This window comes from Coccinella septempunctata, chromosome X (assembly GCF_907165205.1).
Source record: "Coccinella septempunctata chromosome X, icCocSept1.1, whole genome shotgun sequence".
Lineage (NCBI taxonomy): Eukaryota > Metazoa > Arthropoda > Insecta > Coleoptera > Coccinellidae > Coccinella > Coccinella septempunctata.
Genome location: NC_058198.1, coordinates 15,120,864 through 15,184,961, shown reverse-complemented (window position 1 = coordinate 15,184,961; position 64,098 = coordinate 15,120,864). Strand labels below are relative to the sequence as shown.

Below are 64,098 nucleotides of genomic sequence, written 5' to 3'. Positions count from 1 at the left end.
TTGTAACAACAGATGGAGTCAAACCAAATCCAGACAAAATTCAAGCTATCAAAAATTACCCAATACCTAAAACAACAAAAGAAATTAAAGGATTTTTAGGGTTATTAGGATATTATAGAAAATTTATCCGTGACTTCGCGAGAATTACCAAACCTTTAACAGCCTGTTTAAAAAAAGGTGCAAAAATCGAGCACACCACATCGTTTATCAACTGTTTTGAATACTGTAAAAATTTATTAATGAACGAACCTATTCTTCAATATCCGGACTTTTCAAAAGAATTTATTATAACTACAGACGCTAGTAATTTTGCCATTGGTGCAGTCCTATCACAAGGAAAGATTGGCAACGATAAGCCTGTCGCATATGCATCAAGAACTCTCAATGATAATGAGCAAAATTACAGTACAATTGAAAAGGAATTACTCTCTATCGTTTGGGCAACTAAATACTTTAGACCTTACATTTTTGGCAGAAAATTTAAAATCGTAACAGATCATAAACCATTACAATGGCTTATGTCACTTAAGGAGCCTAATAGTAAGCTTTTAAGATGGAGATTAAAACTCGAGGAATTTGATTTCGAAATTGTTTACAAAAAAGGTAGTTCTAACACAAATGCAGATGCTCTATCGAGAGTCGAGATTCACAACAAAGATTTTTTCGATTAAAGAATTTTCCGAGAAAAATACGAATAACGATAACGAGTCAATGATTGTTAATTTGGAAGAAGCAGACGTTGAGGAAATATCATTCGAGAAATTTGAGAAGCTTTTTAATGAAAATGAAATATATTATTGTTCAACTGTGACCGAGAAAATTGGCAATTTATTTGATGCTCCGGAATCCGACTCCCTTGCTCATTGTGTATCTGAAGATTTTTATATGAATAAAGGTATTGCACTTGATTTCAAAGAAAAATTCGGTAAAGTTCAAGAACTCAAATCTCAGAATAAAAGAACTGGAGAAGTGGCTAAAATTTCGCACAACAAAAGAAAAATTTATTACTTAATAACTAAGGAATTTTATTACCATAAACCACGATATGAAGCAGTATTCGAATCACTTTCCAATCTCAAAGAATTGTGTCAAAAAGACAATGTTAAATCCTTAGCATTACCAAAAATTTCGTGTGGTTTGGATGGACTAGAATGGAGAAAAATATTCAGCATGATCAACTATATTTTTGCAAATTCCACCATAAATATTAACATTTATTACTTATCTCAAGACGATTTAATCAATTCCAAGAATATTGAAAATCAGTATGAATCGGATGGTAATACTATACATTCCAATCACGAAAATCCAATTCAAGAAGTCCCCATTTCTGAGAAAATTTTAAATATTTTTGACAATCAAATAGTTTTTGAATTTGTTTTTCATTCCCCGGCGGAGGTTAGAATAAAAAGAATTTTTCCGAGCAAACAAAGAATTTTTGTTCAAATATCTACTAACGATTTAAAAAGGGAAATTATTGACTTTTTCAAAACATACTTAAGACCTAATATTCTTTACGCTTTGTATTTCACAAAAGATAACTATTATGAAGAAATATGCGAAATTCTCAGGAAAACATTTAAACAATCCGCTTTCAAATTATTGAAGTGCAATGAAATCTTAGAAGATGTGGAAGAAAAAGACGAGCAGGTTAGAATTGTTAAAAATATGCATGAGGGAAAAACAAACCACAGAGGAATTTCTGAAACTGTTTCTAGAGTAAAGAGAACATATTATTGGCCTGGTATCCAAAATGATGTAACGGAATATATTAATAATTGCGAATTATGTCAAATTAATAAATATGATAGAGACCCTCCAAATCAAAAATTAATGCTTACACCCACGCCATGTAAACCCTTCGAAATTGTGCACATTGACACTTTTCAAGCACAAAACAAGAAATTTCTTACAATTGTCGATGCCTTTTCGAAATACGCCCAAGCATATCCATTAATTTCTCTTACAGCTATAGAAATAGTAAGATCTCTGGTAATTTTCATGACGCATCACGGTTCACCGTCAACAGTAGTGATGGATAATGGAACAGAGTTCAAAAATAGTATTGTATCTGAATTTCTTGAACTACACCAAATTTCTCCTCATTATATCACAGTAAATAATTCACAATCCAATGGTATCATCGAAAGATTTCATTCTACTATATTAGAACATTTGAGAATTTTAAAAAGTAAAAACAACGATTCATCAAATATTGAAGACTTAATGCCCTACGCAATATTTGGATATAATAATTCTATTCATTCCTTGACGAAGCAGAAACCTATCGACATAATTAACGGCCATTTGAATAGTAAGGATCCCCTCAATATAGATGTAAACAAAGCCATTATTAATAACTATGTAGAGAACCATAAACAAAAAACTAGAGAAATTTACAAAAGACTGAATGAACTGATGGGGGAGAGGAAGCAGAACATCATAGAAAAGCAAAATCAAAATAGACATGATCCTTTAACGTATAAACCTGGTACTATCGCGTACAGAAAAATTAAATCCAACATGAGAAATAAGCTTTCTCCAAAATTTTCAAAAGAGAAAGTACTACGTAATCAGAAAATTAAGATATATAGTGATAAGAAAATTTTGCACAAACAAAACCTCAAAAAACCTAAAACTAAATCTAAGAAACTTTTTCAGGCTAATCCTAATGATTCTGGTGACAGCACAGGACATTCAAATAATAAACCTGAAGGACAATCCGGGAGTCCTTCCAATTCTCCTAGGGAAAGCGAAAATTAGAAGCAAATTTCACAGTTTCATACATTACTATGACCTTCAACCCATCTCCACACAGTTAAGATATTTAGAATTTCATTATAAGACAGTATCTAGTACTATTTTGAATACTTCAAGCTCCGTGTTTCGTACAGAATTGGAAAATCATAAAAAGTTTTATGAATATCAATTAAGCTCAGCAAAACAAAAATTGAAAAGTTTGATACCAATGGGAAGATCAAAAAGAGGAATTATTGATGGATTGGGAACCATAATAAAAAGTATTACTGGTAATTTAGATGCAAATGACGCATTACATTATGAATCGGCATTAAAAGAACTTCAAAATAACCAAAAGGATATTATGTTCAATTTAAATGCAGGTATTTCATTAACCGGTGAAGTAATCGAAAATTTCAATAAAACTATTTCTGTCCTCAGAAATAATCAAAAAACAATTGCTTCCCAACTTGAAGGAATTTCAGGAAAATTTGATCAATTAAGTGATAACTTTTATATGTATATTCAGATTAAAAATCTCATGGACCAAATCGGAATATCTATCAATATTATTATAGAATTAATCGATGAAATTGAAAACGCCATTAGTTTTTCCAGACTCGGAATATTGCATCATAGCATTGTTCACGCCAGGTGAACGTCAGTTCGTCAAATTGTTTTATTTTTCTGTTTCCATTTTCTTGAATGGAAAATTCGTAAATTTCCATTTCTTGATTTCACCCGGTGAGACTCATAATTTAAATACAATATGTTACCAGCTGTAAGATTCCTTGCGACGACGCATATGCATTTTATCATTCATTCATCCTTTGTCAATCGAAGAGATTAAGTCGAGATACGAAACATCTGCAGCCATTTTTAATTGTTTATAATTTCGCTTCCGATAATTTCAAAATAAAATTCAGCTTCCATAAAATTCGATCACAAAATATTTTGTTCAAAATTATTCATTCGAACAAATATTAGAATAGTGAATTTTCACTTCGTAAGTGAGAACAGTGGCGTGACCAGTGAAAGGTCACAAGGATAAGTGTTCAAGTCTTTTCTTCAGCCCTGCAGCTTCAGGAATTCAGGATCAGCCATCCCGTTCGGTTGTTGAGCTCAATCAATCTGTTCGAGGAGTGGTAATTCCGTTGAGATCCTAGACAACTAGTTCATTCTTGAGAAGGTAAGATCACTTTTCGAAATTGACTGTGCACTTGTCCTTTCGTGTTGTGTTGGGAGATAATTAGTTTAAATTTGATTATACAGTCCACTTTTGAATCCATCTATTTTCAAGTTTTCAATAAATTTCAGAATTAATTTAAATCGTCGGTTTGTTTGAATTTTCTTCATTTTTCATTGGTTTTGAAAACCATTAATTTTGCGCCCTTCACATATTTGGATTTTTCAAACGGCCCCAACACAAATTTGGTCCTTCGGGCCGGATATTGCACCCCTTGATTAAAATAAAATATTCAAAATTTCAGTATTTTTTGAATTTGGCACCAATTTTGAAAGATTTTGAATTCTATCAGATATTTATCAATGTCTGGCAACATCGCTTACAGCTGGTAAGACCGCGTAGTACTTCAACATCTGTATCAGTTCAGTTCATAAATTTAATTGATAATCTTTTTCTGCGTTCGCTTCCAGTTTTTTTGTTTTGTTTTCATTCTTTACTAAGATGCCACCGAAAACTGATACTGGCAATGTCGCCTTGAATAAATTAGTTGACAAACGAGCTAATATTTTCTCATATGTGACCGATATTTGGAATCGAGTGAAAAATTTCGATGTTTCAAAATTATATGAACTGGAAGCGTATCAGGAGAAGATTCTAGCCTATGAATCGAGATTTCAGATTCTACAAGAGGAGATAATGGAATTGAATTTTTCGCTTTCACCGGAAGATCAAGTCAATACAAGTAATGCAGAATTAGCATTCAATGATATAATTACCCAAATCAGAGCTTTATTTTTGTCTTTAAAACGCCAAGAATTACCGGCAACCCCAGTTGCTAATTCGCAAAATTCCCAGTCAAATCCGGATTCACCCCTATTGCTTCCAAAGATTAATATTCGTACATTCTCTGGAGACAGTTCGGAATGGCCAGAGTTCTTTCAATTGTTTAACTCGTTGATCCATGAGAATCATAGTTTAGCACCTATTCAGAAATTTCAGCTCTTGAAATCGTATTTGAGAAATGATGCTCTCGCCGTAATATCAGGTTTACAATTATCAAATGACAATTATAAGTTAGCCTATGACGCTTTGAAAAATCGATTTCAAAATCCTAGACTCCTAGCAACCATGTACCTGAATGAAATTTTGAATTTTAAATCCTTCCATAACAGCTCGGTTGCAAATCTTAAAGAGTTTTTGAATTGCCATCAAACTGCTGTCAATGCCATCAAAGCATTACGGATAAAGGACTTATCAGATTTTCTGTTATTTTCTTTGGCGTTGCGGAACATTGATCCTCATACCAGAAGAGCATTTGAAAATCAACTTGGTACTTCTGAAATTCCCGAGTACAAAAGTTTAATGGATTTCGTTACACAGCAACTCCAAGCACATGAATTCTGTGAGCAAAATTCCTCTAAAACCATGCCCAAACCATCTACTTCTCGTCATGTCAATCCAGTCATAACAAAACCACGTAATATGTTCATTACTAATTCTGCTTCCACTTCTCAACGTCAAATTCCCGATCAATCTTCTAGAATTCCAAACACTCGAAAATTTCATTGTCCTAAATGCAGTGATTCGCATCCACTTTTCGCCTGCCCACAGTACATAGCTATGTCACGAGAATCCAAACTTAACTTCCTGAAGAGTTCAAAACGCTGTTTCAATTGTTTAGGCCTCCATAATATTAAAGATTGCTCTTCAAAGAACTCTTGTAAATTCTGCAGTTCGAATCGCCACCACACCAGCTTACACCCTAATTGTAGTTCGTTCGATTCTTCAGTCACTCGGGAAGGTTTTAATCGCGATGCCCAAAACGTAGGTGAAAATTTAGTCAACTCTTGTCATTTGAATAAAGAAGTAGCCTCCCTTAATCAGGTATTGCTTGGTACTGTTCAAGCTAGAATTCAGGCTGCGGATGGCTCTATAAGTTCCATCAGAGCTGTTCTTGATCCCGGTTCCCAAGTTTCAGCGGTCACTGAACGTTTGGTCCATAGGTTAGGTTTAAAAATTAATCCCACAGACGTTCACGTTTCAGGTATTGGCAAATCAAAAGCTAGGTCTTTAGGCACGGTAACATGCAAATTGTACCCAACATCAAGTGCGAATATTTTAGAGTTGCAAGCCGTCGTATTACCTCAAATAACCAATAGTTTACCTTCTGTGTCTTTGTCTCCAGAAATCATTGAACATTTCGAACATTTGGATTTGGCTGATAAGAATTTCTATTTGTCGCGCCCTGTAGATATGTTGTTGGGAGCTGACACATATTCAATGGTGTTCGATAGGGATGGTCGTTTATCATCTGTTGGTTTCCCGACCGCAGTCAATACATTTTTTGGTTGGACTATAATCGGTCCCGTGCAAGAAAGTAAACTAGATTCCGCACCAACTTCAATCTTGCTCGCTGACTCCGTTCTCGGTGATACACTTCGGGCATTTTGGTCATTGGAAGAAGTTTCCGAGGCCAAAGTGTTGAATCCCATCGACGAATATGTAGAAAAACATTTTCAAGAAACTCATTCTCGCGAAAAAAGCGGTCGGTATATCGTCTCCCTCCCTTTCAAACATGACGCAGAATTTTCGGAATTGAATTATAATTCAAATAGGTCATTTAGATCATTCTTGTCGCTTGAGAAGAGACTTTTGAAAAGTCCAGATTCGTTTGAAGCTTACCAAAGTTTTATGTCGGAATATTTATCCTTAAACCATATGTCCGTTTCTAATGTTTCGAATAAATACGTCATACCTCATCATGTAGTTCGAAAGGAATCGAGTTCAACAACAAAACTCAGAGTTGTTTTCAACGCCTCTGATTCTGATTTGTCAGGCAGGTCCTTGAATGATCGTCTTCTCAGCGGTCCTAAACTACAAAAGGACATAAAAAACATCCTAATCAGTTTTAGGTTTTATCCGATTGCCATTTGTGCTGATATCGAAAAGATGTACAGACAAATAGTTTTAAATCCCTCAGATAGAAAATATCAACATATCTATTGGCGTACATCTCCTGATTTACCAGTAGCCGAATTCGAACTCAATACCGTGACATATGGCTTAAAACCTTCTGCATATTTGGCCATTCGAGTCTTAAATCAGTTGGTTCATGATGAGGGTCAAAATTTCCCAAATGCATCCAAAGTTATTCTCGACGAAATTTATGTAGACGATATCATAACCGGAGCTTTTGACATTCAGCAAGCAGTCGAATTGCGTCAAGAACTTCAGAAATTGTTGCACAAGGGCGGTTTCTCATTGAAAAAATGGTCAAGTAATTGTTCTGAAGTTTTGAAGGGAATACCTTCAAATCATATTGAATCCAAATTGAATTTTGATGATGATCAAATGGGCCTTAAAATTTTGGGTTTGAATTGGATTCCTAACGTCGACACGTTCAGTTTTAGTGTCATTCCATTTAACGGAGAGCCAACAAAAAGATCAATATTGTCTTATATCGCACGTATTTTCGATCCCATTGGATTTTTAGCGCCAATAGTAATTTGCATGAAAATTCTTATACAAAAATTGTGGCTTGAGAAATTGAGTTGGGATGAGCATATTCCCACTTTTCTTCGAAACGAATGGTGTAAAATCGTTGATAGCATTGCACTTATTTCCAAGATAACCATTCCACGTAATGTAGTTTCGTCTCGAGATTGTCAAATAAGATTTGTAGGTTTCTGCGATGCGTCTGAAAAGGCATATGCTGCCACCGTTTACATTTAAGTCATTCAAGGTAGTTTCATCTCATCCCATATATTGGCTGCTAAAACTAAGGTGGCTCTCAAAACCTTGTCTATTCCCCGATTAGAGTTATCTGCTGCATTGTTGCTAGCCAAGTTAGTAGCGAATATTCTGAAAATTAACACCCCTACGTCAATTTCTGGAGTCCATTTGTTTTCGGATTCCGAAATAGTCCTTTCCTGGATCAATTCAGCACCTCATCTTCTCAAAACTTTTATTGCTAATCGCATTGTAGCTATAGGAGAGTATGTTCCCAATGCTTCCTGGCATCACATAAAATCAGATCGGAATCCTGCCGATCTACCTTCTCGGGGTTTAACGCCCCAACAGTTCGTGGAAACCGAAAGTTTTCAATTTTGGTTACAAGGTCCAGAATTTTTGAGAAAACCAATTTCTGACTGGCCAGAGCCCTTTCATTACTCCCCCAGGTGTATTGTATCAGAGTTGAAAACCAATATAAATGTAGCTGCCGCCGTGCAGACTCCTGCGAACGAATTATTGAACGTTATAGAAAGTTTTACAAATTTAAATAAAGTTAAGAAAATTTTTGCGTACATTCGGAGATTTATTCATAATTGCCGTGCGAGATTGAATTCACACCTAAGACTATCTGGTCCCATTGACCCAGAAGAGTTAAAAGACTCCCTTCATTCGATGGTATTTTTAACTCAGCAACATCATTTCGCAGATCTGTTTCATGGGCTGAAAGAGAAACGGTCTATCAGTAGATCTTTGAGAACATTGACTCCTTATATTGATACAGTTGGATTAATTAGGGTGGGCGGAAGATTGCATTTTTCTTCATTGCCACAAGAAGCAAAGCATCCAATTCTTTTGCCCAAAAGATCCGCGCTGTCTCGTTTAATTTGCGTTCATTTTCACCTAGTCTCTTTGCACTCTGGTCCTAATACCACCATGAGTCTAATTCGCCAATATTATTGGATATTGTCCTTAAGAGGTCTCGTGAGGGAGTGTATCAGAAGTTGCCTTACTTGCACAAGGTTTAGAGGTACCACTTACCAACCTCAAATGGCCCCTCTGCCTTCAGTGAGAGTTAAAGCTTCACGTCCCTTCAGTAAAGTGGGTGTTGATTTTGCTGGTCCCTTTTTATACCGGTCAAATAACTCTAGAAAACCAACCATGTTGAAGGCCTATTTAGCATTGTTTGTGTGCCTGGCAACCAAGGCTGTTCATTTGGAGTTGGTGTCTTCTCTTTCTGTTGAGGCTTTCCTCGCAACTTTGAATCGATTCATTGCCCGAAGAGGGCGTCCTCAAGAGATTTGGTCGGACAATGGTCGCAATTTCGTTGGAGCTTCGCGATATCATACTGAGGTTTCACAATTTTTAAAGCAGAGAAATACGGACATATGTGACAATCTCTCCAATAAATCCATTAGATGGAAATTCATTCCCCCTTACTCGCCTCATTTTGGTGGCGTATGGGAAGCCGGGGTAAAATCCGCGAAACGCCTACTTATTAAACAACTCGGTTCTGTCGCTTTTACTTTTGAAGAGCTAGCTACTCTATTTGCTCGTATTGAGGCTGTATTGAACAGTCGCCCAATATGTCCTCTGTCGGCTGATCCTTCGGAATCAGGCGACTTTTTAACTCCAGGTCATTTTTTGATTGGTGCCCCTTTATTGTCTCCCCCTGAATATTCGCATGAAGATAATCAAACACCCTTAAATAGATGGGAGCATCAACAGAAACTTTGTCGTCTGTTTTGGAAAAAATGGTCCCAAGAATACTTGCATACTATAATGCAACGCAACAAATGGCAGGTGGAAAAGGACTGTCCAGTTGTTGGCGATGTAGTTATAATCAAAGGAGTCGATTCAAATCCTGCATCATGGCCCCTTGGCCGAATAATTGAATTATTTCCTGGACCCGACGGTATTTCTCGAGTTGCGTCCGTTAAAACAGCGACCGGCACTTTTACCAGAGCTGTGTCGAAATTAGTTCCGCTAAATATCTAAGTTTTAAATTTCAATATTTCCATTGTCTCTTCTGTATAAGCTAAGTAAAATTATATTAATTTTAGGTGGGCGGATTTTGTTCACGCCAGGTGAACGTCAGTTCGTCAAATTGTTTTATTTTTCTGTTTCCATTTTCTTGAATGGAAAATTCGTAAATTTCCATTTCTTGATTTCACCCGGTGAGACTCATAATTTAAATACAATATGTTACCAGCTGTAAGATTCCTTGCGACGACGCATATGCATTTTATCATTCATTCATCCTTTGTCAATCGAAGAGATTAAGTCGAGATACGAAACATCTGCAGCCATTTTTAATTGTTTATAATTTCGCTTCCGATAATTTCAAAATAAAATTCAGCTTCCATAAAATTCGATCACAAAATATTTTGTTCAAAATTATTCATTCGAACAAATATTAGAATAGTGAATTTTCACTTCGTAAGTGAGAACAGTGGCGTGACCAGTGAAAGGTCACAAGGATAAGTGTTCAAGTCTTTTCTTCAGCCCTGCAGCTTCAGGAATTCAGGATCAGCCATCCCGTTCGGTTGTTGAGCTCAATCAATCTGTTCGAGGAGTGGTAATTCCGTTGAGATCCTAGACAACTAGTTCATTCTTGAGAAGGTAAGATCACTTTTCGAAATTGACTGTGCACTTGTCCTTTCGTGTTGTGTTGGGAGATAATTAGTTTAAATTTGATTATACAGTCCACTTTTGAATCCATCTATTTTCAAGTTTTCAATAAATTTCAGAATTAATTTAAATCGTCGGTTTGTTTGAATTTTCTTCATTTTTCATTGGTTTTGAAAACCATTAATTTTGCGCCCTTCACATATTTGGATTTTTCAAACGGCCCCAACAGCATTATTAAATTTTCCGAATTATATTCAATTATCAATAAAACAAAAAATTTATATGGTTCAAGTAATCTGATATTCGTCGACGAGAGAGAATATCACAGATTTTATGAATTGATAAAAGTAGATGCATATTTTGTTGAATTCAGAATTGTTTTCGTTCTTCATTTTCCTATTGTACACCCCGAACCTTTTTCTCATTACCATTTATTTTCAATCCCAACTATAAACAACACTATTATTATTCCCAAAAATACCTATCTGACGAGCAATGAAAAATGGTATCAATACGCCTCTTCGCCTTGTATTGATTTACACCCACTATATTACTGCGAAGACGACAAACTCAATAATGGGTCAGAAGTAGAAGATTGCCTGTTCCAGCTACTGCAACTCCAAAAATCCACTGGTTCCTGCCAAAATCACCCTGTGGAAACTAGCAAGAACGTTGTCCAGAAGATTGGTAATGGAAGATTCATCATGTTAGCTCCAACTGGGATGAAAATTCGCACAGTATGCAGAAGAACCGACGTCAGCACATTGAAGGGAAACTTCCTGCTAAATGTACCAAAAGGATGTCATTTCGAAAACTCTCAAGAAAAATTCTACAACGACAAGGAAATCTTGGAGGGAGAACCAATGTACCTTCCTCAAATTGCTGCCGAGTTGAATGCAACAACCCTAACTGCATTCAAAATAAAACTTGAAGATTTTTCATTGGACCAAATACACAAACTGAAGAGGAAACAAGAGGAAATTCAACCCTTAATGGAAAAGCAAAAAAGTACCAAATCATTGCATGAAGTCCTGATAATTATCATTTATTTGCTATTTTTCATAATTATCTCCTATTTTGGATCGAGGAAAATTAAGTTGTGGCTAAGATCCAGGGTTCCAAGAAATCAAACAGAAACAGAAGAATTCCAACCACGAGCAGTTCCACGAAATCAACCAGAGAGAGAAGAATCCCAAGCTAAAGCAGTTCCATTCTTCACTACGTAGGCACCTTTCTGAGGATGGAGGAGTTATATATCCGAGAACGATGAACTTCGTTGGAAGATCGCAGGAAGTGCAATCTCAGCATCGTCTCATTTTCCAAGAACTAAGAAAGTGTACCGAGGTTATAAATTATAATTTTATCATCATTGAATCAGTTCTGACATAACTTTCACTGTATAAACGTATTGTACGAAATATAGCTTTTTAAAAACGCTTTTCCTGCCTTAATAAATATAACTCGTGCTATAACCCTTGGGGCAGAGAATAAGAGATACCGCACGTAGTCAGTGAAATCCCGTAGTTGCGTTAAAAATAGACATTTTCTTCGCTGTCAGTCATGGCGTGCTACAACCCTTGGGGCAGCGAATAAAAGTCTCGAACAGACCCGCCCTTGTTGTGTTTTATTCCCGGAGAAATACAACTACACACCGATACCGTATAGCAAGTCCTTAGCATTCGTCAGTTCTGGTTGGCGCATTTTTATTGAACCGTTAACTTTTCACTACACCCGGTATAAATTTCATAAAGTGCTCGTGACCGGATAAGATTTCCCGAATGTATTTTCACTTATAGAATCGCTCATATCTCACATATCTCCCTTGTACATATAACTAGTTTCCGAAGGTGTGAATAAACTTTTACATAATTCGATTTTGACTTCTTCGTTGTCGCTACTACCCTAGACAACACCGAGCTCTGTCTCTGGCTAGCAGCTACCCTGGTAGGTTTGCTATTCTTCCTATTGAAAAGATTAGCTGGCGCTCGATATTAAAGGCTTCTCCGAGAAACGCACGTTACAAAATGGCGCCCGAGCAGGGACAGTGCAAAATCTAGTAGGAAACAACAGAGGTGAGAAACATTAACCGGACAGTGAGTGAATTCCCGAAACAGTGAGTAAAACCTAAGAACAGTGAGTAACTATTTCTTGAACCGAGAACTGTGAAAAATAAACTTGAACTGTGTTTTATTACCTGCCACCCTGTATTGAACTGTTATACTGTGAATTGGACTATATTCTGAAAATTTTCCTATTGTTGAAACCTATTGGAAATAATTTAATTAATTTGTGATTATTCCTTTTGCCGATTACTTTATTGAGTTATTGAAAACTGAACTGTTGTTGCGCCTTAATATCAGTGAAAATTATTTCCGATTTCTTATTATTTCTGATTTATTGAATTGAACTGTTTTAAATTTCGTATTGAAGGTGAGTGAATTTCCGAACATTGAAAATTTATTGTCACAATTGGTAAAATTTAATAGGTTTGATTTACCTATCGGTATTAGTGAATCACCTATTACCCTATTGATAACTTGTCTACCTGCTGTCATTTGCTTTTGACCTGTACTGGTGAAACTTACCAATTATTTCTGATTTTTCTGAAAACTGAAATTCGATTATTGCGATTTATTTTCTGGATACTGAACGTGAAAAACTATTTGGAATTTAACCTGTGCATTCTGGTGCTATTCGAATTTCGGGAAATTTTCTGGACTATACGAAACGACTTGCGAGTGTGTGCGGTATTTCGCGAATATTTTCGGACTTTAGTGGGACAGATTGAAATTTTTTTCGAGTAACGTCGGACTTGTAAAATTTTTGGTGTGATACATCGGGACTTAGATTATTTTAGTGCGCCGGGACTTGAACTTAGATTTTTTCTGATACACCGGGACTTAGACTTTATTTTTTTTTTTTTGGGGTTACACCGATACCCACTTCGAACTTAAGTGAGTAGGTTAGCTAACGATTAACTCACGGGGTTGGACTTAGAACTTAAACAGATTGTGAAAGACATACCGAGTGTGAAAGATTGGTGCGTTCTGAATCGGACTTAGTTGAAAATAATATGTCGAACATGAATGTAAACCGGTTTCTCAGTGATGAACTTACATACGAATTACAACTGAGAGGACAATCGATACCGGGTACTGTGATGACTAAACGGAGTCTACTACGACAAGTACTTCAGTCTAATGAACCTCTATTACCCCCAACATCATTGAACCCCGCCTCGGAGATTGAGATTTGCCAAAATAAACTCACCGATTTAGTGGAATCCCTTCAGAACTTCAATCATGAGAATGCGGCTAACGAATTTTCGCGAATTTACACCCGATTAATACAACAAGGAAGGCTGGACTTTATTGTTACTGCAGACACAACACAGTTACAACTAGTTGGACAAATGAAGGCAACTACAGCTAAGGCGTTGGAAACACTAGAGGAGCTACGTCAGAAGAGTAATCGTGAACAGCCGCAGCCATCTAACCGACATCAGAGGTCTCTCTTAGATGTGGAGGTGCCCAGTTCACCTGGTGTGTCACCGATCCAACCGGAACGGATTTCAGGGCTCCGAGAGCCATCACTTATCGACTTGGGAGATGGTGTCGACCCTCCTGTAGCAGTGGAGGTCTCACGTACTGGTACACCTGTAAGGAATCCAACATTAGAACAGGTCATGAATGAGACAAGACAGACATGTACAGCGTTACTGCGACAGTTACCAGCGATACCTCTCACGCAGTCACAGGACTGTAGAACAACAACACCTGAGGGTCTGACACAGGGTAGATGGATTAATTCTACCCGAAGGGTGTCTTTTCCACACTTACCTGCACCGTGGATAAGTCCTGACCGACCAATTGTCACTACACCTGCCAGATCAGAACCGGAGTCCCGATCAACAATACCAACTATCCCGGTACACAAATGGAACATTTCCTTTGATGGCACTGGAAGTGTGACCGGATTCCTTGAAGAAGTGGAGAGGCTGGCTGAATCCCGTAAAGTGTCCCTGGAACAAGTTTATGAATCAGTTTATGAATTACTACGAAAGGATGCGAGGGATTGGTTTATTCCCAGGAGAGGTACTTTCGAGGACTGGGAGGATTTCAGCAACCAACTGAAAGAAGCGTTTCTGCCTGTAAACTATGAGGAGAATCTGTTGGAGGAAATAAAAAGACGAACACAAGGTCCTGAAGAAAAGCTGCTTCTGTATGTTACCCGGATGCAGAACTTATTCCAGAAGCTTACCTATACAAAACCATCCGAGGTGGAGCAGATCCGACTTATCCGACAAAGGTTGATTCCGCCCTTACAACAGGCCTTGGCCTTTCAGGAGACCAAGACGTATGATGAACTTCTCCGTAAGGGAAAAGTTTTTGAACTGGTCCAGTGGCAGATGAGCCAGTACACCCGGCCACCCTCAAAACCAGGTTTCGTGGAGGAACCTCACCTGACGTACACTCCCCGTCAACTGAACCGATATCAGGCGAGTTTTTCTGTGGATACCGGAGAACAGGTTCATCAAACAACTGATCACAGGGAATCAGCCCCGCCGACGCAAGCCAACCAGACACGACTTTCTCCGCAGGGGGAAAGCCGTCCAAAGTCACACCGATCCAGAGAGTCAATAGTCCGGCAACAGGAATCACACCGTCCAACTTCTGGAGACAGCTCCGAAGGTAGATCCGGAAATTCAACACCGCCACCCCGTCGTCGAGCCGAAAATAGCCACGCTGACCGGACCCAATCATCATCAGGGAGGAGAGTGTCCTTCCAGACACAGTGTTTCCGATGTGGTGGATATGGCCACATGCGTCGAGAATGTCGCAGGCCACCGAAGATATTCTGTTCTCAATGTCAGAGGGAGAACATTCTCTCACGAGACTGCCCGTGTTCGGAAAACTGAAGGGGAGATTGGAGACGGAGTCGACCACATCTCCCGGAATCTTGACTCCACTGACACCGACCACCTGTAATGATAACCGACCGTTAATAGAGGTCAAAATAGCCGGCGAACACTTCCGAGCACTGATAGATACAGGAGCGACCAGGAGTTTTTGCAGTCAGGCCGTATCCGATCAGTGTGAAAGTAAGGGAATCACAGGACAAACAATTCACAACAGTTTTGCAGTAATAGCGAACGGAAAAACCACCGTCACGCCGAAACTGTACACCACCACCGTGCAAATTTCCGATTACACACTGCCTGATTTGAAATTCTTACTGGTACCAAGCTTACCGGTAGACATTATTCTGGGGATGGATGTTCTGTCGACTTTCAAGTTTTCCGTGAATCTTAGTACCGCCGAGTGCTTTCTGGAAGGCCGACTGATCTCGAAGCCGATGGCTCCCGTCGAAACCGCCGCAGAGGTTCACACCGCCGAAGAACACCTATTGGAACTGACAGAATCTCAGAAACAAGAACTGGAGGCATTTCTGACCGAGGAATTGAAGAAGTTCGAAGACCTGTATGGTACAACCGACCTGATTGAACACAAGATCAAACTGAAACCGGGCACCGAACCGATCAAACAACGGTACCGACCCCTAAATCCGAAAATGCAGGAGATCTTCAATCAGGAAGTGGACCGTATGTTGGCTGAGGGAGTGATTGAACCCTCCAAGTCACCGTGGAGTTCACCTGTTGTATTGGTCAAGAAGAAAGACGGAAAGTACCGTTTCTGCATCGACTTCCGTGCTGTTAACCAAGTGTCTGTGAAAGATGCATACCCGTTGCCGTACATTTCTGGGATTCTGGACAAACTCCGAAAAGCGAAGTACATCTCCACACTGGACCTGAAACAAGGATACTGGCAGATACCATTAGCAAAGGAGAGCCGTCCGATTACTGCATTTACCGTCCCCGGAAGAGGTCTGTTCCAATTCACCGTGATGCCGTTCGGTTTACATGCAAGCCCAGCCACCTTCCAGAGATTCCTAGACACCGTCATTGGCCCAGAAATGGAACCGGAAGCGTTCGCTTATCTGGACGATATAGTTGTCCTGGGGGAAACTTTCGAGGAGCACCTGGAGAACTTGAGAGAAGTATTCCGACGGTTGAGAGAAACTAATCTTCGTCTCAACCCCGACAAGTGTGACTTTGTGCGAAAATCCCTAAAATACCTTGGACATGTCGTCACCTCCGATGGCATCTGTACCGATCCCGACAAAGTGTCTTCGATACTGTCTTTACCAATACCGAAAACCGTCCGAGAACTTCGTCTATTCCTTGGAGTTGCCAGCTGGTACCGTCGTTTCATAGAGAACTTCTCCGATTTAGTTTCCCCGTTGACTCGATTACTGCAGAAGAAACACCGTTGGAAATGGGGAGAAGACCAGCAGAAGGCCTTCGAGCTTCTGAAACAAAAACTCACAGAATCTCCGATACTGGCTTGTCCAGACTTCACCCAACCGTTCGTTCTGCAAACTGACGCCAGTGACATGGGCCTTGGAGGTGCCCTAACACAAGTGATCGATGGAGAGGAGAGAGTAATCGCCTATGTGAGCCGAACACTAAACCCCGCAGAGAAAAATTACTCCGTGTCAGAAAAGGAATGTCTCGCCATAGTATTTTCCATAGAGAAACTGCGACCGTACCTAGAAGGATTCCATTTCACAGTAATTTCCGATCACATGAGTCTGAAATGGCTTAACTCCATCAAGTACCGTACGGAAGAATTGCTCGATGGGCCGTTTTCCTTCAGCAATTCGACTTCGAAGTTCAGTACCGTAAAGGGTCGATGAACAAAGTAGCCGACAGCCTGTCCCGAAACCCGTTGCCGTCCCTGGATTCCGTATGTTTGTCCGAGATAGAAACAACCCAGTGCAAATGGTACAACAAAAAGTTACAGGAGGTGGAAAAAGACCCAGCAAATTTTCCTGACTACGCCGTTGAAAATGGAAAACTGTTGCGACATTTCTGGGACTCATCCGACTTCACAGAATATGGAACCGGCCAACCCTGGAAACTCTGTGTACCATCCGAACAGCGAACAGAAGTACTGCAGGAAAACCACGACTCAGAACTAGCAGGTCACATGGGAATTGCCAAAACGGTTGCACGGATAGCCAGAAATTATTACTGGCCAGGGATGTTTAGAGACATTGCGAAATACGTGAGGAACTGCACATCGTGCCAAAAGTACAAAGTTTCGCAACAGAAAACCCCTGGTAAGATGCAACCACACCGAATGGCGGATGCGCCGTTCAAAGAAGTATCCACGGACATAGTTGGACCATTGCCACGGTCAAAAAAGGGAAACTCCTACATCGTGGTAATGCAAGACCGGTTCACAAAGTGGGTAGAGTGTCGTCCGTTGCGGAAAGCCACCGCCAAAACTGTTTATTCGGCCCTCTACGAACAAGTCATACTGAAATACGGTTGCCCAAAACTAGTAATATCCGACAATGGAGTACAATTTGACAGCAGACTATTCAAGAACAGTCTCCGAGAGCTGAACATCGCTCACCGTTTCACACCACCGTATACTCCTCAGTGCAATCCTGTAGAAAGAGCTAACCGTACCCTAAAGACCATGATAGCACAGTTTTGTGAAGCCGATCAACGAACTTGGGATGAAAAGATAGGAGAGTTAACGTTTGCCATCAACACCGCTAAACAGGAGTCTACTGGATTCACACCGGCATTTTTGAATTATGGAAGGGAACTAGAAGTTCCGAGGGCGATTTATTCGACAAACCCCCACAATAATGAAATGAACGGAGAATCCAACCGTACAGAAGAAGAAAACAGAGACATGACTTACCGTACTCATTAGATCAAACATCTCCAGGAGGCTTATGAGTTCGTCCGTACTAAACTGTACCGTGCCTTCCAGCAACAGGCTCACCACTACAATCTTCGACGAAGAGAAATCCGATACCATGTGGGAGATAAAGTTCTACGCCGGGACCGTCCTTTATCCTCGGCCGTTGACAGTTTCGCCGCCAAGTTGGCTCCGAAGTTTTCCGGTCCGTTCACCGTTGTTAAAGTTGTTTCACCTGTCGTCTATGACCTGAAAGATACAGAGGGTAGAAAAATCACTAACATACACATTAAAGATTTAAAACCATTTCATGCATAGTATATATTATTGTCATGATCCGTTAACCGTTCTTTAGAAATGACCTCTGAAAGGAGGGAACCCGTTATAGTTTTTTTTGGTTACCGAATATACCTTTTTTTTTCCGTCACCGAATATATATATGTATATATTTCTTCCGTTACCGATTATATTATTATTTTCCGTTTACCTGTTTATCTGAATAACTGTAGTTGCTCGGCCAACCAGAACCAGTGTTCCGTAAGACAAAAGGTGTCTAGTTAACATGTTTCAGATGGAACATTTACACCTGGGGGAGATCTTGGGAGAAGGCAGCTTTGGGCGTGTCTATAGAGGCCAACGACACGGCCAAGCAGTGGCGGTGAAAAGGACTATGCTCACTCACCACGCCATCCAGGAAGTCGACATACTCAGGTCCCTAGAACATACAAATATAATACCCCTGCAAGAGGCCATCATAGAGGGAGACTACCTTTTTATGGTGATGCCTCTGTGCGACGAGGACCTAAATACCTTCCTGCGTCGAGAAGGGCCGAGGAACCAGCCGTCTCGGTTCTTCCGCGTGATGCGGCAGTTAGCAGCAGCCGTGACGGAGTGTCATCGTCGACAAATAGTACACCGAGACATCAAGCCAGCCAATATCTTACGCCGCCGGTGCCGATTCCTGCTAGCAGATTTTGGGTTGGCCGAAACACTTACCACCGCCCAACCCCTGCTCACCGAGCTAGCAGGAACCATGGTGTACTGGGCAACGGAACAGCGCAGGCAAGAGCCGTATGACACGTCTGTCGACCTGTGGGCGTTGGGGTTAGTGGCCGTAGAGGTGGCGACCGGCCTACCGTGCCGTCAGGGTGAGGAGGAACAGCATTGGGCCTCATCCCTGGACGACAAATACCGTGCGGAGATGGAGCGGTTGAGATTCCCCGTCCGATGGTACATCGAGGGTTTGCTCCAGGATAACCCGTCCCACCGGAGACCTGCTGCACAGTGGGAGTGGCCTGGAACCGATACCGTCCTGTTAGTTGAAACCGTAGCTCAGCCACCCTCACTGATACCGGTGTCCACACTGAGACCAGCACCGCTTCCACCAGCTGCTCCGTTAACTCCACCACCCCAACTGTCTCCCGTCCCACAGGAACCGCCAGCACCAGGGAAGACACTGATTTTGCCATCAAGGCTAGCATCCAAGATCCAGGCTCAACCGAACCCCCGTCTGTGGTCACCCAGTCTTCGGACTGAGGTCATCGCCCTGATACCAACCACCGTCGAGGGCAGACGCCGGTTCCGGCTGAAGCTCAGGTTTCCCTCCGGCACTGCCCACCGTCTCTGGGTGCCAGTGGATTGAATCCGTAAGAATTATCTTCCTGAAAAAAAAAAAAAAAAGAAATTTGCGCCAGTCAAACCGTGTGTTCACCGTATAGAAATGAAAATACCAGGTATTAATGATCTTACCTGTTCAAAAATCCGGGTGTTGAGATTTTTGGCAATTACTTAAAAGTGGACTGTTACCAAATGATTGAGTTGGAGATGGTAAAATAAAATCTTTATTGTATATCAAACACGTCACATAATAAATAGACACTCGCATGAAGTAAAATTATATACAACATCTAAACAGAGTGAACCTATTTACAATTATTGAGAAGTTATTGAGAGAATTTGAGAGTAATGTTTCAATGAGAAAATCAACGTTGTATTTGCTTGAGAGAAAGAGCAGGTTGAGTGAATTTCATGTATCGAGTAACAAGATCAATTATTATGCGTTTGATAAGAATTGAGAGAATTGAGATAGATCTACTTAAAAACGTGTCTATGTATTTTGAGTTGCATAATAATTGAGCTTGATAGTTATGGATTGATGTGAGTGTTATCATGCAAGCACAACGTTTACAGTGATAGAGTTTACGATTTCATAAACTGTCTCGCTATCAGAAAAACAGAAGGTTGCAGTGACAACTTGAGAAGTTAGAGATATGTAATGTAGTGAGACAGGTGTAATGAGACAGAATGAGAGAGAGATGATTACCAACGCTTACAGGAATAGCAAATCTATTAGAAAAGCAGAAGGTGTTTTATGAGAGTACATAAATTGAGGTGAGTTGTGTTACAAATGTAATGTAGAGAGATGATTACCAACGCTTACAGGAATAGCAAATCTATTAGAAAAGCAGAAGGTGTTGTATGAGAGTACATAAATTGAGGTGAGTTGTGTTACAAATGCAATGTAGAGAAATGAAATATTGTAAACGTAGAAAGAATTAATGAATAGTATTCATAATTGAGATGAAACAAGACGAGCAGTCACAACGTTAGAGAAAATAAATAAGGTATCATAAGTTTCAGGTAATAGAGACATGCAAAAGTGTATAATAAATTATACTTATTGAGTTGAAATCAGATTGGACCTCCTCGAGCATTATCACAAACCAGTCTGTCCAATAGAGTTGATAGAGTGTATTCCATTATTCAGAGTTCTGAGTGTAGTGAGATGGATCTCGATCTGGTCTATGAGAAGCCTACGAAGTGTCCAACTTGAGCGTAGAGGTACCTGAAACTTAAGAGGCCTGAGAAGTCTGATCGTAAGAGGTGTTAAGTTAATCTGAGGTGACATGTATATAAAATGAGAGTGAATACAAGTATGTAAGCTTCTAATAGAGTGGTGTGAAATGTGAACTTGGTGCTAAAATTAGAGAAATTAAAATGTGAGTGATTGTCGAGGTGATGTGATTCACAGTGAATGAAATATCGATGCATTTTGAGGAGGTTGAAGCAGTTAGATACATTGAGCACGTGGTTGATTGAGAGATTTGGAGAAAATTGAGAAAATATACATGCAAATATGATAGAGAGATGTAGAGCAGAATATTTCAAATGTAATTGTGAGAAAATGCATAGCGATGGAGTGAATGTTGAGAGGAAAATTATTTAGAATGATATTCTAACGTGACACATGCAAAAAATGATTACATTTTTTGTTGAGTGAGAAAGTACTGTACCTTTTTGAGATGTTGATCGATAGATAATTATAATATAAAATAATATTATTAGATTTGAGCTGACTGAAAAAGTTGAGAGTGCACTAAAAATCACGTTAAGAATTTAGACCAAGTTCCAATTCACTTGAGCGAACGAAGAATCTAAGGAGAATTGAATCGAATTGAGCAGATTCAACAGGTTCCACCGGTTTTTTTGAGCAGCTGATTGACAGCGATTTTAAGGTTACGTTCACAGAAGCATGTAACGATAAACGTAGTCACTGAGTTGATAGAGATGGGCATCGAGCTGATAGAGTTGGGTTAAAAATTACTCCAATTTTTAACATTACCTCTTTTCAGAATACCGTCAGACGGCTGCAACATGAGCGACTCAGACTTCCTGGAACGATTGGACGAGGAGCTGGGTCTTGTCGATCCATTAAAAGACCAGGAACCGGAATCTCCTCCCCGTCCTGTGCCGTTGCCGTTGGGGGCACTCAAAGCATTTGGTCGCCCCAAACCAAACACCTCTTCCGCTGTCACTGACCGCTCCACATCATCACCCAGGAAGCAGGAACTACAACAGGCGGCTGTTCCGACTCAGAGGCAGAGTGCAATGGAGATAGACATTCCAGCTGAAAAGAGAAATAAGCAAGATAAACGTTATTTCATAAACAAGGGGAAGATTTCCAAACAAGCGAATAGCCATCAACCGGATAATCGTCAACATGACATCCATCGACATAATATCCGTCCAGCTCAGATAACAACCAAGATTCCAGCCAGAGTACGTACAGTTGGCACAATGGGGCCCAATGTCTACTTGGAGCTTCGACCTAATATGTGTTGGAGATGTGGCCAAAGGGAGCACAGTCGAGCACACTGCACCGGTACCCCGATTCTTTTCTGCAGCAGTTGCGGCCTGCTAGGTACATTAACCAGAAATTGTTCTTGTCAGTCTCATCACCGTCAAAGAGAGGCTGCCGTCCAGTGTGATATCCCTAGTGCCTCCACCCAATCTGAACCACCCCGAAGGAGGTTGGACAGGTTACGCATGTCAGCCAGTAGGGATCACCTGCAAGGAGAAATCTCGTACAACTGAAGCCCGTTACTAAACATAGTTATAACCGATTACACCGTAACAATTCCGTTCAAATTCTGTACATGTACCACCGTTGACCGAAATATTGTATCTACAGATTTTCATCTGTTCAGCATGCAATTAAATATATATCAAACCGATCAAAACCGTCTGAAAAACCTGCTACTTATGTAAGGAATACCAATAAAGGATACTGTTTCACATTACAACTGAGTATATCCGTCTATTAATCCAATAGATCTAACCAATTTCTGTCCTGAACCGAACCGAAATTATTGTACCGTCAATTTAACACTGTCTACCTGAAGAAAACACCGTCTACCTGAAAACAGATAGCAGAGGAAAACCGCTCCAGGAAGAAAAGTGGACCACGAGGAACGATGAAGATCGGAGAATTTATTGTTAGAAATTACCCACCTGCAAGTCTAATACCGGCTCCGAGAGTCCCAACGTCCGTGTAACCAGGTCGAAAGGGGCAGACCAGTCCATTGCGCCCCACGTACCGGAGGTTTTCCACCTGTTGCAGCTCCCACGAATCCGGGGTAACCTACAAAACCACGATGGAATTCAAACACCCGCCAATCACAGTTAAATTAGGTACTCACTGGGAGGATGAAGCATGGCACGTTTCCGACCAGCGATAAAGATGGATTTCCACATGGAGAAAGAAGATTTTCCACCATAATAATTGAACATCCACGCACGGAACGCTGAACAAAATTCTTTGACAAGATGGCGGAGACCTGCGCCGAACTGACGGACGCTGACGTTTCTGCGTGCCCATTGGAACTACCACTGCCAACCATAGAGAGGAATAGGTACTTCACTTCACTTGTAATAAGTTCTACTCTGTAATCTGTACTTGTAATCTGGTCACGTGCATTTATAGGTGGCGCGCGCTAAAGTAAGGTCATTATTTCTAGGGGTAGATAGAGTCGTGAAATTGAACTAACTATTTCATCGTAAGTTAATTTCTTCCGAGCTGAAGAGGGTGTAATGAAGTCCAGTTTTCTGAGGAAAATTGGAGTTCATTTTGGTGCATTTCTTTCGTTTTAAGTTTCCGTCTTTGAAAATATTTTAATTTTCGAATATTCCGTACGTTCATTCCGACAGGCAGAGTAAATGTAAAAAACCGCTTATCTGTATTTCACGTTGTTTTTCTTACATGCCGCTGAAGATTTCGACGTTTTTCATCTGTTGATATGCGGTAAACCGGAGCTGACGACGTTTTTCATTCTTGTCGCGTTCTGGAGTTTTCGGATTTTTGCCGTGACTTTTGCTTCAGTTCTTTCACTTCGCCTCAGTATTTTCGATTTTTCGCTTTCTAACGTGGTGACTTCTGTTATAGATTCAGTTAATTTTCGGTATTTCTTTCGCCGTTGCAGAATAATCATTTTGTGTTTGCATCAGTGCTTAGAGTTAATTTTTTTTAGTTTTTCTTTTAAATCCTTTGAGTTTCGAGTGCTTGAAACAAAGGAGGTAGGTCCCCGTCTGTACCGTTCAGTTTCTTTGTTAGACCTACGCCGTTACTTCCTTAACTTTGACACTGCTGTACTGTATCGTTTTCTGTTGTATTTTATCGTTCTTTACCCTGTTTCGCGAGTCTGACTTTTCCCTTCGCTATCAGTCATGGCATGTTAACCCTTGGGGTACTGAAGGGAAAGTTCCGTCAACCCCCCTGTCCGCGTCATAAGTGTTAAATCCGAAATCTCTTCTTTTCTGTCAGTCATGGCGTGTTATAACCCTTGGGGCAGAGAATAAGAGATACCGCACGTAGTCAGTGAAATCCCGTAGTTGCGCTAAAAATAGACATTTTCTTCGCTGTCAGTCATGGCGTGTTAACCCTCGGGGCAGCGAATAAAAGTCTCGAACAGAGCCGCTCTAGCCCTTGGGGTACTGAAAGGAAAGTTCCGTCAACCCCCCTGTCCGCGTTCCGCGTCATAAGTGTTAAATCCGAAATCTCTTCTTTTCTATCAGTCATGGCGTGCTATAACCCTTGGGGCAGAGAATAAGAGTTTCGAGTGCTTGAAACAAAGGAGGTCGGTCCCCGTCTGTACCGTTCAGTTTCTTTGTTAGACCTACGCCGTTACTTCCTTAACTTTGACACTGCTGTACTGTATCGTTTTCTGTTGTATTTCATCGTTCTTTACCCTGTTTCGCGAGTCTGACTTTTCCCTTCGCTATCAGTCATGGCGTGTTAACCCTTGGGGTACTGAAGGGAAAGTTCCGTCAACCCCCCTGTCCGCGTCATAAGTGTTAAATCCGAAATCTCTTCTTTTCTGTCAGTCATGGCGTGTTATAACCCTTGGGGCAGAGAATAAGAGATACCGCACGTAGTCAGTGAAATCCCGTAGTTGCGCTAAAAATAGACATTTTCTTCGCTGTCAGTCATGGCGTGTTAACCCTTGGGGCAGCGAATAAAAGTCTCGAACAGAGCCGCTCTAGCCCTTGGGGTACTGAAAGGAAAGTTCCGTCAACCCCCCTGTCCGCGTTCCGCGTCATAAGTGTTAAATCCGAAATCTCTTCTTTTCTGTCAGTCATGGCGTGTTATAACCCTTGGGGCAGAGAATAAGAGATACCGCACGTAGTCAGTGAAATCCCGTAGTTGCGCTAAAAATAGACATTTTCTTCGCTGTCAGTCATGGCGTGTTATAACCCTTGGGGCAGCGAATAAAAGTCTCGAACAGATCCGCCCTTATTGTGTTTCATTTCCGGAGAAATACAACTACATACCGATACCGCATAGCAAGTCCTTAACATTCGTCAGTTCTGGTTGGCGCATTTTTATTGAACCGTTAATTTTTCACTACACCCGTTATAAATTTCATAAGTGCTCGTGACCGGATAGGATTTCCCGAATGTATGTTCGCTTATAGAATCACTCATATCTCACATATCTCCCTTGTACACATAACTAGTTTCCGAAGGTGTGAATAAACTTTTACATAATTCGATTTTGACTTCTTCGTTGTCGCTACTACCCTAGACAACACCGAGCTCTGTCTCCGGCTACTCTGGTAGGTTTGCTATTCTTCCTATTGAAAAGAATAGCTGGCGCTCGAGATTAAGTTTCTCCGAGAAAACCACGTTACAGTGTTTTGACCTACTGTCATATGTCATATGCTTAATCTAACAGTTCGGCCATTCTGACCATATGATCGCCTCGATCATACAGGCTTTCACAACGGAATCCTTATCATAACACTTCGCATCATCACTCTTTGTCACACTATACTTCACCTGACATAATAGGTAGGTATTACATAAGGGTCATAACATAATCTAATATATAAAATTCTCGTGTCACAGTTTTCGTTGCCATACTCCTCCGAAACGGCTTGACCGATTTTGATGAAATTTTTTGTGCTTATCCGGTATCTATGAGAATCGGCCAACATCTATTTTTCATCCCCCTAAATGTTAGGGGTAGTCCACCCCTAAATTTTTTTTTTATTTTTTAGACAAAATTTTTAATTTCTATTTTTTTATGATACAACATACAAAAATACATACAATCCTCAATTTTCACCCTTCTACGATCAACCCTTATTTTTTAATAGCCATTTTAGTAATTTAATTATTTTTCCTCTCCGGTCGAAAACTGATCAATCATCATTTAATTAGTTATCCCCGCCAGATGTCTACAGGTGTCACTTCTGACCCAGTAAACAGCACGAACGAACGAACGAACGCTAGATGGACTAACAAAAAATATTGTTCACGCTATAGCATTAAGAGATTGATATTGTTTAATAGTGTTACTGTCGTAATTGTTTAATCAATGATATATAATTTTAAGGAATAAATTATAATAACTTAAAAATAATGTTTGCCTTTTGTTATTTTTATATTCCCTCATCGTTCACAGCGCTCCATGCTTATTTCACGCATATACCACATTCATACATACATACAATATACACATTCTAACATACATACATACTTACAATAAGTAAGCTATTTTTTGTCTACACTAGAAATTACTAGGAAATTATTTATATGGCAAAACAACGTTTGCCGGGTCAGCTAGTATTAACATAATATTTTCACAATTGTTACATAATACATAATATTCATAAATGTTGTAATACATAAGCAATATTTAAGTGTCATAACGTTATCTCATAAGCATAACACCACTTCATAATTGTACATAGCTATAATCCCAATTTGAATAGTTCATAATATCATTAATGTATATACTAATATTAAGTCAATAAATATTTTATCAATTTTAATTAGTTTTATTCCGAAAAATTTTGCTCTTCTGAGTCTTGGTCCCGTACCCACGGTTTCATGTGAGAAACGTCAATGGTACCGTGATAAGGAATTTGTGTCACCTGGAAACCGTCAACATCCCTTAAGATATACCTGTCATTAGGCAATACCTTTTCTACCTCATATGGACCCTTGAAGCGAGGTAATAGCTTCTTACATACACCGGCAGTTGAGACGTGATTCGTAATAAAAAGTTGTTATAGATTGGGAAGGACAACGAAAGATAAACCGAGACCGGTTGTTGTCCAAATTCACGGATGTAAACAAACGTAAAAATTTCATGATACATAAGATATCAATCTTGCATGGGAATGAACGGATTTGTTTCGAAAATAAATAATATCACAAGAAAAACAGAGAACACAGAATCGATTATAGATCATATTTATGTTAAGCTTGACCGGAAGACAATGAGAAAGTTATATGCCAACTCTGGTATCATCAGGACGTCAATAACTGACCATTACGGAATATTTTTAGCTATTAAATCATCTAACACACTACGTAAAGATTTGGAGGATAATGTGAACATGAAAAAATATCTAAATGTCGATAAGCTGTGTTGCATTTTTTCGGCGGAAAATTGGCAGAGCGTCTTGTCGGAGAGGGTAATCCAATTGGCCTACACAAATTTCGTAAGAATTTTGCAGTCGGGTATTGAAAAATCCACTCATACAGAAATTATTAAACACGATAAGAAATATAAAAAAATCAATCCTTGGATCTCGGTAGGTTTAATAACATCAATAAAGAAGAGAGACAAATTAAAAATGAAATTTATCAAAAGTCCCACGACAGAAAATAAGAAACTTTTCACAACTGACAGAAATAAATTGAACAAGTTGATAAAAGAAACTAAGAATTCATACTATGCTAACAAAATAAAACTTGCTGCAAATGACACAAAAAAAATTTGAAATGAAATCAATCAAATAAATAAAATTACGAAGAAAAAAAAAAGTATTATAGGTGAAATAATTGATAATAATGTTGTATTAAAAACAGATTGCGATAAGGCAGAAGGATTCAATTCATTTTTCACAACTGTTGCCAAACAGATAATTAAAAAAATCGGACCGCACAATAAAGATCTGGTACCAAAATTCCATGCGACTGAGGCCTCCATCTACCTTAGTCCAGTAACAGAAAATGAGATTGTTAATGTGATTGCCTCCCTGAGGAACAATTCTGCACCGGGTCCAGACGGTATTACTGCGTCTACAATAAAAAAAATTCACAGATTTATTTTGAGGCCGTTAATGTATATTATTAATCTGATTTTCGAAACTGGTTTGATACCGACTGAGTTCAAGGAATCTCATGTTACATGGGTCTACAAGTCCGGGGGTAGAAGCAATATGACAAACTACCGCCCTATTTCAGTTATTAATAATTTAGCGAAAGTATTCGAGAAATGCTTAAAATCCAGGTTAACCAAGTTCTTGACCAAGTTCAAGTTGCTAAGTACAAAGCAGTTTGGCTTTAGGGAGGGAATTTCTGCGGTAGATGCTATAGAGGAATTTGTAGGAAAAGTAATTGCTCAAATGAATAATAAAAAGAAAGTTTTGTCCGTATTCCTTGACCTGAGAAAAGCGTTCGATACAGTTGATCACGAGCTCTTGCTCCAAAGACTGGAATATTGTGGAATTAGAGGAGTTGGCCTAGATCTGTTTCGAAATTATTAACAGCATAGAACACAATATGTCAAGGTTGGAAAAATACTGAGTCGACCACTTGAAGTTCAAACGGGCATACCACAGGGTACGGTTCCTGGACCCATATTGTTTTTAATTTTTGTTAATCAGCTTTTGTCAATTGAAGGCTTAAATATAGTTTCCTATGCTGATGATACAGTTGTGACGTTTGTGGGAGATACTTGGGAGGAGGCGCGCAGTGGGGCAGTGGTTGGAAGATCCTGGTTGGCGGAAAGTTGTCTCAGTCTAAATCTTGAGAAAACTGAATTCATCACATTTTCAATCACAGCGGCTGGACAGCCGGATTTCGATTGAATCTCATTTCATTCCGATCATTGCTCAAGTGGCACGGTATGCCACTGCCCGTCTATTATTAAGGATGAATCCGTTAAATACTTGGGAATACATATTGATCAGCACTTGAGATGGGATAGGCATGTTTCTGAATTGATCGAGAGGACAAGGAATTCATGTTATATTTTTTACAACCTGCGGAAAGTTCTCTCTAGAGAGATGATATTCAGGGTTTATGATTCTATAGTGTGCTCAATTTGGCGTTACGGTATTGTTGTGTGGATGGTGTTTACGATATCTACCTGAAAAATTTACAAACTGTACATAACACCATTCTGAAAATAATCGTTAGAGTTGATAGGATGTATAATACGCTTGAATTATATAAAGAGACTAAACAACTGAATGTCAGACAAATATACATATATGAGGTCCTTCTCAATGAAATGAAGAAAAAGAAACAGTTTATTTCACATGCTTACCCAACTAGATATACCAACAGAAAAACGGTCATAGTTCCTAGATTTTATAGTTCACATCTGCAGCACACTTTTCTTTACTACGGTCCAAAGTTTTATTGTTTTCTTCTTGCTCAGCTGAAAATGAATTTCAATATTAAAAAAAAACAACATAGGGATAAATTAAAAAACTTTGTTTTAGAAAATTCAAAATATTTTTCTGCTTTACTTACCGGGACGACATAGCACAACTTTAAATTGACAGTAAATGATATTTATGTACCTACTGTTTGTGCATCTAATATCTTGCATATTCCTGTGGCCCAGTGTGGGCCTCACCATGTTTAGGCTCTGCGAAATTGATGGTTTTGGCTTGCTCTCCTCATTGGGCACTTCATATAGTTTGTGGATTTTTGGTATATTTGGTTTTCTTTCTTTTTTTTGTGTTTTTTTTGTATTCATCAAAAATTGGAAGGGTCATACAGTATACAAACTTAAGTTTAGATTGTATGACTCTGTAATTCTGTTTATAACTTGTTCATATTTGTTATGATGAATAAAGAATAGATGAATAAAGAATAGAATTACTACTTTGTCCCCTACTTTGTACTTTTTTGGTTTCTTATGCATTTTATCAAAGCGTTGTTTACTGTACTCTTGAACTTTGTTAATGTTTTCATGAGCAATTTGTCTAATTGATTCGAGTTTTACAGGGTAAAAGGAGTTTGGATTAATTAGTTCAAGCATTGAGCTAATAGAATCCTCCAGAAATCCTCTCTGTGGGACTCCGAACAACAACTTGGCAGGATATTCGCCGGTACTCTTGCATACGGTATTATTAATAGCAAATTCGACATCCCTTGATATCTTATTCCACGCGTCGGCATTTTCGGATAGTTTAGCAATCATGGGACCCATGGTCCTATTTAGTCTTTCTACTTGACCGTTTGCCCATGGTGTCCCGGTGGCAATGAGAATATGTTTTATGTTATTTTCTTGCAAAAATTCTTCAAAGATACCAGAACTAAAGCTGGTACCTCTGTCTGATATCAGCTGCTTAGGTCTGCTCTAATTCGTAAAATAGGATTTCAAATGTTTAATCGAATTCTTCGAATTGACAGTTCGACAGGGATAAAGTTTGCAAAATTTAGTAAAGGCTAGAATATACTTATCACCACTTCTACACTTTTCAAGGGGTCCATAATGATCAATGTGGACGGTTTCAAATGGTACCTTACCCTTGGGAATGTTGTGCAGTTCCCCTTCAACTTTCCCATAATTTGGAGAGTAATGTATACACTTCAGGCAGTTAGCAATATATGTTTTTACCGTATCTCTTAACTTTGGAAACCAGTATGTTCTTAGAATTAAGGTACATGTTTTATCAACTCCTACATGAGCCATATTGTCATGATACATTCGGATTATATTATCTTGTAAAGATTTGGGAACATATAATAGAATAACAATCCACCGTTCTTTCTGTTTTTTCTGTACACAAGACCATTTCGGGATGAGTCAATTCGAATATTCGTTTCATGCTTTTTTCGAATATTCGAATTTATTGGAATTTCCGAATTATTCAAATCTTCTTAATCTTATCTTATCTTAATATATATAATTTTTCTGTTCGTGGCTTTGTCACACAACTCCTAAACGGCTCGGCCGATTTTGATGAAATTTTTTGTGTATATTCCAATGAATTCGAGGATGGTTTAGAATCACAATTTAGTCCACTGGAAAATATTTTTCTTGTTTTATACTTTAAAGGGGAAAGATTAATTTTTTGTTAGTTAATTCAAAAACTACTGGACCGATTTCAGAAATTTTTTCACTCTCAGAATGCTTTATCATTCTCGGGTGGCATATGCTATATTTTTCACTGAAAAAAATTCAGACATCTACAAAAATTCCAAAAATGTAAGAAAATTTGCAATTTTCAAGCTTTTGTTGCGTACGCTGCGAAAACCATATGACTTACATTGATACAATGTATGACAAAAATGTGGCTCTTCAATAGTTCTACAAAAAAGTCCGCGAGAGCATATGTCTATCTCTCAAGGTTAACTGATAAAAAACCCTCTGAATGTAATAAAAATTTTACCAAAATATTGCCTTATTTCAGAGGAGGTTTTTATGAATACGGTATCGATCCTGATTCAAATAAATAAGCTATTCATCACAATTATTTAATAAAGACGTCAGTGAGAAACCAGCTACAGACTAGGGCTCTAAATTTTCGGGATGAGTCAATTCGAATATTCGTTTCATGCTTTTTTCGAATATTCGAATTTTCGAATTATTGAAATTATTCTAATATTATTCGAATTTAGTAGAGCCCTCTACACAAATACCCGCTTCCCGTACGGAAAGATATCAGTTTTTTTTTTTGTCTAATATCGCATCGCATTGATTTCCTATTTTATTGGGAAAAAGTGGAGAGATAGAGGACCTAATTTAATATTTGGGGTGTTTTATCCTTTTTTCATGAAACTGTTTAGCTGTGAGGTGTACGTGATAATAGTTCTCTTTAGGGCAGTCCAACGATCTGTCACGGTTTGCTGATTGCCTGCTGAGCCTTGTGGACCGACGTAAACGATTGGCCTCTGGACGGAAACTACCTGAATACGCCAGGCCTTACTGCGCGACTTTGTTGTGATGTCTCTTATATTTGAACAGTATTTTGATAGTAGGCCGTGTGAGAGGGTGAGCTGCGAACGGATTCAGAAAAATTTAGTGTTTTCATTGTGTTTGGATAAGTGACATTCTAATTGTGAAAGTGTTAAAGTTTTTGAAGTATACGTAAAAAACTATACGTTTTGCAAACTAAGTGTGATATCACAGTGAGTATTTTACATGATTTTTTATCAATTTTACTCGCAAGATAATCAATAAATATTCGAACATACTAATTTATTCATTCAATGATTTCATAATACTTATTTTCAATCGTTTTTATTTCAAATATTGACTATTCGAAAATAATAGGGAGTGATGATCAAAAATTAAATTATGCATTATTCATAAAATGTGGTACAGAAAAACTTTTCAGACCTGTTACTAAATTCAAATTTCATCTCAATCCAGTTTCTCAATTCAGTTGTATACCTTTTTTACATAAGTTATGTACTTTCTTACAGTACCTACGTTTTCATCTCAATTCAGTTTTATACCTTTTTTACATAAGTTATGTCTTTTCTTACAGTACCTACGAAAAATGCCACGTCTTCGTGGAAGATCCAGAAATATTGGTAGACGTAGTCAACGATCGCAATATGTCCATAATCGTCGATTGAATAGAACAATAATTGAGGAACACTCAACGGATAACGTAAATTTAGGAGATCAAGTTACAAATACACGTACAGATGAGAATTTAGAACAACCCCATCAACGTTTTCGTACTAATACATTGAGACAAAGAGGGGAGCGTCTACGAGAGACCGACGCACAGAGAGAACGAGATCGACAGCGAATGCAACCTCAACAAGCATTGACACGAGCATCATTCAATCGTCTTACGTTCGGATATGACCATAATATCGACTATTCGTCGCACTCACTAATTACGATCGGTAATATGGACAAGGAGTGTCAACATTGTCATGCTTTCACGTACAGAGCTGAATCGGCTGGTCTATGTTGCGCATCTGGAAAAGTTTCACTTCCACCATTATATCCACCTCTTGAACCATTGAGAACACTACTAGCTGGAGCTACATCGCAATCAAAACTGTTTTTGCGTAAAATTCGTAAATTCAATTCTTGCTTCCAAATGACATCATTTAAAGCTACTAAAATTATTCACAATAATGATGGTCGCAATTTTGAATCAACTTTTAAGATTCAAGGTCAAGTGTATCATCAAATTGGTTCATTGCTTCCAATGCCTGAAGCTGATCCCAAATTTCTACAAATCTACTTTATGGGAGATGAGGAACAACGAACTAATACACGCTGCGCATACAACCATATAGACCAGATGCAGGAGCGAGAAATTGTAGAAATTTTGGAAACACTTTTGCTGAATAATAATCACTTGCTACGGTTGTTCAAGACTCTCTCCAACAGACTGCAAAAGGACAACTACGCCATTGTCATTAAAGCAGATAAAGTACCGTATGGAGAGCACGCAGGCACATATAATGTTCCAACTATTAATGAAGTTGCAGTTGTTATGGCTGGTGACCCATCGGAACGTCGAGATATACGCATACAACGCAGGGATAACACGGTGCAAATAATTCAAGACAATCATCGTTCTTATGATGCATTGCAGTATCCGTTGATATTTTGGGAAGGAGAGGATGGTTATCATTTCAACATTAAACAAAGGAATCCAACGACAGGTAGGTACAACTCATAGATTATTTTATATTTTTTGTCGCACTAACAACTTTGGTGTATCTCATGTAGGTCTATTTTCTTTTTTCCAGGTGTGGAACTAACCAAAAAAGTTAGCGCGATGAACTTCTACGCATACCGGTTAATGATTCGTGCTAATGAAGATAATAACATTCTTCGATGCCGGCAGCTATTTCATCAGTACATTGTTGATATATATGTGAAAATCGAATGTGAGAGATTACGATATTTAAAGTTTAATCAAGCACAACTTCGTTCTGAGGTTTTTAGGATCTGTCTCTTGTTCCATTTCTTTACACCCGCTTCATTGTTATTTTCAGATTGTAAAAGTTTGTAACACTGTTTTTCAAAAGAATATATATATATATATATATATATATATATATATATATATATATATATATATATATATATATATATATATATATATATATATATATATATATATATATATATATATATATATATATATATATATATATATATATGTGAGATTTGTTACCATTTTAATGTAATTTTAGAGTCCTGAGGAAGGTCCATACCTGGACCGAAACGTCGACTGATGGAATAAAAGAGAAGATCAGAAAAATTTTTCATCCATTCCCATAACCCCTTATTCTAATTGTACGATATATATATATATATTGGGAGTTAAATTACTTTGAGTATATATATATATATATATATATATATATATATATATATATATATATATATATATATATATATATATGTCAATGCGTGCATAGCTGGACCAAAAATTTTGACAATCGGTGATGGCTGGACATTTCTGTGCATAGCTGGACGTCCAGCTATGCACATCAGATTTCTTTATGTCTATGCATGTTTAGCTGGACTTCCTTTTCTCCCACCCAGTTTCACAAATTTTGCAGTGTTGTCAGGTTGTGTTCTAACAATTTCAGTAGATTCTTGATTCAGTTGATAAATTAGGTAAAACTTAAAACAAATTTTGTGGATAAATTATTTCTGCAAGCATCAAATTCAGTCAGCCTTTTTAATGTAATATCAGAATGTTTTCCTAACTGCTCCTACCAAGAGATTTGGCTGATACCTATACATTCTATAGCTGTACCATTGTAATGTATGTATAGATCCAGAATTGAAAATAAAATATTTTGGATGTTATATTTACGTTGTCTTCTGTATCTGATTTGATAAGACTATTGAAGTATTTTTGGTGAAAATGTCGATTGCCCGTGAAAAAATATTACAGATGATGAAGATTTTTTTTAGCATATATTATACTCTGTTACATAGAAAAGAGCCGAGAATGCATGCAAAATACTAATTAATTGGAAGAATATCGGAAAATGAATTTTTAAACTGATTACTTCCACCTAAGAAATTGTTCTAGAATATTGCTGATTTGAATTCTGACAGTGTTAGTTACTCGACAAACCGGTTATATTTCTCAACACCATTTCTTTTTCGAATAATAATACACGTATATATTATTTTCTTGCAATCATGCAGTGGGCTAAACATGCAGTGAATGAATTTATTCAGTGCATAAATTGATTCCACAGCTCCTCCTTCTTCCTGTTGTTATAGGCTTTCAGAATATTCCGTAGTTCAAAAGTGATGTTTCACCATTATATTCTCTGATCTTTATATTTTTCATTTGAAGTCATAATAAGAGGAATTCTATACTTCCTATTCTTTTCTGTCATCTCGTTATCTCATTTGAAGAGACCTTCTATTTCAGTTTTGTTCAATGCCAAATATATTCCATAAAGAGCATGGTCCAGCCATTCACGGATCGAAATATGTTATATATATATTGGTACGTGGATAGCTGGACCATGCACCATGGTTCCATTTCTCAGTTGGTCCAGCTATGCACGTATCTGTATATCCTCATCATATATCAATACCTCCATGGCTGGACTACGTCCGTATAAATACGAGGTGGTTAAGCTAAATTAACAAAATTCCTGTTTTTTGCAGTCAAAGTAGAAATATACACCAACATATTTTTTTCAGCAATCATGAAGTGGGCTAATCATGCAATGAATTAATTGATTCAGTTAATAAATTGATTACACAGCTCCTCCTTCTTCCTGTTGTTATAGGCTTTCAGCCTATAGCTAGGCTTTCAGCTTATAGCGTAATTCAAAACTAATGTTTCACCATTTTATTCTCTGATCTTTATATTTTTCATTTGAAGTCATAATAAGAGAAATTCTATACTTCTATTTTTTTCTGTTGCATCGTTATCTAATTTCTGTCTGTTCCGAAATTCCTGAACAGTACTGTCAGTATTTCAGAGACGATGCCTATTGGCCCAGTCGTTTGAGTTCTATTGTTATTCGATTGAAGGCCAATAATATCGGAACAGGCCCTTGAAGGACGCTTCTATTTCAGTTTTATTCGGTGCCAAATATATTCCATAAAGAGCATGGTCCAGCCATTCACGTATCGAAATATGTTTGATATACAGGGTGTCCCAAAACTAGTGAATCAAACGTCACACCACGATAGAGTAGACCAAATATTATCGAATGACACCAACATTAATGTTCAACGCAAATGTACCGTTTCGAAAATAATCATAATTTAATTAAAATACCTAAAGTTTCCGATTTTCGAACTATTTTTCTTAATCACAGGGCCAGTTTGTGAAAAAGTACATCGATTTTAAATTATATTGAACTTAGATTATTGTGTTATCTCCCCTAATTGAAATTATTTTAAGTAGTTAATCGATAACCTAAGTAAATGTAAATTAAAACAATTGTTTTTTCTACATGATTTTGATTACTTAGAATAAACCCCCTCTATAGGGGTGATAATAAGGGATAAAAACGCTATCTTTAGGCTTGTGATTGAAAAAATAGTTCGAAAATCGGCAACTTTAGGTTAGGTTTTTTCAGAAACGGTACATTTTCGCTCAACAAATGTTTGTATCATTCGATAGTATTTGATCTACCCTATCGTGGTGTGACGTTTGATTCACTAGTTTTGGGACACCCTGTATGTTGGTACGTGGATAGCTGGATCATGAGCCATGGTTCCATATATCAGTTGGTCCAGTCATGCACGTACCTGAATATCTTCAACATACATATATCAATACGTCCATGGCTGGACTACGTCCGTATATATACGAGGTGGTGAAGCTTAACGGAAAAATTCGGGTACCTAATCTACAAATAATTTTTAAGTTTAAATACAAACCAATTGGTGATAGTATAATAATACTTAGAATGAAATGGACTAGTTTAATCAATATTTCGAAGCATGCTGTAGTGTGTAATCATATCAATCAAAAGAGTAAGAGGCAGATTGGTTTCGGGCTTCTTAGCCGTCATCAGTACTTAGATGTGAACTGGTGCAAATTTTTTCTCTCTGAAGCAGAAAAAAAAAACATTCCGGCAATGATTAGGTCGTAACAACGTGTACTGAGGTGAAATGAGGTCGGATGAATTATGACGCCTAACTCTCTGAGAGCGCTATCGTCGTCAGAAAAGCAAGATTTTAGTAACGAATAGAATAGAATAGAACTTAAATGAAAACACTGATGGAGTAAGTTTGTCTTACGAACTACTATCAGACAAGAACGAATAGATCGAGAGATCAAGCTTCCGAACTAATATGTGTGACATAGTTGATTTTAAGGCCCGCTTGCCATCTACTTATGGTATTCCAACATTTCATGAGATGATTGAGTTTATAAATGATGAAAACGCAGTGAATATACGAAGCGATATTGAGAAGATGGACACGGCATATTATTTTTTCATATCAAAAATGTAATTGAGAGAAATTATAAGCGTTTCTTCAACGATGGACGTTCACATCTTATTTCGCAGTTGATTTAATTCTCTTGCAAAAACTGCGTATTTCCAATTGGTTATTGTGTTTTTTTTTCAACAAATACAAGTTGTTTCACGAGTGAACAGACAAACGAAAACCGTGAATAGAGAGTATTGAGCTCATATATGCGTCTTAGGTACTCTATTTCCGGGTTTCCGATATACAGTGTGTTTTCTAAAATTTCTCGAATTTTTTTTCACTATTACTCCTGATATTTTTGATCCATAAGACTGAAAATTCATAATCAGCTTGAAGTTGTTAGTTTTAATGAAAAAAAAAACATTAAAATTCGATCAAAATAAGGTCCGGACTCAGTGACGCTTTATTCAATTTCAAACTCATGAAAAACACCCTGTATCTAGTTTTTCATTGAAATTTTAATAATTGAGTTATCTACACGTAAAAATTTTTCGAATTCAATGATTCGGTTGTATGCCTGCCTCATCCGTGAATTATTTTTTATGAATGATTTTTTCGAGGAGAAACGCCTCTTGAAAAAACCAGCCCTGCATGAAAGTGAATTTGGAAATGTTCAACTGATTTTTGTAAAATCAGTGAATGAAGCGTCACTCAGTCCGGTACTGGTTTTTGTCGGATTTTAATGTTCTGTTTCATTGAAACTGAAAGCTTTAGCTCAAATATAAATTTTTAGTCGAATAGATCGAGTATTTCAGAAGTTAAAGCGAAACGAAAATTTGAGAAATATCAGAAAACCCTCTGTATATCGGAAACAGACTACACACATATGAGGTGTTTTTAAACGCAGCTCAATGCTTTCTATTCACGGTTCTCATTTGTCCGTTCACTCGTGAAACACCCTGTATATTGTCCCGTCTGACAACGGAAACCATAAAGTATTGAAAGTATGTCTTACCTTCGAGTATACAACTCAATGGTTTCACATAATAAATCTTGTTTCCTCAATGTAAATTTTAAGATTTTGGTGGGGAGAAAACTAACGTCCAGCTAAACACGCTTGTATATGTTAAAAATTGAACAACACCATCGGTCCAGCGATTGACGCATATATGAATCTCTTATTTATTCCGAAATACCTGAATAGTAAAATGAAAAATATAGAAAAGCAGTAACGATAAGTCGTGGATTGTGGATCGTTTTCGTTGGATCTCTATATGACTAATGGTTCCCAAACATGATGATAAATGTTGTATAATCTGGTTAAATTAAATATCAGTAATTGGGTGTACACAACCTAACCTAACCTAACCTAACCTAACCTAACCTAACCCAACCATAAATCAACCTCATTATTGGTGTAGTTCTTTCTTTTATTCTTTAATTTGGAATTCTCAGTGTATTTACCATCCAATCACCATCTTATTATCAATGTTTTTAACATCTAATCACCATAGGATGATCATTTAATCTAACACAACCTAACCCAACCAAAACCTAACCTCCCCTTTATAGACCAGTCCTATTGCCACAGCTATTGGAGTGTTCATCCTTAATTATTTTTTCGTAATTCCCAGTGTTTCAACCATCTAATTACTATAAGATGATCATTTAGGTTAGCACAACGTAACCCAAACATAACCTTACCTAACCAACCTTTTGTTGGCCTAGTTCATCCCCCTAATTTGCCAATACTGAAATTGAAATTATATTATACACGTATCCCATATAGAATCAATATGCAAATAATTTCTATCTAAATATCTGCTTCCAGAAAATGTACTTTTCTGTACAACAAAACTGGATGTATCATTTTCGAGTATGCATAATTATTCATTCCTCATCGTAGGATGTGCAGATCTTATTTCTACAATCAGCAATGCTGATTCAGAAATTTTACGTTGATGTACGTTCACTTGATGTACATTTTTGGATCAACGTGAATTATCCACAATTGTATATCTTTTGGATGTTCCGATCTAGATCTAAATATCTGCTTCCAGAAATTTTATCTTTCTGTACAACAAAACAGGATGTATCATTTTTGAGTATGTATATATAATTTTTCATTCCTCAACATTCGTAGGATGTAAAGGACCAGATCTTATTTCTACAATCAGCAATTGTATTGTAGGTTAATGTAAGTTCAGTGTGTGTTCATTTTTTGATCAACGAGAATGATCTATAATTGTACATTCCTGTATATACATAGGACTGTATAGAAAAATTTCCTAATGTTTATATGATGAATAGAGAACAGAAAGAGCATTAGGGGGTTGAGGAACTGTCTCTTTGGTATTACATATGACATTTTGGTATTCAGAAATCATCGATGACGTCACCACTCCTAGCACCGATGGCGTTATAACTTTAGAATTTCCATCGAATGTTGGCAAGTTGGGAGATTAAAATTTACCTATTTCATAATTTTTCTCGAAACTTAATGGACATATCCGGTACTGGTTTTTGTCGGATTTTGATGTTCTGTTTCATTGAAACTGAAAACTTTAGCTCAAATATAAATTTTCAGTCGAATAGATCGAGTATTTCAGAAGTTAAAGCGAAACGAAAATTTGAGAAATATCAGAAAACCCTCTGTATATCGGAAACAGAGTACACACATATGAGGTGTTTTTAAACGCAGCTCAATGCTCTCTATTCACGGTTCTCATTTGTCCGTTTACTCGTGAAACACCCTGTATATTGTCCCGCCTGACAACGGAAACCATAAAGTATTGAAAGTATGTTTCTCTTAGTCTTACTTTTGAGTATACAACTCAATGGTTTCACATAATAAATCTTGTTTCCTCAATGTAAATTTCAAGATTTTGGTGGGGAGAAAACTAACGTCCAGCTAAACACGCCTGTATATGTTAAAAATTGAATTACAGGAAGACCTTCAACAACAACATCGGTCCAGCGATTGACGCATATATGAATTTCTTTGTTCCGAAATATCTGAATAGTAAAATGAAAAATATAGAAAAGCAGCAACGATAAGTCGTGGATTGTGGATCGTTTTCGTTGGATCTCTATGTGACTGCCGATTCGACTAATGGTTCCCAAACATGATGATAAATGTTGTATAATATGGTTAAATTAAATATCAGTAATTGGGGGTAACACAACCTAACCCAACCATAAATCAACCTCATTATTGATGTAGTTCTTCCTTCAATTTTTTTCTTTAATTTGGAATTCTCAGTGTCTTTACCATCCAATCACCATCTTTTTATCAATGTTTTTAACATCTAATCACCATAGGATGATCATTTAGTCTAACACAACCTAACCCAATCAAAACCTAACCTCCTTTTTATAGACCACTCCTATTGCCACTGCTTTGGGAGTGTTCATCCTCAATTATATTTTCGGAATTCCCAGTGTTTTAACCATCTAATTACTATAAGATGATCATATAGGGTAGCACAACCTAACCCAAACATAACCTAACCTAACCTAACCAACCTTTTGTTGGCCTAGATCATCTCCCTAATTCGCCAATACTGAAATTGAAACTATATTATAAAAGTATCCTATATGAAATCAATATGCAAATAATTTCCTTAATCCCAACATCCAAGCTTTATGAAATAAAAGATTTATTTAATCGCTTCAAATGGCTAAAAATTATCTAATGTAAAGCAGACTGATGTATAAGGGATAGTTTCACGTGAAATAATGAGTGGTACCTATGTAGGTTAGGCTCAACATGTCTCATATAATTAGAGTTCGAATAATAACAAACAGACTATTTTATTTCTTGTTGATTGAAAGATTATCTTTTTATATTGAATTGATGTGGCCTATACTTGATGAAAATCCATAATTGAACTTGAAACTGATTATACGTTTTTGACAAAATGAGTTTTTGAAACTTTAAACCATGACACTTGTTTCGCTATCACAATAGCATCTTCAGAAGTGTAAACTAAAATATTTGGTACCGAAACAAAAATATATAAACAAGCAATCAGACTCTATTGCTAAGAATTGGGAGGAGGTAATGATAGTTTCCGGAACATTCGAAAAAATTCGGGACAGAAACAGATAAGACTAGAGCTCATAATATTATACTAATCACCGGGAACTTCAGAGCAATTTACAGGTAGGTAACAATCGGAGGATCGATCGTATAGACAATGAAACTCTCTATTGACTTTCGATTAATTTATAATAAAATCTTGATTCCTCGATGTTATCGAAAAATATTATCTACCCTTAGATTTCAACGAGGTTTTTTAATTTTTTTTTTCAATTTCAACATTGAATTTTTCGAATTTTTTTGTTTTTTTGTTTATTTTATTTCCGCGATTAAAGTGACGAAAATACTACTAGTTGGACACAAATTTTCAAAATACATTCAGTAATAGGGAGTCATTGAGGCGAATCTGATCGTTGAGTAAATCTTTTTTTGATAATGATGAAAACACAATCCTGACTTCACTACTTTTATTTTCTCTAGGTTTTATCCACTTATAGCAGTCGGTATTCCTGAGCATTTAAAGAAACAATAATGAGATCTCCTTCAACTTATCATTATCTACCATACCATAGTGTAATATATAAGCCCTGTTCGTAGTGTGGTTCACAACGGTTGTGAACTATATAGAGCAAGCGCAAATGGATTTTCGCTACCCTAAAATGGAATTGCGCTTGCTCTGTACAGTTCACAACCGTTGTGAACCACACTACGAACAAACCTATGGATTATTCAAACATTTTCCTCATATCCAAGATTACGGGTTGAATCTGGCAACGTTGCATCGATGTGGTCCAGCTATTCCCGCTAAGGCATAAAAATATGGCGTCCAGCCATGCACGGATATACATATGGAAACGACGGTCCAGCTATGCACGCATCGGCGTACATATATATATATATATATATATATATATATATATATATATATATATATATATATATATATATATATATATATATATATATATATATATATATATATTCATTTACGTGACGCCATAATAGGTAACGTAGATGCAACAAATGACATCAACAACATCGGTACCGCATATATTCTTCCATCATCATATACTGGCAGCCCACGACATATGCAAGAATATATTCAAGACGCCATGACTTATGTACGTGCATACGGCCGGCCTGATCTATTCATCACTTTTACGTGTAATCCCAACTGGAATGAAATTAAAAATTTGCTGTTGTCAGGTCAATCCTCAATGCATCGCCATGACATCACCGCGCGTGTGTTCAAACAGAAACTGAAATCTTTGATAAATTTGATCACACATCACTCGGTATTTGGCAAAACACGTTGCTGGCTTTACTCTGTGGAATGGCAGAAACGAGGTTTGCCACATGCGCATATTTTGATTTGGTTGGTAGATAGAGTACGCCCAGAAGAAATTGACCAAATTATTTCTGCGGAAATTCCGGATAAGAATATCGATCAAGAATTGTTTGACATTGTTACCACTAACATGATCCACGGTCCATGTGGTACTTTAAACATGACGTCACCATGTATGGACAATGGAAAATGTACGAAACTTTTCCCAAAACCATGTCTACCTGATACAATCACCAATATCGATGGCTATCCATCTTACCGTCGTAGAGACATAGACAATGGTGGCCAATCATATGAATTACGACTATCAAACGGTTCAAGAGTAGACATTGATAATCGCTGGGTGGTTCCATATTCACCGTTGCTGTGCAAAACCTTCAAAGCACATATAAACGTCGAGTTATGCAGTTCTGTCAAGTCCATCAAGTACATTTGTAAATACGTTCATAAGGGCAGCGATAAAGCTATATTTGGTGTTCAAAATGTAAACGACAATGACGAAATAACACGTTATCAAATGGGCCGATACATAAGTAGTGACGAAGCTATTTGGCGTATTTTTAATTTCCCAATACATGAAAGGGATCCTGCTGTTATACATTTGGCTGTGCATCTTATATATGTAATTTGTACTTTTCAATGAAAATTTTCATCAATAAGCATTACAGCTTATTCACTGAGTATATAAAAAAAGTAGGACTTGTGTAGGTTAGTACAAAACAACGTATGTCGTTGCCATGATAATTAACAAATCACAAGACCAGCCCTTGAGTGTGTGTGGTTTTTTTCATGGCCAGTTGTATGTTGCGTCTTCACCTTCTGCTCTATTTATTCTCGCACCTCGGAGAAAACTAAAAATGTGGTTCATCATAAGGTACTACAATGAGAGAATTTTTGAAACATTGAAAACAAAAAGTTAAATTAAATATGCACAACAATAATGTTACGCTTCAATAAAGTTGAGTCTTTTCATGTGAATAAAAATGTACATACCTTTTTCAATGTAATTAAATTATTTGTATATTTTGTATCTACTTTAATTTCGCCTAATATATCTCCTACTTGAAAAAATACCAATGGTTAGTTGATACAACTTTATGTATCTCTGAGGCGAAACAAAGTTCGCCGGGCCAGCTAGTACGTTATATAATCAGATGACGAAACGACGAATGACGTATCTCGGGATGATTTGTGAAAATTTCGTTATATTCTAGAAAAAATACGATATTGTTGAACAATTTTTTCAAATTGATACCTAATACTATTTTTTACAGAGTGTTCAAATTCAAAAATCCAAACTTTCCACGAAAACTTACTCCGAATATACTTGCGTCCGATCGGTACGAACAATGGAGCGCAACTAAGATCACGTGATAGAATGACGAATACGTTATGTAATCAGATGACGAAACGACGAATGACGTATCTCGGGATGATTTGTGGAAATTTCGTTAAATTCTAGAGGAAATACGATATTGTTGAACAATTTTTTCGACATGATACCTAATACTATTTTCTACAGAGTATTCAAATTCACAAATCCAAACTTTCCACGAAAACTTACCCTGAATATACAAGCGTCAGATCGGTACGATCGGGATGATTTGTGGAAATTTCGGTATATTCTAGAAAAAATACGATATTGTTGAACAATTTTTTTAAATTCTTCTACAGAGTGTTCATATCCAAAAATCCAAAATTTCAACGAAATCTCAACCCGAATATAAAAGCGTCCGATCGGTACGAAAAATGGACCGCAACTTAAATCACGCAATAGAATGACTATTAAGTTGTATAATAAGATGACGAAACGACGAATGACGTATCTCGGGATGATTTGTGGAAATTTCGGTATATTCTAGAAAGAATACGATATTGTTGAACAATTTTTTTTAATTGATACCTAATACTATTTTCTACAGAGTGTTCAAATTCAAAAATCCAAAATTTCAACGAAATCTTAACCCGAATATAAAAGCGTCCGATAAGTACGAAAAATGGAGCGCAACTGAAATCACGCGAAAGAATGACTAATACGTTATATAATCAGATGACGAAACGACGAATGACGTATCTCGGGATGATCTGTGGAAATTCCGTAAATTTCGTTATAATCTAAAAAAAATACAATATTGTTGAAAAATTTTTTTGAATTGATACCTAATACTATTTTCTACAGAGTGTTCAAGTTCAAAAATCCAAACTTTCCACGAAAACTCACCCTGAATATAAAATCGTCCGATCATTACGAACAATGAAACGCAAATGAAATCACGCGATAAAATGACTAATACGTTATATAATCAGAAGACGAAACGACGAATGACGTATCTCGGGATGATTTGTGGAAATTTCGTTATATTCTAGAAAAAAAAAGATATTGTTGAACAATTTTTTTAAATTGATACCTAAGACTATTCTCTTCAGAGTGTTCAAATTCAAAAATCCAAACTTTTCACGAAAACTTACCCTGAATATAAAAGCGTCCGATCGGTACGAACAATGGAGCGCAACTTAAATCACGCAATAGAATGACTTATACGTTGTATAATCAGATGACGAAACGACGAATGACGTATTTCGGGTTGATTTGTGGAAATTTCGGTATATTCTAGAAAAAATACGATATAGTTGAAAAATTTTTTTTAATTGATACCTGATACTATTTTCTTCAGAGTGTTCAAATTCAAAAATCCACACTTTCCACGAAAACTTACCCTGAATATAAAAGCGTCCGATCGGTACGAACAATGAAGCGCAACTAAAATCACGCAATGGAATGACTAATACGTTATGAAATCAGATGACGAAACGACGACTGACGTATCTCGGGATGATTTGTAGAAATTTCGATATATTCTAGAAAAAATACGATATTCTTGAACAATTTTTTTGAATTGACACCTGATACTATTTTCTACAGAGTGCTCAAATTCAACAAACCAAACTTTCCACGAAACTTTACCCTGAATATAAAAGCGTACGATCGGTACGAACAATGGAGCGCAACTAAAATCATGCGATAAAATGACTAATACGTTATATAATCAGATGACGAAACGACTAATGACGTATCTCGGGATGATTTGTGGAAATTTCGTTATATTCTAGAAAAAATACGATATTGTTGAACAATTTTTTCGAATTGATACCTAATACTATTTTCTACAGAGTGTTCAAATTCGAAAATCCAAAATTTCAACGAAATCTTAACCCGAATATAAAAGCGTCCGATCGGTACGATCGGGATGATTTGTGAAAATTTCGGTATATTCTAGAAAAAATACGATATTGTTAAACAATTTTTTTAAATTCGTCTACAGAGTGTTCAAATTCAAAAATCCAAAATTTCAACGAAATCTCAACCCGAATATAAAAGCGTCCAATCGGTACGAACAATGGACCGCAACTTAAATCACGCAATAGAATGACTATTACGTTGTATAATAAGATGACGAAAAGACGAATGACGTATCTCGGGATGATTTGTGGAAATTTCGGTATATTCTAGAAAGAATACGATATTGTGGAACAATTTTTTTTAATTGATACCTAATACTATTTTCTACAGAGTGTTCAAATTCAAAAATCCAAAATTTCAACGAAATCTTAACCCGAATATAAAAGCGTCCGATCAGTACGAAAAATGGAGCGCAACTGAAATCACGCGAAAGAATGACTAATACGTTATATAATCAGATGACGAAACGACGAATGACGTATCTCGGGATGATCTGTGGAAATTCCGTAAATTTCGTTATAATCTAAAAAAAATACAATATTGTTGAAAAATTTTTTTGAATTGATACCTAATACTATTTTCTACAGAGTGTTCAAATTGAAAAATCCAAAATTTCAACGAAATCTTAACCCGAATATAAAAGCGTCCGATCAGTACGAAAAATGGAGCGCAACTGAAATCACGCGAAAGAATGACTAATACGTTGTATAATTAGATGACGAAACGACGAATGACGTATCTCGGGATGATTTGTGGAAATTTCGTTATATTCTAGGAAAAATACGATATTGTTGAAAAATTTTTTCAAATTGATACCTAATACTATTTTCTACAGAGTGTTCAAGTTCAAAAATCCAAACTTTCCACGAAAACTCACCCTGAATATAAAATCGTCCGATCGGTACGAACAATGAAACGCAAATGAAATCACGCGATAGAATGACTAATACGTTATATAATCAGATGACGAAACGACGAATGACGTATTTCGGGTTGATTTGTGGAAATTTCGGTATATTCTAGAAAAAATACGATATAGTTGAAAAATTTTTTTTAATTGATACCTGATACTATTTTCTTCAGAGTGTTCAAATTCAAAAATCCACACATTCCACGAAAACTTACCCTGAATATAAAAGCGTCCGATCGGTACGAACAATGAAGCGCAACTAAAATCACGCAATGGAATGACTAATACGTTATGAAATCAGATGACGAAACGACGACTGACGTATCTCGGGATGATTTGTAGAAATTTCGATATATTCTAGAAAAAATACGATATTCTTGAACAATTTTTTTGAATTGACACCTGATACTATTTTCTACAGAGTGCTCAAATTCAACAAACCAAACTTTCCACGAAACTTTACCCTGAATATAAAAGCGTACGATCGGTACGAACAATGGAGCGCAACTAAAATCATGCGATAGAATGACTAATACGTTATATAATCAGATGACGAAACGACTAATGACGTATCTCGGGATGATTTGTGGAAATTTCTTTATATTCTAGAAAAAATACGATATTGTTGAACAATTTTTTCAAATTGATAACTAATACATTTTTCTACAGAGTGTTCAAATTCAAAAATCCAAACTTTCCACGAAAACTTACCCTGAATATAAAAGCGTCCGATCGGTGAGAACAATGGAGCGCAACTATAAAATCACGCGATAGAATGACTAATATGTTATATAATCAGATGACGAAACGACGAATGACGTATCTCGGGATGATTTGTGGAAATTTCGTTATATTCTAGAAAAAATACGATATTGTTGAACAATTTTTTCGAATTGATACCTAATACTATTTTCTACAGAGTGTTCAAATTCGAAAATCCAAAATTTCAACGAAATCTTAACCCGAATATAAAAGCGTCCGATCGGTACGAACAATGGACCGCAACTTAAATCACGCAATAGAATGACTATTACGTTGTATAATAAGATGACGAAAAGACGAATGACGTATCTCGGGATGATTTGTGGAAATTTCGGTATATTCTAGAAATATACGATATTGTTAAACAATTTTTTTAAATTCGTCTACAGAGTGTTCAAATTCAAAAATCCAAAATTTCAACGAAATCTCAACCCGAATATAAAAGCGTCCAATCGGTACGAACAATGGACCGCAACTTAAATCACGCAATAGAATGACTATTACGTTGTATAATAAGATGACGAAAAGACGAATGACGTATCTCGGGATGATTTGTGGAAATTTCGGTATATTCTAGAAAGAATACGATATTGTTGAACAATTTTTTTTAATTGATACCTAATACTATTTTCTACAGAGTGTTCAAATTGAAAAATCCAAAATTTCAACGAAATCTTAACCCGAATATAAAAGCGTCCGATCAGTACGAAAAATGGAGCGCAACTGAAATCACGCGAAAGAATGACTAATACGTTGTATAATTAGATGACGAAACGACGAATGACGTATCTCGGGATGATTTGTGGAAATTTCGTTATATTCTAGGAAAAATACGATATTGTTGAAAAATTTTTTCAAATTGATACCTAATACTATTTTCTACAGAGTGTTCAAGTTCAAAAATCCAAACTTTCCACGAAAACTCACCCTGAATATAAAATCGTCCGATCGGTACGAACAATGAAACGCAAATGAAATCACGCGATAGAATGACTAATACGTTATATAATCAGATGACGAAACGACGAATGACGTATCTCGGGTTGATTTGTGGAAATTTTGGTATATTCTAGAAAAAATACGATATTGTTGAACAATTTTTTTAAATTGATACCTAAGACTATTTTCTTTTCTATTTTCTTCAGAGAAAACTTTCCACGAAAACTTACCCTGAATATAAAAGCGTCTGATCGTTGAGAACAATGGAGCGCAACTATAAAATCACGCGATAGAATGACTAATACGTTATATAATCAGATGACGAAACGACGAATGACGTATCTCGGGATGATTTGTGGAAATTTCGTTATATTTTAGAAAAAATACGATATTGATGAACAATTTTTTCGACATGATACCTAATACTATTTTCTACAGAGTGTTCAAATTCAAAAATCCAAAATTTCAACGAAATCTTAACCCGAATATAAAAGCGTCCGATCGGTATGATCGGGATGATTTGTGGAAATTTCGGTATATTCTAGAAAAAATACGATATTGTTGAACAATTTTGTTGAATTTATATCTAATAGTATTTTCTACAGAGTGTTCAAATTCAAAAATTCAAAATTTCAACGAAATCTTAACCCGAATATAAAAGCGTCCGATCGGAACGAACAATGGACCGCAACTCAAATCACGCAATAGAATGACTATTACGTTGTATAATAAGATGACGAAACGACGAATGACGTATCTCGGGATGATTTGTGGAAATTTCGGTATATTCTAGAAAGAATGCGATATTGTTGAACAATTTTTTTTAATTGATACCTAATACTATTTTCTACAGAGTGTTCAAATTCAAAAATCCAAAATTTCAACGAAATCTTAACCCGAATATAAATGCGTCCGATCAGTACGAAAAATGGAGCGCAACTGAAATCACGCGAAAGAATGACTAATACGTTGTATAATCAGATGACGAAACGACGAATGACGTATCTCGGGATGATCTGTGGAAATTCCGTAAATTTCGTTATAATCTAAAAAAAATACAATATTGTTGAAAAATTTGTTCGAATTGATACCTAATACTATTTTCTACAGAGTGTTCAAGTTCAAAAATCCAAACATTCCACGAAAACTCACCCTGAATATAAAATCGTCCGATCGGTACGAACAATGAAACGCAAATGAAATCACGCGATAGAATGACTAATACGTTATATAATCAGATGACGAAACGACGAATGACGTATCTCGGGTTGATTTGTGGAAATTTTGGTATATTCTAGAAAAAATACGATATTGTTGAACAATTTTTTTAAATTGATACCTAAGACTATTTTCTTCAGAGTGTTCAAATTCAAAAATCCAAACTTTTCACGAAAACTTACCCTGAATATAAAAGCGTCCGATCGGTACGAACAATGGAGCGCAACTTAAATCACGCAATAGAATGACTATTACGTTGTATAATCAGATGACGAAACGACTAATGACGTATCTCGGGATGATTTGTGGAAATTTCTCTATATTCTAGAAAAAATACGATATTGTTGAACAATTTTTTTTTATTGATAACTAATACATTTTTCTACAGAGTGTTCAAATTCAAAAATCCAAACTTTCCACGAAAACTTACCCTGAATATAAAAGCGTCCGATCGGTGAGAACAATGGAGCGCAACTATAAAATCAAGCGATAGAATGACTAATATGTTATATAATCAGATGACGAAACGACGAATGACGTATCTCGGGATGATTTGTGGAAATTTCGTTATATTCTAGAAAAAATACGATATTGTTGAACAATTTTTTCGAATTGATACCTAATACTATTTTCTACAGAGTGTTAAAATTCAAAAATCCAAAATTTCAACGAAATCTTAACCCGAATATAAAAGCGTCCGATCGGTACGATCGGGATGATTTGTGGAAATTTCGGTATATTCTAGAAAAAATACGATATTGTTGAAAAATTTTTTTAAATTCGTCTACAGAGTGTTCAAATTCAAAAATCCAAAATTTCAACGAAATCTCAACCCGAATATAAAAGCGTCCGATCGGTACGAACAATGGACCGCAACTTAAATCAAGCAATAGAATGACTATTACGTTGTATAATAAGATGACGAAACGACGAATTTTTTTAAATTGATACCTTATACTATTTTCTACAGAGTGTTCAAATTCAAGAATCCAAACTTTCCACGAAAACTTACCCTGAATATAAAAGCGTCTGATCGGTACGAACAATGGAGCGCAACTAAAACCACGCGATAGAATGACTAATACGTTATATAATCAGATGACGAGACGACGGATGACGTATCTCGGGTTGATTTGTGGAAATTTCGTTATATTCTAGAAAAAATACGATATTGTTGAATAATTTTTTTAAATTGATACCTAATACTATTTTCTACAGAGTGTTCAAATTCAAAAATCCAAACTTTCCACGAAAACTTTTCCTGAATATAAAAGCGTCCGATCGGTACGAACAATGGAGTGCAACTAAAATCACGCGTTAGAATGACTAATACCTTATATTATCAGATGACGAAACGACGAATGACGTATCTCGGGATGATTTGTGGAAATTTCGTTATATTCTAGAAAAAATATGATATCGTTGAACAATTTTTTTAAATTGATACCTAATACTATTTTCTACAGAGTGTTCAAATTCAAAAATCCAAACTTTCCCCGAAAACTTACTCCGAATATAAAAGCGTCCGATCGGTACGAACAATGAACCGCAACTGAAATCACGCAAAAGAATGACTAATACGTTGTATAATCAGATGACGAAACGACGAATGACGTATCTTGGGATGATTTGTGGAAATTTCGTTATATTCTAGAAAAAATACGATATTGTTGAACAATTTTGTTGAATTTATATCTAATAGTATTTTCTACAGAGTGTTCAAATTCAAAAATTCAAAATTTCAACGAAATCTTAACCCGAATATAAAAGCGTCCGATCGGTACGAACAATCGACCGCAACTAAAATCACGCAATAGAATGACTAATACGTTGTATAATCAGATGACGAAACGACGAATGACGTATCTCGGGATGATTTGTGGAAATTTCGGTGTATTCTAGAAAAAATACGATATTGTTGAACAATTTTTTCAAATTGATACCTAATACTATTTTCTACAGAGTGTTTAAATTCAAAAATCCCAACTTTCCACGAAAATTTACTCCGAATATGAAAGCGTCCGATCGATACGAACAATGAACCGCAACTAAAATCACGCAAAAGAATGACTAATTCGTTGTATAATCATATGACGAAACGACGAATGACGTATCTCGGGATGATTAGTGGAAATTTCGTTATATTCTAGAAAAAATACGATATTGTTGAACAATTTTTTCAAATTGATACCTAATACTATTTTCTACACAGTGATCAAATTCAAAAATCAAAACTTTCCACGAAAATTTACCCTGAATATAAAAGCGTCTGATCGGAACGAACGATGGAGAGCAACTAAAATCACGCGATAGAATGACTTATACGTTATATAATCAGATGACGAAACGACGAATGACGTATCTCGGGATGATTTGTGGAAATTTCGTTATATTCTAGAAAAAATACGATATTGTCGAACAATTTTTTTAAATTGATACCTAATACTATTTTCTACAGAGTGTTCAAATTCAAGAATCCAAACTTTCCACGAAAACTTACCCTGAATATAAAAGCGTCTGGTCGGTACGAACAATGGAGCGCAACTAAAATCACGCGATAGAATGACTAATACGTTATATAATCAGATGACGAAACGACGAATGACGTATCTCGGGTTGATTTGTGGAAATTTCGTTATATTCTAGAAAAAATACGATATTGTTGAATAATTTGTTTAAATTGATACCTAATACTCTTTTCTACAGAGTGTTCAAATTCAAAAATCCAAACTTTCCACGAAAACTTACCCTGAATATAAAAGCGTCTGATCGGTACGAACAATGGAGCGCAACTAAAATCACGCGATAGAATGACTAATACGTTATATAATCAGATGACGAAACGACGGATGACGTATCTCGGGTTGATTTGTGGAAATTTCGTTATATTCTAAAAAAAATACGATATTGTTGAATAATTTTTTTAAATTGATACCTAATACTATTTTCTACAGAGTGTTCAAATTCAAAAATCCAAACTTTCCACGAAAACTTTTCCTGAATATAAAAGCTTCCGATCGGTACGAACAATGGAGTGCAACTAAAATCACGCGTTAGAATGACTAATACCTTATATTATCAGATGACGAAACGACGAATGACGTATCTCGGGATGATTTGTGGAAATTTCGTTATATTCTAGAAAAAATACGATATTGTTGAACAATTTTTTTTAATTGATACCTAATACTATTTTCTACAGAGTGTTCAAATTCAAAAATCCAAACTTTCCCCGAAAACTTACTCCGAATATAAAAGCGTCCGATCGGTACGAACAATGAACCGCAACTAAAATCACGCAAAAGAATGACTAATACGTTGTATAATCAGATGACGAAACGACGAATGACGTATCTTGGGATGATTTGTGGAAATTTCGTTATATTCTAGAAAAAATACGATATTGTTGAACAATTTTGTTGAATTTATATCTAATAGTATTTTCTACAGAGTGTTCAAATTCAAAAATTCAAAATTTCAACGAAATCTTAACCCGAATATAAAAGCGTCCGATCGGTACGAACAATCGACCGCAACTAAAATCACGCAATAGAATGACTAATACGTTATATAATCAGATGACGAAACGACGAATGACGTATCTAGGGATGATTTGTGGAAATTTCTTTATATTCTAGAAAAAATACGATATTGTTGAACAATTTTTTCAAATTGATAACTAATACATTTTTCTACAGAGTGTTCAATTTCAAAAATCCAAACTTTCCACGAAAACTTACCCTGAATATAAAAGCGTCTGATCGGTGAGAACAATGGAGCGCAACTATTAAATCACGCGATAGAATGACTAATACGTTATATAATCAGATGACGAAACGACGAATGACGTATCTCGGGATGATTTGTGGAAATTTCGTTATATTCTCGAAAAAATACGATATTGTTGAATAATTTTGTTGAATTTATATCTGATAGTATTTTCTACAGAGTGTTCAAATTCAAAAATTCAAAATTTCAACGAAATCTTAACCCGAATATAAAAGCGTCCGATCGGTACGAACAATCGACCGCAACTAAAATCACGCAATAGAATGACTAATACGTTGTATAATCAGATGACGAAACGACGAATGACGTATCTCGGGATGATTTGTGGAAATTTCGGTATATTTTAGAAAAAATACTATATTGTTGAACAATTTTTTTAAATTGATACCTAATACTATTTTCTACAGAGCGTTCAAATTCAAAAATCCAAACTTTCCACGAAAACTCACCCTGAACATAAAAGCGTCCGCTAGGTACGAATAATGGAGCGCAACTAAAATCACGCGATAGAATGACTAATACGTTATATAATCAGATGACGAAACGACGAATGACGTATCTAGGGATGATTTGTGGAAATTTCTTTATATTCAAGAAAAAATACGATATTGTTGAACAATTTTTTTAAATTGATAACTAATTCTATTTTTTACAGAGTGTTCAAATTCAAAAATCCAAACTTTCCACGAAAACTCACCCTGAACATAAAAGCGTCCGCTAGGTACGAATAATGGAGCGCAACTAAAATCACGCGATAGAATGACTAATACGTTATATAATCAGATGACGAAACGACGAATGACGTATCTAGGGATGATTTGTGGAAATTTCTTTATATTCTAGAAAAAATACGATATTGTTGAACAATTTTTTTAAATTGATAACTAATACATTTTTCTACAGAGTGTTCAAATTCAAAAATCCAAACTTTCCACGAAAACTTACCCTGAATATAAAAGCGTCCGATCGGTAAGAACAATGGAGCGCAACTAAAATCACGCGATAGAATGACTAATACGTTATATAATCAGATGACGAAACGACGAATGACGTATCTCGAGATGATTTGTGGAAATTTCGTTATATTCTAGAAAAAATACGATATTGTTGAACAATTTTTTTAAATTGATACCTAAACTATTTTCTACAGAGTGTTCAAATTCAAAAATCCAAAATTTCAACGAAATCTCAACCCGAATATAAAAGCGTCCGATCGGTACGAACAATGGACCGCAACTTAAATCACGCAATAGAATGGCTATTACGTTGTATAATAAGATGACGAAACGACGAATGACGTATCTCGGGATGATTTGTGGAAATTTCGTTATATTCTAGAAAAAATACGATATTGTTGAACAATTTATTCGAATTGATACCTAATACTATTTTCTACAGAGTGTTCAAATTCAAAAATCCAAAATTTCAACGAAATCTCAACCCGAATATAAAAGCGTCCGATCGGTTAGAACAATGGACCGCAACTTAAATTACGCAATAGAATGACTATTACGTTGTATAATAAGATGACGAAACGACGAATGACGTATCTCGGGATGATTTGTGGAAATTTCGGTATACTCTAGAAAGAATACGATATTGTTGAACAATTTTTTTTTAATTGATACCTAATACTATTTCCTACAGAGTGTTCAAATTCAAAAATCAAAAATTTTAACGAAATCTTAACCCGAATGTAAAAGCTTCCGATCAGTACGAAAAATGGAGCGCAACTAAAATCACGCGAAAGAATGACTAATACGTTGTATAATCAGATGACGAAACGACGAATGACGTATCTCGGGATGATCTCTGGAAATTTCGTTATATTCTACGAAAAATACGATATTGTTGAACAATTTTTTCAAATTGATACCTAATACTATTTTCTACAGAGTGTTCAAATTCAAAAATCCAAACTTTCCCCGAAAACTTACTCCGAATATAAAAGCGTCCGATCGGTACGAACAATGAACCGCAACTAAAATCACGCAAAAGAATGACTAATACGTTGTATAATCAGATGACGAAACGACGAATGACGTATCTTGGGATGATTTGTGGAAATTTCGTTATATTCTAGAAAAAATACGATATTGTTGATTAATTTTGTTGAATTTATATCTAATAGTATTTTCTACAGAGTGTTCAAATTCAAAAATTCAAAATTTCAACGAAATCTTAACCCGAGTATAAAAGCGTCCGACCGGTACGAACAATCGACCGCAACTAAAATCACGCAATAGAATGACTAATACGTTATATAATCAGATGATGAAACGACGAATGACGTATCTAGGGATGATTTGTGGAAATTTCTTTATATTCTAGAAAATATACGATATTGTTGAACAATTTTCTTAAATTGATAACTAATACATTTTTCTACAGAGTGTTCAAATTCAAAAATCCAAACTTTCCACGAAAACTTACCCTGAATATAAAAGCGTCTGATCGGTGAGAACAATGGAGCGCAACTATAAAATCACGCGATAGAATGACTAATACGTTATATAATCAGATGACGAAACGACGAATGACGTATCTCGGGATGATTTCTGGAAATTTCGTTATATTCTAGAAAAAATACGATATTGTTGAACAATTTTTTCGACATGATACCTTATACTATTTTCTACAGAGTATTCAAATTCAAAAATCCAAACTTTCCACGAAAACTTACCCTGAATATAAAAGCGTCAGATCGGTACGATCGGGATGATTTGTGGAAATTTCGGTATATTCTAGAAAGAATACGATATTGTTGAACAATTTTTTCAAATTGATACCTAATACTATTTTCTACAGAGTGTTCAAATTCAAAAATCCAAACTTTCCCCGAAAACTTACTCCGAATATAAAAGCGTCCGATCGGTACGAACAATGAACCGCAACTAAAATCACGCAAAAGAATGACTAATACGTTGTATAATCAGATGACGAAACGACGAATGACGTATCTTGGGATGATTTGTGGAAATTTCGTTATATTCTAGAAAAAATACGATATTGTTGAACAATTTTGTTGAATTTATATCTAATAGTATTTTCTACAGAGTGTTCAAATTCAAAAATTCAAAATTTCAACGAAATCTTAACCCGAGTATAAAAGCGTCCGACCGGTACGAACAATCGACCGCAACTAAAATCACGCAATAGAATGACTAATACGTTATATAATCAGATGATGAAACGACGAATGACGTATCTAGGGATGATTTGTGGAAATTTCTTTATATTCTAGAAAAAATACGATATTGTTGAACAATTTTCTTAAATTGATAACTAATACATTTTTCTACAGAGTGTTCAAATTCAAAAATCCAAACTTTCCACGAAAACTTACCCTGAATATAAAAGCGTCTGATCGGTGAGAACAATGGAGCGCAACTATAAAATCACGCGATAGAATGACTAATACCTTATATAATCAGATGACGAAACAACGAATGACGTATCTCGGGATGATTTGTGGAAATTTCGTTATATTTTAGAAAAAATATGATATTGTTGAACAATTTTTTTAAATTGAAACCTAATACTATTTTCTACAGATTGTTCAAATTCAAAAATACAAACTTTCCACGAAAACTTACTCCGAATATAAAAGCGTCCGATCGGTACGAACAATGAACCGCAACTAAAATCACGCAAAAGAATGACTAATACGTTGTATAATCAGATGACGAAACGACGAATGACGTATCTTGGGATGATTTGTGGAAATTTCGTTATATTCTAGAAAAAATACGATATTGTTGAACAATTTTGTTGAATTTATATCTAATAGTATTTTCTACAGAGTGTTCAAATTCAAAAATTCAAAATTTCAACGAAATCTTAACCCGAATATAAAAGCGTCCGATCGGTACGATCGGGATGATTTGTGGAAATTTCGGTATATTCTAGAAAGAATACGATATTGTTGAACAATTTTTTTTAATTGATACCTAATACTATTTTCTACAGAGTGTTCAAATTCAAGAATCCAAACTTTCCACGAAAACTTACCCTGAATATAAAAGCGTCCGATCGGTGAGAACAATGGAGCGCAACTATAAAATCACGCGATAGAATGACTAATACGTTATATAATCAGATGACGAAACGACGAATGACGTATCTCGGGATGATTTGTGGAAATTTCGTTATATTCTAGAAAAAATACGATATTGTTGAACAATTTTTTCGACATGATACCTAATACTATTTTCTATAGAGTGTTCAAATTCAAAAATCCAAAATTTCAACGAAATCTTAACCCGAATATAAAAGCGTCCGATCGGTACGATCGGGATGATTTGTGGAAATTTCGGTATATTCTAGAAAGAATACGATATTGTTGAACAATTTTTTTTAATTGATACCTAATACTATTTTCTACAGAGTGTTCAAATTCGAGAATCCAAACTTTCCACGAAAACTTACTCCGAATATAAAAGCGTCCGATCGGTACGAACAATCACGCAAAAGAATGACTAATACCTTATATAATCAGATGACGAAACGACGAATGACGTATCTCGGGATGATTTGTCGAAATTTCGTTATATTTTAGAAAAAATATGATATTGTTGAACAATTTTGTTGAATTTATATCTAATAGTATTTTCTACAGAGTGTTCAAATTCAAAAATTCAAAATTTCAACGAAATCTTAACCCGAGTATAAAAGCGTCCGACCGGTACGAACAATCGACCGCAACTAAAATCACGCAATAGAATGACTAATACGTTATATAATCAGATGATGAAACGACGAATGACGTATCTAGGGATGATTTGTGGAAATTTCTTTATATTCTAGAAAAAATACGATATTGTTGAACAATTTTCTTAAATTGATAACTAATACATTTTTCTACAGAGTGTTCAAAATCAAAAATCCAAACTTTCCACGAAAACTTACCCTGAATATAAAAGCGTCTGATCGGTGAGAACAATGGAGCGCAACTATAAAATCACGCAAAAGAATGACTAATACGTTGTATAATCAGATGACGAAACGACGAATGACGTATCTTGGGATGATTTGTGGAAATTTCGTTATATTCTAGAAAAAATACGATATTGTTGAACAATTTTGTTGAATTTATATCTAATAGTATTTTCTACAGATTGTTCAAATTCAAAAATTCAAAATTTCAACGAAATCTTAACCCGAATATAAAAGCGTCCGATCGGTACGAACAATCGACCGCAACTAAAATCACGCAATAGAATGACTAATACGTTATATAATCAGATGACGAAACGACGAATGACGTATCTAGGGATGATTTGTGGAAATTTCTTTATATTCTAGAAAAAATACGATATTGTTGAACAATTTTTTTAAATTGATAACTAATACATTTTTCTACAGAGTGTTCAAATTCAAAAATCCAAACTTTCCACGAAAACTTACCCTGAATATAAAAGCGTCTGATCGGTGAGAACAATGGAGCGAGTTATATTTATTAAGGCAGAAAAAGCGTTTTTTAAAAATCTATATTTCGTACAATACGTTTATACAGTGAAAGTTATGTCAGAACTGATTCAATGATAATAAAATTATAATTTATAACCTCGGTACACTTTCTTAGTTCTTGGAAAATGAGACGATGCTGAGATTGCACTTCCTGCGATCTTCCAACGAAGTTCATCGTTCTCGGATATATAACTCCTCCATCCTCAGAAAGGTGCCTACGTAGTGAAGAATGGAACTGCTCTAGCTTGGGATTCTTCTCTCTCTGGTTGATTTCGTGGAACTGCTCGTGGTTGGAATTCTTCTGTTTCTGTTTGATTTCTTGGAACCCTGGATCTCAGCCACAACTTAATTTTCCTCGATCCAAAATAGGAGATAATTATGAAAAATAGCAAATAAATGATAATTATCAGGACTTCATGCAATGATTTGGTACTTTTTTGCTTTTCCATTAAGGGTTGAATTTCCTCTTGTTTCTTCTTCAATTTGTGTATTTGGTCCAATGAAAAATCTTCAAGTTTTATTTTGAATGCAGTTAGGGTTGTTGCATTCAACTCGGCAGCAATTTGAGGAAGGTACATTGGTTCTCCCTCCAAGATTTCTTTGTCGTTGTAGAATTTTTCTTGAGAGTTTTCGAAATGACATCCTTTTGGTACATTTAGCAGGAAGTTTCCCTTCAATGTGCTGACGTCGGTTCTTCTGCATACTGTGCGAATTTTCATCCCAGTTGGAGCTAACATGATGAATCTTCCATTACCAATCTTCTGGACAACGTTCTTGCTAGTTTCCACAGGGTGATTTTGGCAGGAACCAGTGGATTTTTGGAGTTGCAGTAGCTGGAACAGGCAATCTTCTACTTCTGACCCATTATTGAGTTTGTCGTCTTCGCAGTAATATAGTGGGTGTAAATCAATACAAGGCGAAGAGGCGTATTGATACCATTTTTCATTGCTTGTCAGATAGGTATTTTTGGGAATAATAATAGTGTTGTTTATAGTTGGGATTGAAAATAGATGGTAATGAGAAAAAGATTCGGGGTGTACAATAGGAAAATGAAGAACGAAAACAATTCTGAATTCAACAAAATATGCATCTACTTTTATCAATTCATAAAATCTGTGATATTCTCTCTCGTCGACGAATATCAGATTACTTGAGCCATATAAATTTTTTGTTTTATTGATAATTGAATATAATTCGGAAAATTTAGTAATGCTATGATGCAATATCCCGAGTCTGGAAAAACTAATGGCGTTTTCAATTTCATCGTTTAATTCTATAATAATATTGATAGATATTCCGATTTGGTCCATGAGATTTTTAATCTGAATATACATATAAAAGTTATCACTTAATTGATTAAATTTTCCTGAAATTCCTTCAAGTTGGGAAGCAATTGTTTTTTGATTATTTCTGAGGACAGAAATAGTTTTATTGAAATTTTCGATTACTTCACCGGTTAATGAAATACCTGCATTTAAATTGAACATAATATCCTTCTGATTATTTTGAAGTTCTTTTAATGCCGATTCATAATGTAATGCGTCATTTGCATCTAAATTACCAGTAATACTTTTTATTATGGTTCCCAATCCATCAATAATTCCTCTTTTTGATCTTCCCATTGGTATCAAACTTTTCAATTTTTGTTTTGCTGAGCTTAATTGATATTCATAAAACTTTTTATGATTTTCCAATTCTGTACGAAACACGGAGCTTGAAGTATTTAAAATAGTACTAGATACTGTCTTATAATGGAATTCTAAATATCTTAACTGTGTGGCGATGGGTTGAAGGTCATAGTAATGTATGAAACTGTGAAATTTGCTTCTAATTTTCGCTTTTCCTAGGAGAATTGGAAGGACTCCCGGATTGTCCTTCAGGTTTATTATTTGAATGTCCTGTGCTGTCACCAGAATCATTAGGATTAGCCTGAAAAAGTTTCTTAGATTCAGTTTTAGGTTTTTTGAGGTTTTGTTTATGCAAAATTTTCTTATCACTTTCTATCTTAATTTTCTGATTACGTAGTACTTTCTCTTTCGAAAACTTTGGAGAAAGCTTATTTCTCATGTTGGATTTAATTTTTCTGTACGCGATAGTACCAGGTTTATACGTTAAAGGATCATGTCTATTTTGATTTTGCTTTTCTATGATGTTCTGCTTCCTCTCCCCCATCAGTTCATTCAGTCTTTTGTAAATTTCTCTAGTTTTTTGTTTATGGTTTTCTACATAGTTATTAATAATGGCTTTGTTTACATCTATATTGAGGGGATCCTTACTATTCAAATGGCCGTTAATTATGTCAATAGGTTTCTGCTTCGTCAAGGAATGAATAGAATTATTATATCCAAATATTGCGTAGGGCATTAAGTCTTCAATATTTGATGTATCATTGTTTTTACTTTTTAAAATTCTCAAATGTTCTAATATAGTAGAATGAAATCTTTCGATGATACCATTGGATTGTGAATTATTTACCGTGATATAATGAGGAGAAATTTGGTGTAGTTCAAGAAATTCAGATACAATACTATTTTTGAACTCTGTTCCATTATCCATCACTACTGTTGACGGTGAACCGTGATGCGTCATGAAAATTACCAGAGATCTTACTATTTCTATAGCTGTAAGAGAAATTAATGGGTATGCTTGGGCGTATTTCGAAAAGGCATCGACAATTGTAAGAAATTTCTTGTTTTGTGCTTGAAAAGTGTCAATGTGCACAATTTCGAAAGGTTTACATGGCGTGGGTGTAAGCATTAGTTTTTGATTTGGAGGATCTCTATCATATTTATTTATTTGACATAATTCGCAATTATTAATATATTCCGTTACATCATTTTGGATACCAGGCCAATAATATGTTCTCTTTACTCTAGAAACAGTTTCAGAAATTCCTCTGTGGTTTGTTTTTCCCTCATGCATATTTTTAACAATTCTAACCTGCTCGTCTTTTTCTTCCACGTCTTCTAAGATTTCATTGCACTTCAATAATTTGAAAGCGGATTGTTTAAATGTTTTTCTGAGAATTCCGCATATTTCTTTATAATAATTATCTTTTTTGAAATACAAAGCGTAAAGAATATTAGGTCTTAAGTATGTTTTGAAAAAGTCAATAATTTCCCTTTCCAAATCGTTAGTAGATATTTGGACAAAAATTCTTTGTTTGCTCGAAAAACATTTTTTTATTCTAACCTCCGCCGGGGAATGAAAAACAAATTCAAAAACTATTTGATTGTCAAAAATATTTAAAATTTTCTCAGAAATGGGGACTTCTTGAATTGGATTTTCGTGATTGGAATGTATAGTATTATCATCCGATTCATACTGATTTTCAATATTCTTGGGATTGATTAATTCGTCTTGAGATAAGTAATAAATGTTAATATTTATGGTGGAATTTGCAAAAATATAGTTGATCATGCTGAATATTTTTCTCCATTCTAGTCCATCCAAACCACACGAAATTTGCGGTAATGCTAAGGATTTAACATTGTCTTTTTGACACAATTCTTTGAGATTGGAAAGTGATTCGAATACTGCTTCATATCGTGGTTTATGGTAATAAAATTCCTTAGTTATTAAGTAATAAATTTTTCTTTTGTTGTGCGAAATTTTAGCCACTTCTCCAGTTCTTTTATTCTGAGATTTGAGTTCTTGAACTTTACCGAATTTTTCTTTGAAATCAAGTGCAATACCTTTATTCATATAAAAATCTTCAGATACACAATGAGCAAGGGAGTCGGATTCCGGAGCATCAAATAAATTGCCAATTTTTTCGGTCACAGTTGAACAATAATATATTTCATTTGCATTAAAAAGCTTCTCAAATTTCTCGAATGATATCTCCTCAACGTCTGCTTCTTCCAAATTAACAATCATCGACTCGTTATCGTTATTCGTATTTTTCTCGGAAAATTCTTTATTAAATTTCTCCATATAATCAAAAAAATCTTTGTTGTGAATCTCGACTCTCGATAGAGCATCTGCATTTGTGTTAGAACTACCTTTTTTGTAAACAATTTCGAAATCAAATTCCTCGAGTTTTAATCTCCATCTTAAAAGCTTACTATTAGGCTCCTTAAGTGACATAAGCCATTGTAATGGTTTATGATCTGTTACGATTTTAAATTTTCTGCCAAAAATGTAAGGTCTAAAGTATTTAGTTGCCCAAACGATAGAGAGTAATTCCTTTTCAATTGTACTGTAATTTTGCTCATTATCATTGAGAGTTCTTGATGCATATGCGACAGGCTTATCGTTACCAATTTTTCCTTGTGATAGGACTGCACCAATGGCAAAATTACTAGCGTCTGTAGTTATAATAAATTCTTTTGAAAAGTCCGGATATTGAAGAATAGGTTCGTTCATTAATAAATTTTTACAGTATTCAAAACAGTTGATAAACGATGTGGTGTGCTCGATTTTTGCACCTTTTTTTAAACAGGCTGTTAAAGGTTTGGTAATTCTCGCGAAGTCACGGATAAATTTTCTATAATATCCTAATAACCCTAAAAATCCTTTAATTTCTTTTGTTGTTTTAGGTATTGGGTAATTTTTGATAGCTTGAATTTTGTCTGGATTTGGTTTGACTCCATCTGTTGTTACAATATGCCCCAAATAAGCTACTTCCTTTTTTAGAAATTCTGATTTATCTAACTGAATTTTGAAATTGGCCTCTCTGAGCCTTTTGAAAACTTTTGAAAGATTAACAATATGTTCTTGTAATGATGTTGAAAAGACAATTATGTCATCTAGATAGACTAAACAATTCTCAAGTCCTCTGAGTACGTTATCCATTACCCTTTGAAAGGTAGAACCCGCATTTTTTAATCCGAATGGCATACGTAGAAATTCGTAGTGGCCATTCTCTACATTGAAAGCTGTTTTAGGAATATCAGCAGGATCCATCTCTATTTGGTGAAATCCGCTAGCTAAATCTAGTGTTGTAAAATATTGACATTTGCCGATTTTATCAAGAACATCATTTATATTAGGTATAGGATATTTATCGTCAATAGTCTTCTCATTGAGTTTTCGGAAATCTATGACAACTCTCCATTTTTGTTTACCAGATGCATCAGCTTTTTTTGGTACTACCCAAATCGGCGATGACCAAGGTGACTGGCTGGGTCTGATAATACCTTGTTCTAACATAGAA

The 64,098-nt window shown here is 36.0% G+C and overlaps 1 protein-coding gene and 2 long non-coding RNA genes across 3 annotated transcripts; 1 reads left to right on the top strand and 2 right to left on the bottom strand.

The window, feature by feature from the left end:
* Window positions 1-18,252: 18,252 nt before the first annotated feature.
* On the bottom strand, window positions 18,253-18,978 carry LOC123321961. The gene is made up of 3 exons (XR_006538996.1): window positions 18,833-18,978; window positions 18,551-18,778; window positions 18,253-18,312 (listed from the first exon to the last, which is right to left on the bottom strand). It is a non-coding gene; the product is annotated as an uncharacterized LOC123321961 (long non-coding RNA).
* An 8,499-nt stretch (window positions 18,979-27,477) lies between these two features.
* LOC123321963 lies at window positions 27,478-29,598 on the bottom strand. Its single transcript, XR_006538997.1, has 2 exons — window positions 29,186-29,598; window positions 27,478-27,933 (listed from the first exon to the last, which is right to left on the bottom strand). It is a non-coding gene; the product is annotated as an uncharacterized LOC123321963 (long non-coding RNA).
* Window positions 29,599-33,047: 3,449 nt separating this feature from the next.
* LOC123322275 lies at window positions 33,048-62,442 on the top strand. The gene is made up of 3 exons (XM_044910218.1): window positions 33,048-33,510; window positions 33,598-33,808; window positions 62,385-62,442. Exons 1-3 carry the CDS (start codon window positions 33,048-33,050, stop codon window positions 62,440-62,442), a joined length of 732 nt encoding a protein of 243 aa, XP_044766153.1.
* Window positions 62,443-64,098: the final 1,656 nt, after the last annotated feature.

Coding starts and splice junctions, on each gene's coding strand:
- LOC123322275 (XM_044910218.1), top strand. CDS start 33,048: ATGCCTGAAGCTGATCCCAAATTTCTACAAATCTACTTTATGGGAGAT. Junction 33,511..33,597: donor ACAAAGGAATCCAACGACAG/GTAGGTACAACT, acceptor TCTTTTTTCCAG/GTGTGGAACTAACCAAAAAA. Junction 33,809..62,384: donor GTTTTTAGGATCTGTCTCTT/GTTCCATTTCTT, acceptor TCTCCATTCTAG/TCCATCCAAACCACACGAAA.